General features: G+C 41.3%; 1 protein-coding gene across 3 annotated transcripts; it reads right to left on the reverse strand.

Moving 5' to 3' along the window:
- Window positions 1–23,345: 23,345 nt before the first annotated feature.
- On the reverse strand, window positions 23,346–33,152 carry ZFAND5 (zinc finger AN1-type containing 5). 3 transcript variants are annotated; one of them, XM_042912409.1, is made up of 6 exons: window positions 32,609–33,152; window positions 28,091–28,250; window positions 27,548–27,659; window positions 26,816–26,919; window positions 24,275–24,400; window positions 23,346–23,575 (listed from the first exon to the last, which is right to left on the reverse strand). In XM_042912409.1, exons 2-6 carry the CDS (start codon window positions 28,239–28,241, stop codon window positions 23,427–23,429), a joined length of 642 nt encoding a protein of 213 aa, XP_042768343.1. In that variant the 5' UTR covers window positions 28,242–28,250; window positions 32,609–33,152; the 3' UTR covers window positions 23,346–23,426. The 3 variants fall into 3 exon arrangements, with proteins under 3 accessions (XP_042768343.1, XP_042768345.1, XP_042768344.1); XM_042912411.1 differs by lacking the exon at window positions 32,609–33,152 and adding an exon at window positions 30,394–31,991; XM_042912410.1 differs by lacking the exon at window positions 32,609–33,152 and having other exon boundaries at window positions 28,091–30,089.
- Between the last annotated feature and the right edge of the window lie 38,937 nt (window positions 33,153–72,089).

A 72,089-nucleotide genomic window follows, 5' to 3' on the forward strand; every position in this document is an offset into this window, starting at 1 on the left:
TATGTAAATGAGTGAAGGTGGCCGTATTGCAATAAACCTTTGGTTCTGGACCCTGAAGCTTGAATTTTATATAATTTTTACATGTTCCAATCTTTCATCCTCCTCTGGGTTTTTTCCAACCATTAAGACATATGAAAACCTTTGTTAGTTTGGGAGCCAGGCAAAAACAGAGAGCGGGATAGTTTGTAGACCCTTGTTCTTAAGCAATGACCATTTGCTTTTAGGGGGCGCCCAGGTGGCTCAGTCGGTTAAGTGTCCGACTTCCGCTCAGGTCATGATCTCAGGTCATAATCTTATGATTTGTGAGTTCGAGCCCCATATCGGGCTCTCTGCTGTTAGCGTGGAGTCCTGTTAGGATCCTCTGTCTCCCTCTCTCTTCGCCCCTCCCCCGTTTGTACTCTCTCCTCAAAAATAAATAAACATTTTTTTAAAAATGCTATTTTCAGTGCACACCCCAGGCTAGTTCAGTTCTCTGCATTTGCTTCTGCTATTTCTTCTACATGGAGTGTTATTTTCCCACCCCTTTATTTGCATCTTGTGCTTACCACCTGGTTCGATTACTGTCCCCCTTCCAAAATGGCCTGTCATCCTCCAGTGTCTCCATCTGTATCTCTCTAATAGCCTCGATCATTTCTGATTTGCATTATTTTGTGGCCCAAGCTGTTTTATTTTTATATCCTCCATGGCACTGAGCCTAACACGGAGTTAGCGACTGCTAGTGTTTTTTGGGTCAAGGCAGGACCATCAGCATTTAGGAAACCGTATAATATTGGGATAAGAAGAGAGCTGAAAGAGAAGTGATAGGACATGCCGAACACCTGTAGTGGATTGATTCGTGGCCCTTAAAAGATACGCCCACCTTCTAATACCCTGACCCTGTGAATGGGAACTTACTTGGAAAAAGGGTCTTTGAAGCTGTAATTAAGTTAAAGATCTTGAGATGAGATGATCCTGGGTTACCCAAGTGGGCCTTAAATCCAATGACAAACATCTTTATAAGAGACAGAGAAGAAGGCATGTAGAGGAGCGGGCCATTGAAGGTGACACAGAGACTGGAGTGACACAGACATGAAGACTGTCCAGAGCCACCAGAAGCTGGAAGAGGCAAGGAAAGCATCTGCGTTGGAGCCCCCTGAGGAAATGCCGCCCTGCCAACACCTTGATTTTGGGTCTCTGACTCCAGAACTGTGAGAAAATACCTTTCTATTGTTCTGGAAAGCTTGGTTTGTGCTAATTGCTATGTCAAAGCTAATAAACCCTCCCTGCAAGTTAAATATTGATAGAGTAACAGCTGATGTTTATTTAGCACTTATTTTGTGCAGTTTCACATGGAGTATTATATTAAATTTTCACAACTATCCAAAGAATTTGGAACTATTCTTATCCCTTGTACAAATGAGGAAACGGATATTCTGAGTAACCGGCACAAAGATCCACTCGGTTAGTAGGTGACGGAACCAGAATTGAGTCCAAGTGGTCTGACTTCAGAGTCTCCTCCTTTTGATCACTATGTTATATGTTCAGGTCTTCTTAGTTATTCATCTGGCATCTCACATACCCTAAAAAAGATGGGGGAAATGTTGGGCAATGACTTTCATCTCTGGGCGTTGAAATTCCTTGAATTGGATTTGTACTATTCCAGCAGCCCGTTCTTTCTTTTCTTTCCTTTTTGCCTGCATTAAATAAAGTCCGTTTCCCTGAGCAGCCCTAATGTGACTACAAGTAACAATCTTAGCTTCTAGTTTCCATTAAGGAAAATAAATAAGAAGAAACACAACTCCAGGCAGCAGTGGGAAGATGTCAGCAATGGAAACACAGCCTGTTGAGGGGTGAGTCATGAAGAACAAAGTGTCCAGCTGTCATTGGGACCTTCCCATAGGAAAAGGCTCTGTGGACAGGACGCTGTTTGTACAAAGCAACCCACAGTTAGGGCTCACAGGGAAGCCAGACAGCATAGTATTCAGGAGCGTGAATACACTTGGGTCTAGGTTTGAATATACTGGTTTTGCAGCATACTAGCTGTGTGACCTGGGCAAGTTAACTTCCTTGAATGTTAGTTTTTCCATCTGTGGACTGGGGATGATAATCATACCTACTTCATAGGTGATATTTGTGTCAAATGCAGGCACATATGCAGTATGATCAAAGTCTAGTTGTTAAATTGTTTATAGCCAAGGCTTAAAGAACGGAAGCCTGTCTCTACACACTGCTTTTCCTTCCCCCGCCTCCTTCTCTTAACAATTTCTTTGTTGCTAGGTATAACTTTGCCACTTCATTAACTTCTGAGTAGCTATCTGAAGGCCAAAAATAAGTTGGAAAGAATAAAAATAAGAATTCCCAAAGCTCACGCAAACTCTCCTTTAAAAAGTAATGACAAAATAAAAGATGTTTTCAGAGAAGAGAGATTTCACACAACAAGAATTGGGATCTTTACCCAGTATTCTAACCTGGCCAATTCAGATTATTTCATAACTCCATTACAGGAAAACCTAATTGGGGCCATTTTCATCACTTAATTCCTCTCCTCCCCCCTCCCCCATGCCTGCTGCCTCCTAGAAGCATTTATTATCTCAAGATAATTTCACTGATTATTGAGCCATTATTCTGCTGCTTCTCCTGTGACCTCTTCATTCCTGAAATCATTCCTTTGCTTCAAACATGACATTCTGGCAAGAATACTGTTTTTCCCTATGCCTGCATTAACTGGGTCCCATAGCTCCAACATTTGCAATATGAGGACCAGAATGGAAAATGTCATCGGTAGAAAGTGACACACAGGAGTAGATGTAATACTCATTTTGCCAATAACACTCAGCATTTCCTGACCACTGTCTTCATATCACTTACTTTCAAAGCATTTTCTGTCTCCTTGATGTAGATTGTGTATGTACGAATCCCCACACATGTGTATTTCTTGTGGTAATTGTTATGGAATATAGTATCATACCCTCTTTATAGTTGGTATGATTTGTTGATGGAGTGAGACCCAGGGTGAGTTCATTAACTGCTAGGCTGGCCCTATGGATTCATTGCAGAACTATAAATTCAGAGGTTAGATTTTTATTGCTCACAAGTCCAAGCGTACGCATTCTTGAGATAATGGTAGGACTGCATGCCTTAGTCCTTCCGACCAACGTTCAATACCACAGTAACAGTGTTTCCTTAGTCTGCTGAATTCTGCCCCGTCCTAAAGAACGTTACCTCCATCTGCCTTGTCGCTTTCCCCTTCCTGCGAAATTTCCCTTCGCGCCTTCTTCATTCTTAGCCCACTGGAACCTGATTCCAACCTCACCTACCCTACTGACTGTGGTGTCTTCAAGGTCATTGATTTAGTTAATGTAGCTTTGGGGAAACGAGAACGTGTCACGTGCCACTCCTGAGTTAGTCTGCATTGCTGTTTGTGTCACTTTTGTCACCAGGACCTAGAGGTTGTTAAATCTGAGAACAGATAGTTCCCACTTTGGTGGGTTCCAACATCTGTGAATTAGTTATTTGGAGGGTTTTTGTTTGTTTGTGTGTTTACTTTGGGTGCAGAAATTGCGGGACATGGTAGCCAGGTCCCTGTGATAACACTCAAAAGATAATTTCACCCATAACAAAATAGGTCCGTGATATTATATATATTTTTAATGTTTTATTTATTTTTGAGAGAAAGAGAAAGAGTCAGAACATGAGTAGGGGAGGAGCAGAAAGAGAGGGAGACACAGAATCTGAAGCAGGCTCCAGGCTCCGAGCTGTCAGCACAGAGCCCGATGCGGGGCTTGAACCCATGAATGGTGAGATTATGACCTGAGCCGAAGTTGGATGCTTTAACCGACTGAGCCACTCAGGCGCCCCATATATCCATGATATTATAAATCCCAAGCACTATCTTAAGTTTCTCTGTGAAAATTCATTTACAAAAATTTGAAAGATTTGTGGATGAGTATAGAGAATTCATTTGTCATGTTGTCCCTTATTGCATTTCTGCCTAGACGTAGAAACAATCTTCTTGAGTTTCAAGGATAAGCTCCTTTCTTAACGGGAAGCTATGTAATGAAAACTTAGGTGGGAGGTCGGTCGGGTGTCCCCAATCTAGGGTCATGACCCGGAAAAAGAAAGCATTCAAGAAAACCTTTAGGGATGTGATGCTCAGTCTGGTGAAGAAAATCTCATGCTATAGTTTTAGGGCTCCTCCATTTCCCCCACAAGTCCTTTTTTGTTATTCTTGGCTGCCTCAATTTGCCCGTCCTCTTTCGCAACGATTGCAGGGGCACCTGGGTGGCTCAGTCAGTTGAGTGGCCAACTCGTGATTTTAGCTCAGGTCATGATCTCCTGGTGGGGAGATCAAGCCCCGAGGGGGGCTCTACGCTGAGTGTGAAGCATGCTTAACCTTCTTTCTTTCCCTCAGCCCCTCTCCCCGGCTCGTGAGTGCGTGCTCTCTCTCTCTCTTTCTCTCTCAAATAAAAAGCCAAAACCCCAAATCCAAACAAACGAAAACCCACAATGATTGCAATATCCCCCAGGCCTGGAAAAGAGCCTCTGCCTTTGGAGCAGAAGAAGCAAGTCCTTCGTCAGATAAGTGATGGCTGAGGTTTCAACATGGGTCTCCTCTCCTTCCAGCTTCTCCACATGCCATTCCTTGCAAAAGGTTTATTGTTGTTCCTCAAGGTCTCTAGGGTCACACATTCAACGTAGGAGAGCAATTCGCGCGAGAGATGGTTAACATATGCAGCCAAGGCCTGCCCTTTTTCAGGATTCTAGCAAATCCAAGTTCTCTGATACTGCTATGTATATATACGTTCTCCGGCATTACCGTGACTCAAAGCCACATGACGGAGTGATGAGCATCACTATTACTCAAAGCCACATTAAGGATCATTCTCCTTTATGTGGTCTTGTGCCCTTTTAGGACTTTCCCCCAAACCCAAGCGTGAGCACTTATACCTGAGAGTGTTGTGGTTTAGTCCAGACACCAGCCCAGGTAAAGGTTTTTCTTCCTTCAACATTCCCTTCGCTCTGAGCTATACATCTGCCTCCTGTCATACTTGAAACCCTCTTAACTCTCATTTTCTTTTTTTTTTTAATGTTTAGTTATTTTGAGAGAGAAAGAGAGAGAGCTTGGGCACATGCGCTAGAGAGAGCAAGGGAGAGGCAGAAAGAGAGAGTGAGAATCCCAGGCAGGCTCTGAGCTGACAGTGCAGGGATCGGGGCTCGATCTCATGAACTGGGAGATCATGACCTGAGCAGAAATCAAGATTTGGACACTTAACCAACTGAGCCACCCAGGTGCCTCTTAACTCTCACGTTCTTAAATGATCATAAAACTCCCAGGCCTTATTGATAACTTGTCTTTTGCCTCTCTTATCATTTATTGATTAGGGTTAGAAGCTATCGGTCTCAATTGATACTGTCTTTGCTTCGCTCCAACAGTACAAACACTCTTCACTCATTAAATCAAAACCTCCCTCTGGCTGAATTGTTCACAGGATAAAACGAATGCATCTGGATATAAACCTGTGCTTCCCTAGCCGGCGTTAGATTTAAAAGACATGTTTTTAGTCACATGTATAGTCCCTGTTTATCAACTTAACAAAAATTAATCTCGGTAATGTATTTCTTTTAGTCTTCTGTCCTCTGTGAAAATATCAACAAATAACACTGGAAGACAGCTCCTCTTGAGTTTGTTTATTGGAATATCTTTAACAGCCCTGTTTTCTTATTTATCACTAGGGCTCAAGCACAGTCAAATCAGCATTGCTCAAAGCAGGCAAGGCACTCACAAAAGCATAAATAAAGCAAAATGGAGAGAGGATCTTAGCATTTTGCAAGGTGGGTTAGTTGAAAAGGAAAGACACGTTCTCTCTTTCTCTCTCTCAAGCATCAGAAAGGAGCTGCTTTTTCCTGGTTAAAAGCAAGGAAATATGAAACCATCGATTTTCCAAGCGAAAGGTCTTTTTCCAGTCCCTCTGAGGGTTAACTTTATGACAAAATGAAAGATTATCCCCCTGCCATCTGTCACTGAAACCCAGTCTCCACTCTATATCCAGACCTCAGTGCAGAGTGGAAGCAAAAGAAATCAAGAGACTTAAATGCACCAGGAGCCATTGCACGACAAGCTTCTTTCTCATTTGTCTTCATCAGAAGAATTTCAAGATCGAAGCATCGAATAGACGCTCGCTGATCAGTGATAGGAAGATTAGTGATCAAGGGTTGGAGCGATTTGGAAAGGGAGTGTGCTCAGCCAGGGGGATCGATGCGCACATGAAGAGGGAACTCCAAGCCCTCAAACAGAGACCGTTGAAGCTAAAGGCCCGAGAAGCTGCTGCCCGGGAAGGAGAGCGATGGATTCCGTCTTCTGTGGAGGCCGCATCCCGCGTCCATGCAGACGTGTGCACGCGGCCCTCTTCAGAGGAATGGGGACTAGCCAAGTGGTGTGCTTGAGAAAGCCAATCGCAGGAGGCCTCTCACATTTGAGGGGTCAGCTCTGTGTGAGGAGAGAGGACATGCGTCCGCGAAACAAACCGTATGAGGGAGTCACGGCCTTCGAGAAGAGACAGTATTCAAAACGTGGTTCCCGGCATCATCACTTACCGGAAATCTATTTCATGGGCATATTGCTCTAGCCTCCGTGAATCCAGGGTCTCCTCCACAGAATTGCAATTGAGAAATGAAGATTGTAGGGATTTTTGGCTTTTCAGCTCATAGACGGCTCACGAGGCCGATGAAACTGTTAATTCCATTCACACGGATTTATCACTCCCTCACCTCCTCCCCCTCCTCCCTCACAGTCTACTGATTGGTTCCAGAAACAAAAGTAGAGATGTCGTCAGATTACATACTTGAATCTGAACTGGCCCACGGTTAGGCTTGAAGGAAAATGAAAGACTCTCGGTGGAGAGGCTATAGAAGTCCCCTCGTGGTGACACTTTGGGAGACCAGCAAATATTCAGACGAAATGAGGAGACTTCACTCAAGAGATGTGGTGGCTGAGCCTCTGGCTTCGAATTCTGACTCTGTCCTCCTATCTAAGATGAAATGAGGCTCTGAATAAGAGTCCTCCTCCCCTTCTGGAATCCCAAAATGTGAAGGCTGGAAAGGACCTGAATGCCGTCTCAAGCAGGCCCTTCCTTTTACAAGTGAGGAAAACAGAAGATGCCAGACGTACCGCGACTTGTCTGCACTCACAGAACAACTTCACGACAGATGCCCAGTTCACTTCCGTCTGGTGACGAAGATTCTCTCCTCGACCAAACCTTACTCAGGCTCCTCCCACCTCTCTTCTCAAATAGGCCTTGACTTTTGGGCTTCCAAAAGTGTTTGTCTCTCCATCTCCAATTTTAGCGGGAAATCCTGCCAAGTTGGTCTAGACAGAATCCCCCACTCTCAACGTCTGATCCCCCTTGATACCTGGTCACTTCCCCCTCAGGTGTCGTTTGGCCACCCAGACCTGCCTTCCTCAAGACTCTTGTCAGGTCGGTTTAGCCAGAATCCTCCCTGACCACTCTTAGTGACCTTTCCTCTGAGTAATCGTCCACCCGCTGACCCCTGCCCTGTTTCTTGGCTATAAATTCCTTCTTTTCCTTGCATTGTGGGTTGAGCCCATTACAGTGGTCCTTACACTTAGGATGGCTCTGAATAAAGTCTGCCTCTCTATTCTTTAACAAGTGTTGTGAATACTTTCTTTAACACTGGTCTGGGGCGGGGGGCATTTATTTTCTAATCATCATGAAGAGGGGAAAGTAAGAATTCTCCATCCTTCGTTCATATGATTACAAGTGGTGGAGAAAGAGGGTTGAAATTTTTAACTAAAAATGAAGTACGATTTTAGATTCTTTCTCATTTTAGAGAGAGAGCACGCACATGAGAGAAGGAGAGGGGCAGAGGGAGAGAGAGAGAGAGGGAGAGAGAGAGAGAATCTCCAGCCCTGATGTAGGGCTCGATCCCATGAACCTGGGATCATGACCTGAGCCGAAATCAAGAGTCCGTCACTCAACCGACTGAGCCAACCACATGCCCCAAATTTTAGATTTCTAACTAAAATATATCTGATTACTGACTGAAAGCTTTCCTTCCTTTTAAGGAAATCCTCCTCCCTTATTTCTAGAAGGTAGACCAACATGGTACCTAAACCTTTAGATGCCACCCCCACTCTAGTGATCCACATTATTCTCATCTCTACCCCCAGTTACCCTCTGAAATTTCCCAATTCTGGTAATAGTGTTTTTGAACGCTAGGGACAGGTACTTTAGTTGTTTTTCAGTTTACACATTTAGTGAAATATTATTAACGCTGAAATTATTAAAACCTCATCGACTTGTTTAAACAGAAAAAAAGGCCAGTCTAAATTACAGAATATTTTGAAAGAAGTGGACTTAATAGCAACACATGAGTTTACTAGCTTGAAAAGAATAAGATGTTGTGAGGGGGGCTTGGTAAGAATGAGTCTTAATCAGCATTGGAATCCCTTTGTATCTTTCCAAAGGAATTTGCAAAATTTGTTTGCAGCAGTGTTTAAAACCTTTGCCACACTATTGTTGTGCTAAGCAAAGAAACCGTGCTCACCTGCACCAACTCAGGACTTATCACTTGGAGGGATTTACCAAACTCTAAAGAAGCATCCCCCCTTCATGAATTTGAACATGAAGTGTTATTTATTTGTTTTTAATGTTTGTTTATTTACTTAGAGAGAGAGAGAGAGAGAGAGAGGGAAGGAGTGCACACGTGAGCTGGGGAGGGGCAGGGAGAGAGAGAGGGAGAGAGAAAATCCCAAGCAGGCTCCACACTCAGTGTGGAGACCAATGTAGGGCTCAAACCCACGAGCCATGAGATCGTGACCTGAGCGAAAACCAAGAGTCAGAGGCCCAACCAGCTGAGCCCCCCAAGTTTTATTTTTATCGTCAATTTACTGAAGCATTTGAAAGTTAAAATGTGCATAAAACAATCATTTGCTAAATGCATCAGCCCCTCAGGGGCCCCCATCAACAGTTGTGTTCATGTAGAGGCTTAAAGCTTTCCGTTCGTTGTCACTTCCAAAATTCTTGTCAAAGTTGTCATCAGGCTGAAGGTCTGACTCATGTTGAGCTTATCTGAGCAGGCTGTTCGGATCTGTCAGTTATGATTGTTCTTTTTACTTCTCTAGTCATGTTGGTTAAAAACCCCGTCTGCACAGCCCGCCTAACCTCCTCCCCCAGCTGCTCCAACCATCACCACTGGATTTGGTGTTTTTGAAGATGGTAACTTGTAAACCCGTCTGCTTCATTCTCGGTCTGGCTGCTCAGACAACAGCTGCTGCTGTCAGGTCAGAGGGGCGCAAATGAAAGCCTTTCCCTTCCTTAAAGAATAGTTTTTGAATTGATGAGGTTTCTAGTAGATGGGTTTTTTTGAGAGAGAAAAAGAGAGGGTGCAAGTGAGGGAGGGGCAGAGAGAGAGAGAGAAGAGAGAAGCAGGGCTCACTTGATTCAGGCCTCGAACTTATGAACTATGAGGTCATGATCTGAGCCAAAGTCAGATGCTTAACCCACTGAGACACCCAGGTGCCCGTAGATTATTTTTTTCGGTATATTGATGAACTTTTCGTGAATAAAAAAAAGTAATAGCTGATTTGTGGCTTGCTGACTTTATTTGCTCTTTGCCCAAATCGGGACTATACAGTCATTACCTTCTCCTCTAAAGTCGTTGTGTTCTACCTGTTCTTCCTGTTTATAGACAGAGTGACGCATGGCAGGTACCCACTGTATTCGTTTTGTTGTTGCTTATTTTCCTCTTTCTTTTATTTAGTTAAAAAAACTAAGATGTGAAATCATGAGTTTTCATCACGAGTAGTATGAAGGCTGAAAAAAAAATACGGATACTGCTTTTTGAAGGAGATCAGTTCTTGATGGAAAAAAACCATCATGGGGAGCCCGGGTGGCTTAGTCGGTTAAACATCCGACTCTTGGTTTCGGTTTACGTCATGATCTCCTGGTTGGTGAGTTCAGGCCCTGTGTTGGGCTCCAAGCTGACAGCTCGGAGCCTGCTTGAGATTCTCTCTCTCTCTCTCTCTGCTCCTCCTGAACGCACGCATGTGCTCTCTCTCTTTCAAAATAAATAAATAAATTTTTAAAAAAAATAAAGAAAACCATCACAATGAATCAGGCGCTGGGAAACACGGTGCAGATACAAAGAGCAATACTTGACAGTCAGTGTTTGTATTCCAGGGGCTTTCAACGTACACAACGCTGCTTACTCGTAGTTGGATGATGCTATGGACTTGCATGATGCAGAGCCTGCATCAGGGGGCTGGGCCGTGAGGCAGTACGCAGCTCAACTGCATCCTTCACCCATGGCACACTGCAGTATGGCCAGGTACCCTTCCCCATCTGGTCGTTGTGCCACCGGAAAATGTGGTCCCCAAGTCACCCTAGCGGGAACAGCGGCGGAAGGAGACTCGAGCAGAGTGTTTCCACGGGCCAAACTTAGACGTGGTTTACATCGGCTCCACCCATGGTTCATTGGTCAGACTCTGGCAGGTGGCTCACTGCAAGGAAACTTGGGAATAGTTGTCTTCCCATGTGCCGGGCAGGGGGATCTGGGTGGGGTGGTGGTGGGGTGATGCATGAGTACTCAGCATTGTTTCTGCCACACGACCGAAGCTCATTTTCCTCTGAATTTTTCAAAACACATAACAACGTTGAACATAAATGTCAACATTTCTCGCAATCATAAGAAAGTACATGTTTTTAGAATCACTGAGGTATACTTCTCAGAGAGACCTATTTGTTTCTTTACTGAATCCATTATATCGAGGAAACAGCACACACTGACCTAATTTTTATCTGTGGAAAGGCTGTTAATAAAATCTTGGTAACTATTCATGTAAAAACATATCTGCATCATAATCAACATAATTGTTTTTTTTTTCTACTTCAAATTATAATAGTTAAAGCAAGACTCCTTGGACACATATTCTAGTCTTTATTATATCCTTTATGTAGTGAGTTGAATTATGTCTTCCAAAAAGATGCATTCAAGTCCTAATCCCTCGTGCCTGTGAATGTGATCTTATTTAGAAATAGTCTTTGCAGATGTAATCAATTAAAATGAGGTCATTTTGGAGGTGCCTGGGTGGCTCAGTCTGCTAAGTGCCTTACTCTGAATTTTGGCTCAGGTCATGATCTCACAGTTCATGGAATCGAACCCCAAGTCGGGCTTGGTGCTGATGGCATGCAGCCTACTTGGGATTCTCTCTCTCTCTCTCTCTCTCTCTCTCTGCACCTTTCTCTCTCTCTCTCTCTTAAAATAAATAAATAAACTTTAAAAAAAGATAAAAGAATAAAATGAGGTCATACTGGATTAGGATGGGCTCTAAATCCAATGACTGTCATCTTTAGAAGGGAAAGGAGAGGGAAATTTGGATATAGAGCCACATGTACACATAGAGGGAAAAAAGTCACATGAAGTCTGAGGCAGAGTCTGGAGCGATGCAGCTACAAGCCAAGGAATGTCAAGGATTTTTGGCAACTACCAGAAGCTAGAGAAGAGAGGCATGGTGTGGATTCCCCTTCAGAGCCTCCAGAAGGAATCAATTCTGCTGACACCTTGATTTCAGATCGCTCAAGAACTATGGGAGAATAAATTTCTATTGTTTTAAGGCACCGAATTTGTGGTAATCCGTTACAGTAGTCCTAGGAAACTTGGACCTTTGACTTACAAAGAATCTAGACTTTAAGAGACAGATACCGTCTTTAGGCTCCTACTGTGTGCAAGGCACAGCTAGACATGAATGATGCAAAGATGGGCACAAAATGCTTGCAAACTATTAGAAGTGAAAGACATGTAAATTGATAGATTTGAATTTGAATGGGGGGCATTCTTGTCCGCTTTGACTCCCCACCTCCAAAAGAGAACAAACATAATGTCAAAAATTATGTTTTGTGTTATCACTTCTTTTTCTTCCTTCAATAATCAGAATATCCAGTTCATTTCAACCAATACTTGGGCTGAACAGTGATGTTTCAAGACATTAAGATATTACCGATGTTACATAACGTTACGGCACAGGAAACATCCCATTTGTCTTTCCCAACGTCTTAAGGAAAAGATCACTGATGTTTTACTATTTGATAAGACAACTGTGTTTTAGAACATTGCTACAGGCTAAAAAGTGTACAAGACCCCATAATTCTTGGAAATCATTTCATATCAGAAAACAAGGGCAGATCCAACCCAGCTCTGCATGATGGTAGTTGGGTTTTGATGTGAAATAAAAGGGTTATTTTGTGTTGGAGCTGGGATGTCCAACTTGAAATGCCATTAACTAGAAACCATTTCCTGAGGAATAGCGAGTGTCAGCAAAGACCTGTGTATATGCTGGAAAATACCGTCAGATACATAATACTGATAATTGTCTGTTTTTGGAATTGTCCTTTTGGTTACATCTGCTAAATGGGAGACCAGATCACTGTCAGGTCATTATAGAAGAACCACGCTGATATGATAATGGGGCCCTGACTCCATGACTGTGTAACTCATGGCATTTTAAGGTTTCATTATTGATTCAGCTTTGTTAAGTAGATGACTAACTGTTGATTTCAAATCATAGGAGTCTCATAATGGATGAACCCAGTGAATCTCATTCACTCGAGTTTTGTAGTACCGGTGGAAAATGCCACATTAAATTTATCGTGTTCAAATATTTATGTAGTGTGATGCATTTCCCTGAGAGAGGAAAAGAAGAGGAATTTTTTCACAAGTTGGCCCTGGTTTGGCACATAAAGTCAAATCCAGTTCAATTGCATTCCCAGGAGTGTGGGGAGTCGCCCACAGATAATTTACAATAAGTTACACTGAAGTTCAAGTGTAGGTCACGATGAAGGTGCTGTGGCCAAATTACAGGATGGCCCAGCACATAGCAAATACTTGGGTCAAAAGTCACCAAGAAGAGAAAATTGTGGCTAATAGGCTACTATCTGAAGGCGGCCATGTTAGCTCCTCCCTGCCTCCCTCAGAAGGTCCCCCAAATCATTACATTTCTCATCTCTAGAACTTGACGGCTTTGTGTGTGGTCATTCAGCCTAACCCTGCACTTGCCACTATGCGAATCACTTCCTGAGGTCTGTTGCTCTCCACAGCAGGGACCTCGTGGATCCTTCTAAACACCTACCGGAGATCAGCATCTCCCCTAGACCCCTTATTCCACCCTTCGGGGGCTATAGCTGATGACCTGTTCTTGCAACCTAGGAAATCTGGCTCAGATAAATATTAATCTGAGGGTCTTCACTACTAGAGTTCATCTAATGGTTATAGCCCTTTCCCTTCCACGGGAGGGGGATGAACATCCATCCTGTTTATGCAATGATTAGTGACAGCTCAGCATCGATGTCTCCTCCACTTCTTTCCAGCTCAGATCTTCCTTAACTTGGCCAGTATGTGTGTAGCAGTGTGTGTGTGTTGTGGGGGGGGGGGGGGGCGGGTAGTGGGGTGGAGGAGCGAGGTGAGATGATGAAGAGAGTGTGCAAATATTTTTAAACATCAGTACCAACACGGTGTTAAATGCTGTGCTCAACTCTTTGGAGGTTTCATTTAATTGGGACAAGAATCCTGTAAAGTTGTCTTGTTAGGCCCACTTAAGGAAACAGAGGGGCTAACTTGCCTCAAACCACATTGTTAGTAAGAACTGAAGCAAAGACTTGAGACCAGGTCCACCCGATTTCAACATCCTCCATTTTTTCGGCTACATTCTCTTTGAGACACAGTTACTTAAGGATACCCAAACTTTTCAGCAAAGGTCACCTGTCTCACTTGGGCCCTGGTGCCTTTCCTCTGTTCCTGGAAATACCACGGGGCACACTTCTCTGAATGACTCTGCCCAATCTGTTTGGGAACAAAAAGCCATTCCAACAAGTCTGCATTCTGCAGCATACATTCACGTGACCCCGGGTTGCATTTGCAGAGATGAAACCAAGACTCGAGGGTAACTACCTAGTCATATCTTTGATTATGTGCTTACTTTTACTTTAAAAAAAATTTTTTTTTAAATCTTTATTTATTTTTGAGAGAGAGAGACAGCGTGTGAGCAGGGGAGGAGCAGAGAGAGAGGGAGACACAGAATCTGAAGCAGGCTCCAGGCTCTGAGCTGTCATCACAGAGCCTGACGCGGGGCTCAAACTCACAAATTGTGAGATCATGACCTGAGCCGAAGTCAGACACTCAACCAACTGAGCCACCCAGGCGCCCCTATGCTTACTTTTAAATAAATGGGTGACTATTGTTTTGAAAAATGCTTTTTTTTAAAGTTTGAGAGAGAGAGAGAAAGAGAGAGAGAGCGAGCCAGCATGAGTGGGGGAGGGGCAGAGAGAGAGGGAGAGAGAGAGAAGCCCAAGCAGGCTGTCAGCTCACAGAGCCCAGTTCGGGGCTCGATCCCACCTACCACGAGATCATGACCTGAGCTAAAACCAAGAGTCAAACGCTTAACCAACTGGGCCACCCAGGCGCCCCTGAAAATGCTTTTGAACAAGATTCTGAAGTTGTGCCGGAAAGGGTACGCTAGGAGCTGTCTGATTCCTGGTCCTGGATTCTTGCTCACCTTTTCTAGATGACTCACACACTGAAGAGGAACAAAAGATCCTTTCTTCCCATTGCCTTTCCTTACGCCTTCTCCAGAACTGAGGAAGTGTGGCTGCAGCTTTAACTAGCTTTTCTTCAAGGCTGGTAAAGAAAAGGGTATCAATGCACAAGGAAGAAAAATGGGTAGAGCACCCAGTCAGAGACGTTGCAGAAAAGCGAGCAAGTGCCATGAATGAATTTGAAAATGAGATCCATAATAGGGTCTAAAGCTTGAGGGAAGAGTCTTTATTGTTTTGGGTTTTTTTGGTGGAGTTTTACTGAGTAAAAGAACAATGTAAGTGGTTACTTTTGGGAAGGATCTTCCAGGTGAAATGTCTGAGCTGTATATTGGGAAACCATTAGAGTACAACCAAAATATATTGTTTATTTATTTATATATTTATTTACTTTATTTATTTATTTATTTGTTTATTTATTTATCTTTTTATTTTTTTTGAGAGAGCACAAGTAGGGGAGGGGCAGAGAGAGAAGGACACAGGATCTGAAGTGGGTCCTGCTCTGACAGCAGCGAGCCCAATGTGGGGCTTGAACTCAGGACCAGCGGGATCGCGACCTGAGCCAAAGTTGGATGCTTAACCGACTGAGCCACCCAGATGCCCAAAATGGGTTTGCTCTTGTGTTAGCATTCTGCAAATTCTCTGACATGGTATTAGAAACCATGGATAGAAAACAATAAATGCAAGAGTTCTAACAAGAGGCAATGCATCCCAGCACTTTGCAATAGGAATAATACATAGACACAGAAAGTTACATTCACCATAATTCAAGTGAGGCAATGGACTGTCCAAGCTCACCTGTATACTGTATGGGCCTAATTTGTGGGAGGGGACATGTATACTCTGAACAGTGTTTTCCAAACCTGGTTAATAAAATCACCTATGGGAGAGCTGTCAAAAATACACATTCTCCCAGACATTCTGATTTAGGGGAAATGAAATAAGACGTGTGTGTGTGTGTGTGTGTGTGTGTGTGTTTAACTCTCCAGTTGATTTTGGTGATCCACAGTTTTGGGAATGATTCTGCTTGTCACTCTAAGGCATGAATTAAGCAAATATTATCCATTTTCAGTATCTGGATCAACGGACTGGTAAGGGCCATAATGTAAGCGTTGGGAGAGATTCAAAGATGGATTCCAAGACAGCCCCCAGCAACAGCAGACTGAGATACAGGTTCAGAGAGAAAGTGTGCACCAGTAATAAAGTGCTGTTGCACTGATTTGACTCAGAGGAAAAGTGGCAACTTCTCTACTATTTTAGCCTTGGAAATAACAGCGTAGAGATGGTTTTCTTTCTCTCCACCCTGACAATTTTGGTTCCGCTCCACCAAATTAATTTTCGTTGATTGCAAAATGGCCGTTACACTGTACAGACCAGAATCTGGCCTTTTAAACATGCGTGAACATAGTCTTTGGCAGAGGTTATTTGCTGTTAGGAATGTTAAAACGCCTAGCCTATATTAAGTACTCACAATGTGCTTGACATTGGGGGTGTTACATGTCACATCATTTTAATCCTTAAAAGTTTGTGCAGGTAAAGGCACTCGGGTACCCTAGATTAAGTAACCTTTTCAAAGTCACACAGTATTTGAGTCATAAACTCAAACCGACTTCAAAGCTAGCATCTAAGATCTACTGCATTGCCGTGCCACCCTGAAATGAAAAACGCGCTCTTCCCCTGCAACGGTGACAAATTTTGTAAGGTGTATTGTTCTGGAGAGAAGAGATTTCCAGTAATGATCTATGCATGGCCATGTCCAACACTAATCCTGACCACCCATCCTTCCAAAGAGCAAAAGAAATTTACTTTCTCAGTTTTAAAATCCACGTGGCCACTTAAGCAATTCAGATCATTGTACTAGTTCATGATCTCCTTGAAAACCAGAACTGCATCTGCCTCACTTTGGGGCCCACACACAGCACGCCCAGGCCACAGGGGCAGCTGGGGAACTTCATAGACGCAAACCATCAAAACCCTCTTGTATCAACTTTAATAGGCCTGTTTAAATTGGTTTCTACTGCACACTATACAGCCAGCTCATTTTAAAAATCAGCCCTTAGTCCTTAGCTCCACAAATGCATACCGCTGACCAAGTAAATTTACTATAAAGTTTGAAATGCCGTTCAGTACTGTGTTCAATTCAATTTGGCTTTCTGTGTGAGGGCTGTACATCCTTGGGAAGATTTGATCAATGGTTAGCTGGGACAGCTGACTACGGCCCTTCTAGTTTAGAAAATTCTTGGTCACAATTAACCAAGTAAAAACTATTTTTTATTTAACTATTTTTTATTTAATCTATTTTAAAAATCTCTTTCTTTTAATCAGACCCAAATAAACATGCCCATCACTTGAATACTAAAGGGCCGTGCCTGAATATAAATGCCTATTTTGATGCCTACCATTTGCACTTTTTCTAAGAGGTATTATTATTTATCAAATCTCTGAAGTCTCACATTATTTTTGTCATCCGATATAATCCAGCCTCTGACAAAAGCTGGTACGCCACTCCAGATATTCAAACCAGTCTAATTTTCATGCCAACCAAATAAATAAGCCGCAGAACAGCTAAAGATGAAACTTGTTTACGCATATGTAATTTTAGCAGAGCTTTAAATATAACACAGATGGTAAAGGCTAATGGGCGGAATGGCAGATTAACTATCTGTATTTAAGTATTATAATTTTTACAGTAGAATTGTTTTTACAATGGCGATCATTAGTGAAAGACAACATTAGAGGCCAGATTATTTTTAGTACACGGGTGATATTTTTAAGCACATGGGGTATGTCTAGGGGAAGGGTACCTTTAGAAATGTCACCCTAGAAAGGAAGTACTTTTCTCCTAAGAGTGGATGTGGAACCAGAATACCAGGGTTAGTTTTCTTCAAAGAAATGCCTTTTTTTTTTTTTTTTAAGTACTATCACTCCTAGTGGTTCTATAAAAAAGCATATGTAGTGCCACACAATAGAAAATCTAAATCATGGTTATTTGCACGGTATTCTAATTTGCATGTTTGAACACATTTTTAGTGACAGGGAGGGGAGAGAGCAGGCACATATTATGTAAGCAAGGATCAACTACCATCTTTTATTGTATTTTTTATAAATATGTATATTCTTAAAGTTTATTTATTTGAGGGGGCGGGGGGGGGGGGTTGCACAGAGAGGCAGAGAGAGGAGAGCGAATCCCAAGCAGCCTCCACACTGTGGCGCAGAGCCCGATGTAGGGCTGGAACCCATGAACGGTGAGATCACAACCTGAGCCCAAACCGAGAGTCAGATGCTTAACCTTGACTGAGCACCCAGGTGCCCCTCAATTACCAGTTTTTAATTTGCTGTGAATTATACACACAGGATCTCTCTGAGAAATTTACTCCAACACTGGTGCTTAAGTTGAGCTCATCTAGGTTATATATATTTTTGTTATTGTTTTGTTTTTGTTTTTAGTTGATTCTTAAGCTCTAAAGTACCTAAGTAAATGCAAGTGAATAACCAAAATTTAAGAATGTGTTAGAAAGGTTGCCTGTTGGGGTGCCTGGGTGGCTCAACTGGTTAAGCGACCGACTCTTGATTTTGGCTCAGGTCACATCACGATCTTGTGGTGGTGAGACCGAGTCCTGGGTTGGGCTGCTTAAGATTCTCTCCGTCCCTCTCTCTCTGCCCCTCCCCATCTTGTGTGCTCTCTTTCTCTCTCAAAAACAAAAAACAAAAAACAAAACAAAAAAAGTCCTGCTAACTACTGAGTCAACTCATCAATGACCCCAATTTCTGAACAGCCATGGTTACATTACCAATCATTTCAGATATATACGATCTGAGTTCTGTGGTGATCGTTTCAATCAAAACCATCAGGAAAAAACAGATCCAAGACCTATTAACCAACTAGAAAATAACCTATAACTTCTGTCATCTTGCCGTTAATTGAGGTATAACATGAAGTAGGACTTTGTAACATCAGTACCTATGCTAATAAAGAAAGTAGTACTTTGTTGCAGACAAAATGGAGTCTTACATTTATGTCACAAAATGGTAGAACTTTTACTTCTAGGACAAGCACACAAATGCACTCTGGAGGGAAACACACAAACAGCCCTCTTTGGTTTTATATGAATTAAACAGCTTTTGTGTATGGAAACAGTATCAAATAGCATTTTTGTGTCCTGTTGTTCATGTAGTTTGCTTTAAAGATTCTACAAACACAAGAAACTGCTTTGTCAAATTTCAAGTTACTTTCCATACCTGCTGCCTCACCGACAGAAACCCTTTTCTGCAGTTTAAGGCTACACAATCTTATGGCTAATCAACCAGCAACCACACCCACCATTCTCTCCAAAATTATAAGCGAAGATTACTGGACAGAAATCACTGTAAGAACTTCGCACTCAAACAATTAAGCAAACAAGAGTCAAATTAAGTCTCTGTACACAATGTTTATGAAAGAGATAAAATAGCCTTTCCAAGTTTTGACAGTTACCTAAAATGTACATGTGTCTTCAGAATGGAGGGTATGGGACAGAATGTTTAAGGCCTTGCTATATTGATCAATTCGTTTTTGAATTCTGTGAATGTATTATTGACTGCAAAAAATACAATTATAACATTGTATTTTTACAATACTTAACATGTTGCCATTACACTACTTAGTAGACATTTACCCATTTGTAGAGACTTGCTAAGAATTTCAATTCAACAGTCTTTCCAAGTTCTGGAAATCATTACTCTAAGACATTAAAATTAATAATAGCTCAAGAAAATAAGACAACTTACAGACTGAAGGTATATGCAAATGACACATCTGAAAAAGGACTGTTGTCCAAAATATAGAAAGAACTCTTAAAACTCAACAGTTAAGAGGGGCACGTGGGTGGCTTAGTTGGTTGAGTGTCTTGACTCTTGATTTCAGCTTGGGTCATGATCCCTGGATCATGGGATTGAGCTTTGTGTCGGGCTCTGTGCCGAGCGTGGAGCTTGCCTGAGAATATATATATCTATACACACAAACACATGTATGTCCGTATGTATAACATATATACGGATATATAAATGTTTATAAAACAGTAAGAAAACCTGATTAAAAAATGGGCCAAAGACCTTAGCAAAGAAGATACACAGATGGCAAATAAGCACACAGAAAGATGCTCCAGTCATGTCATCAGAGAAACACAAATTAATATGAGTTACTACTGCACACCTGTTAGAATGGCCAAAATCAGAACACTGACCAACACCAATTGTTGGTGAAGATGTGGGGCAAAAATCATTCACGCGTTGCTGCTAGGAATGCAAAATGGTACAGCCGCTTTGGAATTTTGGTGGTTTCTTACAAAACTAAACATTCTTACCATACAATCCAGCAATCGCACTTGGTATTTACCCAGAGTTGAAAATTCACGTCCACACAAAATTCGCACACTGGTTTAAAGTGGCTTTATTTGGAATTGCCAAAACTTGGAAGCAACCAAGATTTCCTTCAGTAGGTGAATGGATAAACCATGGCACTTCCAGCCAATGGAATATTATTCAGCACTAGAAAGAAATGAGCTACCTATCAAGCCATGAAAGATGTGGAGGGAACTCGCGGTGTATCACTAAGTCAAAGAAGCCCATCTGAAAGGTTACATACTGCAGAATTCCTACTACGTGACATTCTGGAAAAGGCAAATTAGGGACAGTAAAAAGACAGTAGTTGCCAGGGGTTAGTGAGGGTGAGGAATAGGTAGATTTTTAGGGCAGCGAAATGGTCCATATACTAGTGATGGATACATGTCATCACACTTGTCTAAACCTACACAACGTATACCACCAAGAGTGAACCGTAAACTACGGACTGGGAGGTGATAGCGGCTCAACATAGGTTTGACAGTTTTAACAAATATACCGTCCGGGTGGCAGAGGTGACTAGAGGCGGCTATGCACATGTTGGGGGTTGGGGAGAAGGTATATGGGAAATCTCTGTACTTTCAATTTTGCTGTGAATCTAAAGCTGCTCTAAAAAGAGAAATTTTAAAATTTTTTAGCAGGGCATACTATGCGTCAGCCACTATCACCATCCTCGTTTACTTACAGACGAAGCCTGATTCTAGGGTCCATTACCTTCACCACCACCCCATACCACTCAAAAAAGGTCTCTGCTTGCAAATTCGCGCCGTGAAAAGTCCACCTCAGAGCCAACCTGAGGCTCCAGTCTTACAGATAAGGCCCTTCGAATAAATCTTATAAAAGGACCAGCCCACGGCCATACATTTAACTATCATGGTCTGTCCTCACAAGACATTTTTGGAGTGGGGGTGTACAGAGCCTATATAAAGAGAAACATGGTATGTTCTTCAGACGCTTAGGATGTCAGTGTACATTCCAAAGTCAAAGCCACTTAAGTCTTGCCTGAAGAATATTCCGGTTTAAATGCAAGTCTAGCTAGAATTGAATCTTCTAGTTGTCTCACACTTACTCTTCTTCTCAATCAACTGATGCTCCTGACAAATCCTCAATCCAAATCTTTCCTAAATACTTCTCACAAAAAATTGTGGAAACATTACCACCATCTTGTGCTGCACAAAGTTACAGAACAACAAAGGGCCCATCACCTTGTCATCTAAGTCTTTATCCCCCAGATACCACTTTGATTTCAAAACCTTAAGATTTAAAATTCATCAAGCAAACATTGACAAAGGCAGCACTGAGAGGGGAAGTCTTAAACTTTCGATAAAAATTGTTGGCCCCAGTACTGTACTTTTCACCTCAATTGTGATTCTTCAGTATCTTCATAGTTCAGGAGAGATGATCTCATGATTTCCGCCACGTGAAGCACAGGCAGCAGCACCCAAAGAACCATGACAGACCAGTGAACGAGGGCATTTCCGTTGCAGACTCCATCACTGAGAAGTCATGGTTCTGCTTTTAGCTTCAGCTACCCCATGGGCCCAGCTCTGCATTAGAACCGAACCCGAAACAGAAACAAAACCATGCCTGTTTCTGTACACAAATGGTCGTGTCACCTTATATAAAGCAAGAAAACGGGCAAGGGAGATAGGTCACAGTTGTGAAAAGTCCATTCCTTTCTCAAGTCCTAAGATTGTTATGATCCTAAAAGGTGCCTATTAATTTCTTCAAAAATAAGCTGCCCACTGTGTACCACACTTGACGTCTCAAAGTTCATCTCAAGGCTCTCACTTAAACATACCATGTTCGGGGGGGGGGGGGGGGGGGGGGGCAATTAAAAAAATTACAAGGTAGCCATGCAAAGTCTCCATATGCAACTACCAAGTTGGATATGAAACATTTTCTAACTATTCCTCTTTATGGTTTCTACCTGTGGCTTAAGGACCCAATGAACAAGTGGAAGTTTCCCTCTGTACATGGCTTTTATTATTTACATAATACAATATAGCATCGATGCTGAATAGCATGATTATGTGCAATACATAAATATGAACTATCTGTACACATCTGCAGATCTAACTCCGAACTAAGGTACATAAAAATCGAAAGCAAAACCGAATGCTTTAATTAAAGTAAAAACTAGGACTGAACACTGCAATAAATCAGAAGTAGTGCCTCGTGTACATACTTAACTATTTACAGATGAAAACAGGCATTACCACAATACTAATCTAACTATGCTCGTTTATATATAAAAAACACAAGTTTCATACATCACAAAAACCTTCCATTATGACACAGAAGTGATATTACCAGACAAGCATCAGTGAAGTATACTGCCTCTTCTAGTTGTTATTGTACAATGCTGTAGATAATGCAGCCCATGCAATACACCCAAGAACACTAGAGTCCTACACCCAAGTACAATTAATAGGATAACGCAGCCCTCTGCGAGTGGTGCTGGATACCACTAAGAAGTCTACTGCAGCCATGTTGGTTATGATTTTCCATGCAGAAGGTACAGTTACATTAAGAACTGAAGTCTTTAAAAAAGCTTTAAACATTCTTTCTTGAACCAAAACATTCAACAAAAGATGCACACGAAAAATGAACTTTTCAGATACCTTTGCAACTTAAAATTCAGATGCATGTTATTCAATAGAGCTGCGGCATGTAAAAACCAAATGTAGTTTTAATTTCTTCTTGTAGACAAATTAATCCTAGTGCAGTTCTGTGCTACACAACATTTTGAGCAATGAGAGTAATGCAGGCATCTTCTGGTGCAGGCCAGCACAGTAAGCTTCAAAGAGAGCTCAAGCCCCTGTTGGCTTGATGGCTTTACTCATGATAACCAGTTGCGATGTTTACCTTTCACAGAATGTCTTACTTGACAGCTTTTAGGAGACCAATGAGCCAGGCTTACATATGGCACCAAATACTGGTTTCACGGAAAGGTCTGATCCTCTTTATAGCTTTCCTCCTGCTTCCAAAGAACATGTTGTGGAAATTAACAGGGTGAAGTTGGACTATGGAAGAAGTAGACTGCCAGTCCTTTTCTGGTGTACCATTTTTTTAAAAAATACAGGCACATAACACTAGCCAAAGATTATACCTTGATTACATTCCCAAAAGGCAGATATGCTGCAAACATGCAGAGATTTCACGGATTATGTTTGGCACGTGGGAACTAAATTTTGTCCCTATCGTCTGTGTATTTCAATTTGCTGTGCAGATTTTCATCCAATTTTATTCAGGGGAGGGCATATACATTTTGTAGGGCTGTATCTATCCATTTCTGCCTGTAACAAACACCCAAACATCCTAAAATTTCAATTATAAGACAGACAAGTGTAAAGTAAAACTCTGGAGAACATCAAAGGAAAATGGCCATGCATCTGCTCTTTAATGTTTTCCTACGATATATTAAAATAAAAACAAAGTTTCAGTCTCTTCACAAGTAGTAATTTATATTCTCTGGATTTTTTCAGCCACAACAACTGGATTCTCTTTTCTGATTTTTGCTGCAGCTTCTGCTTTGTAATCATATGGACAGTTGTGCTTGTCAGAGTAACGGTGAAGTCCACAAAACAAATTTCCACATCGGCAGTCAAACCCTGTACACATAAGAGGAAGTAGAGTCACTTGGGAATTTGCAGTAATTAAAAGGGGGAAAAAAAAAGCCTCAGTCAGTGGAGAAAAAGAACCAGATTTTCATGGTTCTCTGTAACATGAAATTGAGTCTGCCACTTTAAGTTGTGAAACAGCTTTCAATCTCTTTTGACATAGTGAGAAATTCGAATAGCTCTCCCTCCATAAACTCCTGTAGATAGCACAGGGTAGAAATTACACAGGCTCTAAAAGCCAGACTGACCTGGATACAAATCCTCCTCCTCCTACATATAAACAGGATAACGTTTTCTCAAGTGAAAACTAGGGAAAAGAGAACCAGAGGGTTCTGAAATTTACAGGGAACAGTTAAGAAGTATTCTAATACTTTGTGCCTGGCTCAAAGATGGTGTTCACTGTTTGGGTCAACTACCTTCTCCTCAGGAGAACAAAGAAAAGACTCGAAAGCGATGAATTTTTATCAGTTCAGTAAAGCAGAGTAACTCACAAGGCCTGAAGGTAATAAAAGGTTCCAGAGGATTAGAGACACAAGTGCAAATCAAACCCAACTTCTCCCACTCTGGAAACTTTCTGTTCCTGAAAGTCGGGCATTTTGTTGTAGGTGTTAGGACCGACCAGTCCCTTAAGGGAGCTCCCTGTTAAAGCCTACCAACAAAATATACGTTGTCTTCTATGTTCTCTAATACCTGTAAGGCCAACTTTCTTTCTGCACATAAAACATCTGTTCTTCTTTGGTTTGGGCAACTCAGGAGCTTTTTCTTCACTTTGAGAAGTACTAGGCTGAGAAACGGATGGACTGGGCTGAGTGACAACTGAAAAACAAGGGTGAAAATGAGATAACTGTTAAGAGTTCACTGGCTGACAATTACTTAAGTCACAAAAAGAAAACATTTAAGAGAAGCAGGAAGATTCTTAGTGAAAATATTCATGAAGCCTTTCTTAAAAACATGTGCTTTAAACAGAATCTTCTACTTCAGTATCAGAACTTTCAAATCTGACAATTTCTTGCCAACCAACATACACTTGGCTTCTCTAAATTTTGTAAAATGATTACTCCACTCAAATTCCTTTAAACTGACTCTTAACAGCTAGTCCTAGGGAATAAACTCCTAAGTTTTAAAGACCTGGGAGATGCTGGTCACATGCCCAGTTTTTCCAAATTGCAATTGCCTAAATGCAAACTTCTTAATTAGGGCAGTTTACATTCATTATTACTCAGTACATAAAGTTGCCAACCGCCAAAAAATTCATTTTGGTTTTACACTGATAGACAAAAGACTGAATACATAAATTTAGCAATTTCAGTAAGTAAAACCCATATCGTTAAGCCCTAATTAACTTCAGATCCTAAAATTTCACAATTATTTTGCCATTTTAACACGGGCTTTATATGGTCACATGCAGAAAATCTGAATAGTTCTTAAACTTTTTGAAAGATCAGCAAACAGTCTTTAGGACAATATAAGTACTTGTGAAGTTTTGACTATTAAGGATTCCACAGGCAAATCAAGAATTTTTAAAGCACAGCTTTTATTTGCTTTGCAGTACTTCTCTAAAATGGGTACAGAATTTAGACAATGAGAGATAATGATCTACTTTTAAGAAGTCCGTGTTTCTCCTTAAAGTTTTAGTTCACATGACATCAATAAAATTTGTCAACATGAAGATAAAATTGCAGTTCAGCACATTAGAGCTCACCATTACCACTAGTTACTTAAAACAAAAATACCAAATTAGTTCTCCTTTTATAGAATTCAATTAGACCAGAAGCACAGTTTTAATATTAATCCAAACCCCAAGAATAGCAAATTATTGTATGCAATGCTAAGATTACTGCTTAAATAGGCCAGCACCAATGCTATAAGCATAAATCCAAACTCTAGAGCAAGCGGATAGGTTTCATGACAGCTTACTCTAAAATTCTCTGTAAATACATAACTCATTTGCATTAGTAATATATTTAGTCAGACTAATAGCCTATTATAGACTAATAGAATAATACTCTACCTACTACTCATTCCTAATAATCTACTATGACAACCTAATAGTTTCTCCTGATGCTATGATGGTAAAGAAAAATGTACGGGAACAGTTTGGGGGAGGGGTATGTGTGACAGCCATTTCCTTGGCTACATCAGAAGACTGAGTAGTGGTTCCTGGGACATACAGGGACAAATGGGAGTTAAGAAGGGGGAAACGACTCAGTAAAGGCAAAGAGGAACAAACTACAGAACCTATTAAGAAATAATAAATGCAGAGACTAGGTACAGATCTAAACCAAAAGAGTACCGTTCCCAGGTCAGAGTAATTTTGTTTATAAAACCCCACAAACACCTAATTTGGCCGGCTTTTTCAGAAAGATTGAACTCCTTTGAAAATACCAAATATGGATTCACCTGCTGAACTGCAGAGTTTTTACTTAACTTTATAAATTAAGATTGCTATAGTTCACATAAGCTTTGTTATGTGATGTTAGCAAAAGCAAGCCTCCAAAGCAGATCACATACCCACAGATGTTATTTCCTCACAATGAAGTTTTATATTGTGTTCAGTCAACACTGTACCAGGAGACAATGAACTGAGTAAATGAATGATGTGCCCTATAGAGTACAGAGCTATCTGTTTTAGGGCCCAGCACAGGTAATTCAAACAAGTCCATCTCTCAATGTGACAGCACTTCTGACTGTGCTCTACAGAAGCAGAGACTCAAAGGCACTCAGTGAAAAAAATGCCTTTCCATATTGAGTTTTGAGCTCTTGTTTTTTCAACTCCTAGACTTTTCAACTTGAAAGCTTCTTTCAGTGTTCAATATGTTGTCTTAAATATTTTCTACAACACTGAGGATACCAAGACTGAGTATTGCTTTTGATTATAAAACGTTCTTTATGGCTTTGAAATTTAATCTAATTTCTTCTGTTTATGAATAACACTTTCTTTAGTGATTTAGAGATCTTTGAAATATAATGGCAAACGACCTTTTAAGTTCATTACATTCTTAATATTTCCAGTTCCCAGATTATAAATTTATGGTGTGAGTTTAAGAAGAAAGAAGAGTAAAGAATGACTATTTTACACCCAAGGGACTTGAGAGAGAGTGGTTCTTCCTTGGCCTGTATTTTACAGCTCTCTCTCCAATTTAACCTTCGATGGGAAGGAACTCCTCTCCCACCAACTCTTTCTTGTACTACCAAATCCAGAACGGAACTAGTATTAAACAAAAAGCATACCTGGCTCTGACACCTCTGTTTTCGGGGTAGTTATTTTGTCCTCTCTTGAAATGCTCATTTCTGTCATTTGCTGAGTTACAGGCAAGGCAGCCACAGGCACATTTCTATTTGAGTTCAAGCAAACATTTTTAAAGATGTTAAGGGTACTTCTTTGTGAGACAGTAAGTTGTCAGTTCAACTTTAAAGTACGTACTATTTCCAACATGATCGAATGGAACTAAATAATCTAAAAACTTAAAAGAATATTGGATGCCCAGCACACACGGTTGAGAATAAAGAAAGCGATCTGATAAATGGCTCATCAATTCAAGGCTGCATATGTGTATAGGTTACGAGGTCCTATTATAGCCAACTGGGAACTTTTAGCTGTGCCTGTAATTTAAGGGCAAAAGGGGCAGTTTGCCAAAATGTCTTGTGTAGCATTACAATACAGTCTGCAGAGCCATACTCTACAATCACTTAACCTCAATTATAATACAAGCACAGCATTCTCAATACAGCATCTTTGAGAGTACCACGGAGTGTTATGATATACGTCTTTATTCAGTGACCTGTAAGACCATGTAGTAAAAGATCCCAGAATCCCAGACTGTGCAACACAAGCAAAGCCAAGGGCATCGGATCCGTTAACATCCTTAGCATATATAGACATTCATAATTAGAATGGTATGGGGAGCACCCATGTATTTCCTTGTTGTATTATGATAAAAAGCCTGAAGTGGTCAATCTTACCTTGATTTTTCAGATGTGCTGCCAGCAGCACCTTCACAGTTGTTTAAACTAGTGTCTGCTCTCTGTACAGATGCAGAATCTGAGGTAGGACTGTTGGAACCACTAGCTGTTCCTATTTAAAAAAAGGATTTGTAAGAAACAGCAAGACTACCAACACTCAGTAGCAAGACTCTTAATAAGTAACAAATACTTGCATTTAATTAGGTTAGTGATTTAAGCACTTTCACTGTACTGCTGAATCCTACAATTAAGTGAGTATCCAAACAAAAACATGTATGGAAAAGTCACATCCAGTGAACATAAGTATGAAACAAAACCTCAAAAAGGAAAATAAAAAAGCTAGAAGACGCTTGTAGATGGTCATTCATTCCTGATGTTGTCATGCCAAGGACGTGGGCTGGGCTGCTGCTTTAATTTCAAGCTTTTCTCAGGAATTCTCTTCTCGGGCTCTCAGCATTGATTCTCATAGTCTTAGGCCCCAATTCTTGGTTCTATATTTTCTGTCCACCAGTTCTTCAAATGGGTTTTTCCTTGGAAACTTACCCATTGGGCTCATTCTGCCACTATTTTGCTGCCTCTGAAGATGTTCTTTGTAGCAAACGGAACACATTCCATTTGTCCTAGGATTCCCATAAAAGCCACATCCTGTACTACACAGCATGGGCCCTGGGGTCTGGTTAGTCTCCTGAGCCATATTTTTCTGCTATAAACAAAACAAAAACAAAATTTTAGAAATTAGCATGTTACCAAATAAAATCACTAAATTAGTATGACAGCCACCAGCATACCTTTGTTATTTCTAAACACCAAGTCTATTTCTAACAAAGGCCCTAATTATGTTAATCATTAAAAAGAGTAGGACAAGAAAACTATGAATATTTTGTTGCCTTTATAAAACAAAGGGCATTAAAGAAATTGTCTTTTTAACTTGATAAACAATGAACTGTAGGGACTTCACATTCTTTAGGACAAAAAAAATGCTATCATTAAACATTAAAATGCATTACTCCACCTATCACTATGATCTTTGTTTCAATTTCTGAAAAGGTCACTCTGCCAGATGTCAGAATTACATTTAAATCACTTTGGACAATTGTCATCTTAAAGTCACTTTCTGATTTCTGCACTACAGGCAGACCATATCAAATGAGATTTTTACTTCTCTGGCTAAAAATCTATAAAATGGAACTTGCCAATGAAAAAAAAAATCTACAATAATCACAATTAAGTACCAACTCTTGATATGTACTAGTGGTTCTTTAAGCTGGCCGTACACTGGATGTAGCTATAAAGCTTTCTTAAAATATCTTATAAGATGATGGGCCTCACTAGTAATTCAACAATTCTGCTATGGGACAGAATTTTAAAAACTTAAAAACGCAACACCTTTACAGAACACTGAAGAGAGCTGATAGATCATCTGGCCTTTCCTGCTGCCTTGGCACTAACAAGTGAAGCTCTTTAAGAATTTAGGGGTCAGCTGCTCATGCAATTCCTTTTAAGTTCTGCATTTGAGGTGTGAAATCTGGGTTTGAATACTTTAAAGGCAGTGCCTAGTAACTTGCAAAAGCACAAATTATCAGCTATAGATTTCTCCAGCCAAAGGCTCTCTTAAAGCTTTTCACGAGTGCTTGCCTTCCTCACGTCAGAAAACGAAACCTTTGAAAGCTCAATTTCAATATGGCAAAGCCAAGCAATATGAACACACAACCTTCAGTAGTCATTAATATTTAATGCTAGGTTACCAGAAAGAACTTCGTACAGCTAGCCTACCTTGCTTTTCCAGAAGCCTTGTTAAAATTAGAACAGATATAGTAACGTTATGCTAAATTTAGTAAATTTTTGAGTTTTAAGTGAAAACACACATTAAGAAAAATTTAAACTGTAGAAAGTTTCCATGTCACCTTAAAATATGTATGTACGTACAAAAACATATTTGAGAGCATTTTATTAAAGGGAGATTGTGTGCTATAACTTGTGGTCATGGTCATTTAAATGTGTCTTAACAATGATAACGGAAGTTAAGTTACTTATTTGTTAAGTTATGAACATTTCAAATTAAGTGCAGGAAAGTCCTTCATTCAAGCTAGAGCTGGTCTAGAATTTCATATGGCTTTTTCCAACTAACACACACTAGAATACACTCTTTAGTGAGTTACTAAAAACAATGTTTTAGCAAGTTATTTAATACTTTTTACCAAAATTACAAAAAGGGGAGAAGAGGGCTAACCAAATTTGACCTGGCCAGAATCCTGCCACTATTTCCTCCACAGTTAAATGATAGTACTCTTTCCTTTCGTTAGCAAAAAGAAGTATCTGAAGCTTGAAAATACTTCAAGCCAATCAAGCTTATGTGGAGGGTGTCGGAGAACCAGAGCTTACTTCAAACAATACTACTAATTTAGTTGACATGGTCTCTTTAAATAGTAAGTGGAATTTAGCTGACTCATTTTGGAGCAGGGCAGTGTAAACATTTCAACATCACTTAGGTTTATTAATAAACATTTTCAGCTGGGCTTAAAACATTTTTAATATGTGCAAAAATGCTTCAAATAATAAATTATGTCTTTAACTTGCACCGCCCCCCCCCCCCCCCACGTAGTATGTGGGAATCTGCCCTATGCAAAAAGTTCATTCCTTGAAGCCAGCTTAAGAATTATGCTAGCTCACAGTTGCTATACTAACTTCCAGTGGCTCTTGTGACAGTGGCTTTATAATGGCGACCAGGCCTAAATTTAAGCATCAACCTTAAAGTTAAGCATCAACCTTAGTTAATTCAATTCTTTAAAATCTCTTCTTTTACATAAAAAAAGGAGGGGGAAAGGAATCTCAATGATTTTACCCACTTCGACTGGCAACTTGCAAAGTATTCCACCTTCCCTTCTTCAGAAAACACAACTACTTTCAATTCACTATAAATAGCCTGCAACTGAGACACAAGAGACACCAGGACATTAGTCTTCCACGTAGCTTCCCATTTTGTAGATTTCCCCCCCCTAGAAAGCGAGCTTTTAAACACCATCACATGTGCAAAGCTTGCCTTAATATTTCTCAGAAGCTTAGATCACATGGGCGGGAGCTTCAGCCTGTCACAAGGCTGCAATGTGACAGGCTGAGCTGGATGGAGGCTCTCACATAAAGCCTAGTCAACAGGGGCCTCTGAAATCAGCTTCTATTTATATCTTAGAGCCTGCCAACTCCTACACAACCCCAAGAACTAAGGATGCTGCGTTTATATATCTAATATAATCAGGAAACAAAACAAAAAGATGCCATTAAGGCTGCTATTTTTTTTTTTTTTGGTAATGTAGACAGGGCTAGTGAACAATCTCAAATTCAACAAAAAGATGCATCATTAATCACTCGTGAAGCCAAAATGGTCAGGGTTGTTTATAAAAACCAAGCACAGTACAGAGAGCACCGAGGCAGAAAGAATCCTCATGTTTAAATCCTCCTGCTTAGCAGCAATTTGGGGCGGGAGAGGGCAGTTTGCCATTCAGTGCCGTTTCCCTTCTGCTTGGCAACATTTCAGAAAAATACAATACCATTACTATTTAGTACCTTTAAAGTTTTGTTGTTAGAAACTTGTGCATCCCTGTGCCAGCTCTATCAAGCACAGGGAAAATGTTTATTTTTATAGTTTGAATAGCTGAAATGTATATTTTTAGTTTGTGGCTTCCCCTAACTTCTAGTTTAAAGAAAACCAAAACCTGGGCATGTAGCAGAAAAACTCTCCAGCCTCAAATATGAATAATAATTGAAAAAAAACGACATTTTACACCTATGGAATTTAGTTTTCAGGTGCACATGTTAGAAGATGTTAATGCCTACTCACCCTGAGCTGAGACCTGAGTTCTAGTATCTAATCTACTTCTAACTAAGCCAGTGACCTTGGGCAAGTCCTTACTCTCCTGATCTCCGTTCTCTCTTTGCCAAAATGAGATTACTGTGATTTTTAAAGGCTCCTTTCCAGGCTTAATATCTGGCCCGAGACAGAAAATAGGGGAGAAGTACAGTAAATTCTTTGTTGGGGAAACATTAAAAAAAAAAAAAAAACTTGTAAGATAAAATTGCAATATTCTCACCCATGAAGTTCTGAAATTCTACTTAAAAAAAAAAAAAATAAATAAGGAATGAAATTTTATTTTAAGTCTGTAAATGACCTGAACTCCAGGTTTAAAACTAGGGGCTCTGTGACCTATATACGCTACTTTACCCTCATGTCCTTAGACTAGATTCTTAGGAGGCATGCAACAAATAAACACGGGCCTTTCCTGAAAACACGGCTCCACCGGAGTGCGTGGAAAGCGAGCAAGAAATGCATGTTCACCAGCTTAAATGCACGAAACAAAGGGGAAGGTGCTCCATTTCCTTCATGAAAGGGATCTTGGGCGACAAACGCAGCGACGCTGGCAAAACTAAAACACGACGACGGAGGAGTCCCCCTCACCCACGTTCCGGCGGATTTCCGAACAAGTCCGGGTCCCACCGGGCCCCCATCCCTCCCCCCAGGCCCCTCTCTAAGCCGAGGCCTTGCTCAGGAAAGCCCAGCAGGGCCTTCTCCAAAAATCACTGAGTCATGCAGAACAGCAGCTCCGCAGGCCAGGCCGGCCCCGCGCCGACCCCCGACCTCGACCGGCTCCTCCGAGGCGGCGGCGGCGAACCGGGGCGGCCGGGAGGAGGGGGAGGGTGTGCGGCGAGCAGGGGGCCGGGGGCGCGGCCGCCGCCACGGCCCCTTTGTCTCTCCGGGTCCGGCTGCCCACGCCGGGCGCCGCGCCGAAGGCGGCCGGGACGGACGCGAGGGAGGCCCGGAACCCACACGCCGGGCATTGTTCTCCGGGCCGTGCGGGTGCAGGCGGGCCGGGGGCGCGGGGTGCCGGACCCCGGGCCACGACGACCGGATGACGCCTCCGTCTTTGTGCTTCCTGAGCTGGAGGGCGGGCTCCCCTCCCCCGGAGGCCGCCAGCCGCGGCCCGCTCGAGCTCCGCCGGAGCCCCCCACTGCCCTCCCCCGGCCCGGCACGAGCAGCCGGGCGCCCTCCCCCAGCTCCGCACCACTCACCCTGCGGGGGGCAGGAGGGCAGGAGCCGGGCTCGCGCGCGACGCCGGCGCGGTGAGGCCGGGCCCGGGCCTCCGGGAGGGGCGAGCCGGGCGCCCCGGAGCGGCCGCCTCGGGCCGGGAGCGGGTCGGAAGCGGAGGTGGCGCTGCCGCCGCCGCGGGGTCCTCCTTTGTTCCTGCAGCGGCACTGAGCGTGGCCGGGACACGCCGGAGCCCGGGAAGTGGGAGGAGGGAAGCGAGGAGGGGGGGCAGAGGAGGAGGCGGAGGGAGGACCCGAGGCCGCGGCGGCTAACGCTGCTCGCGGCACTCGCCCGTCGTCACCTCACGCCTCCACCGGCGGCGGGCTGGGCCGACTCCGAGGGCGACCGGGACGCGAGCAGGGAGGCCTGGGCGCCGCGAGGGCCCGCCGGCGGTGCTCTCCGTCGCCTCAGCTACGGCCGGGAAGTTGCGCGGCTGCCGGGAAGGGAGCGAGCCCCAAGTCCAGACGCACACAGGTCCGCGCTCCGGCCGACTGACGCTCTCTCTCCGCCCGGCACTCGGGCAGCGAGGGAAAGAGGGAGGAGGGGCGGGGTCTGTGCGTCAGCGAAAACCCCGACGGCGGCGGCGGCGGGGAGCGCGGTGACGTCGCGAGCCCGACGCCCCGCCCCCTCGGGCCCTGTTCCCGAGTCCAGGAGGCGGGGTCAAGTCCGGCCCTGCTGCCGTCGCGCGGAGCCGAGTCACTGGCGCGGCTGTCGGCCCCAGGGTGGGGCTGGAAGGAGCGAGTCCTGTGGAGAATACGTTTCTATTTTTAACCCGATTGTCCGCCCTCAGCCTTCCTCCTTCCGATTTTCTCGCTCAAGCCCGCTTCTCGCCATCAGAGTTCTCACGCTTTGTCTCCAGCCCTTGGCAGACATTTCCCTTTCCTCCTTACTCCCCTAACGGTCGCTCCCCACGTCGCCCAGGAGTTAGAAGGATTCGTTTCGAGAAAAGGAAACTAACTTCTCGCCTGTTTAAGAAGCCTCCCCTGACCCGTTCCCCCGTACCCCCTTTCGGTTCTAAAGTCCAGCTAGAACGTGGCCCGGGCGCCGCCAGGAAGCAGCGGCGCAGGCGGCGCTCGCTCGCCCCAAGGTCACGGGTGGTTGTGCAGAGTCGGGAAACGCTCGGCCGACTGGCTGCCAGTCCGGCCCCCGCGGCCCTGGCGTCGCTGTTCGGAACAAACTGTTTTGGCCAGCCTGTAAAATCCCTGGAAATCGACTATTCCAGTAAGGCGTCGTGAACTAGGAAAGCACCAAATGTTCTGCTCAAGATGTGGAGTTAAGGGACAAAAACACGCCAGACCTGAGGCGGGAGAGACCAGAAAGAGGAGACGTTGCGGGGGGGGGGGGGGGGGGGGGGGGGGGGGGAGTTCGACAGGAGGGGGGTATTAGGCAGGCAGTTCAGAAGAGAGAGGCACAGGGCCTGACCATTTAGCAGAGGCGAGTGAACTCAAAACACAGAACCTTTCCAAAGACCCAACAAAAATATCCCGCTTGCAGCTGACCTCGCCAAGTGACTTCGGTTGAATTCAAAAGAACAAAATTACTAAGACAGCAAGTACTTCTGAAATTTTGTAGTAAACAGTGGCCTTTACTGAGTAAACAGAAACGAGGTTTAGGGCTTAGGTGAGCCACCGTTAGAATGGAGTGAAAGGTCCCTTCAGTGTTTCCAAACTTGCTCTTCGGAGAAACCACCTGGGGTGATTATTTAAAAGATTCCTAGGCCTCTCTCCCCTGGAGCGGGAGCTCAGTAGTTCTCCAGATGATTCTTTGTGATTTTGTGTAGTTTGGGGGAACCCTATCCTGGTGCCCTGCGGCAAAATTTCCAAGTCAAACATTTCTGTGCCCCAGTAAGCAGAATACACAAAACATAACTGAACATTCCCTTCACGATTTTAGGGTTATTGCTGTGGTCAATTCGTATCTTAGAGATGTAAGTAGTTTCAGTCACTGGAACAGTGACCATTGGACTTTATTTCCTTGAATGAGTAAATAAATTAGTAAAAACCCAGCAGCTACCATTTACAGACTTTTTGGTGCTGAGATTTTTCCATTTAGGGTCGCATTCAATCTTCAGGGCAAGTCACTGAGATAAGGTACTATTATATCCATGTTTCCAGAAAAGGTTACAATGACCAAAAGGAGTAAGTGACCTGCTTGAAGAGCTGAAGGACAAGGGAAGCCAAAGAGGTAATTTGTTTACTGAGGACAAAAATAACTTAGAGATTCCCCCTACCCCACCCCACCCCACCCCGAATTTTAGTTACTAAAAAGTGAAAGAAGAGAATTCCTGAAGAAGCATATTTGAAACACACACACACACACACACACACACACACACACACACACGCACACACACACTTAAACCAAAGAGTAATAAGGTGAGCTGGTTATTTAATAATGTATTGCATCATATATGTTATGTAGCCCCTTCTGATCATTCATCCATTTACAATTTTCTCTGCGAGACTGTTTCAACCAAGAATGTGGCTGGTATTGAACCTAATGTTAGCAAGATTCCCTTCCAGCAACTACCTTAGTTGTTCTCAAAGTTGTGATCCCTAGACCACAGCAACACCTGGGCACCCGAGAGAAGTACAAATTCTCAGGCCCTCCCACTAGAGCTATGGAATCCCAAACTCTGTGGGTTTGTCTAGCTATCTGTGTGGTAAGTCCTACATGTGATTCTGATGCTCACTCAAGTTTAAGAACCACTGACTTACCCCAACCACGCTATCAGGTGCTTTTAGATCCTCCTACCGTGTGAACAGAAAGGGTTGAAAAAAAATTTTTTTTTCTCCTGTTACTGGTATAACACATTAGGGGATGTGGTTCGAAGGAGCTTTGTTGTTATTCTAAATTTTCAGTTGGACTCTAAAGACAAACTGTAAAACTCAAAATATTCAATAGAATGCTCTTAGTATAAGTATGCAAAAAGGCTGTCACTCTGTGATCATCTGAGAAGACTGAAACCAGCATCTGGAAACAAGATATCGGGGAGAGTGGGGTGTGCTCTAAATGTGGTGTAATCAATTAATCGTTCAAAAATATCTTTTGTAGAATTTCATTACATGGGACATACCAAATGACTGATACTGCTCCACTCCTAAGGACTCTGAAAATTATATCTATTGACTTCCTAGTATGGAAAAATCATGATTTTTGTCTGTCTACCCTCCCCAAAAGAGAATTATTATATATTGATTAATTTTCATAAAAATGTTTTGCACACTTACTACATTCTAGGCACTCGCTGAATGTGGAAAAACACACTCTGGTGGGAAAAATCTTACCCTGATTCTTGTGGATATTACTGTAATGTTGGGGCGAAAGACATTAACAATACTATCACACAAATACATAATTACGAACTGGTAAATATTTTGAAAGAAAGATACAGAATGCTATGGGAGTATGTAACCAAGGACAATGGATACTGAAAACTCACCCAGGTCTGAATTCCATCACCTCTTATCCCCATTACCCGTCATTTCCTTAAAGGAGTCAACTATAGTAAACTGGCATGTCCTATGAGAAAGTTGGAACATTTTGTATTATGCTTAGAATTCAGGTCAAGTTATTGCAGGTTCACTTACGTTTTTCTTTATAATCTAGGCATGGGCCAAAAAAAGGGATTGATGATTGGGGAAGAGCAAATGTAATTACATTTCTTAAAAAGTAGAAAATGGCATCCCTTAAAAATAGCAATAAAAGTTATTAGTTCTAAAATATAATAGCTTGACATGTAACTTCCCATTATGGAGACAGGAATTGCTTCTATGGCATTATTGTAATACCCTGTCATGGGTAACTTCATTTTTTCTCTGTGCTTGAGTAGAGCTTGGTGAAGCACAAAGTCTTTGCTAGGGTTTTAAAAACTGGCGAGTGTTGTTTGATGTTCACAGTGGCCTTTCTCCCTTCCCTTCCTCAGCCCCTTCCAAAATCTCAAAGATCAAGGTAGGAGACTCACAACTGTATTTGTATTATTTTCAAAATGATGGGCTGAGAGGATTACAATATTGTATTTAGAGCAAATCAACTAATTAAAAAAATTGGAGTGTAACATAGATTATTTAATTACGGTTTTTTCCTCTTTAATCATTGATAATGAAATCATAATTAAAATATCAGTGAATCCAATAATAGATTGGTTTTAAACCCAGCTCAGCAAATAGTTGGCTAATGTTTTCCCTTAAGGAATTGATAAAGCAAGTAGCAATTTAATTATCATGAAGAACTTTTGGTAATTTTAAAGCCCTCCTTATTTTCAATGAAAACAACTTGATCAAAGAAATCTTCAAATAAATGGCAATGATATGTTACCTGATTAAAGGAGACTTTCAGACACAATCCAGATACTGTCACATAGTCATAAACAATTTTTAAGACTGTTTAAATAAACAAAAGTCTTTATTATTTATGTAAATCAAGAATGGAAGGTGAAGGAAATTGATATTGATAATATGTATAAAGGGGCCCCTGGGTGGCTCCGTCGGTTGGGCATCTGACTACACTTTGGCCCAGGTCATGATCTCACAGTTCATGAGTTCGAGCCCCGTGTCGGGCTCTGCGCTGACAGTGCAGAGCCTGCTTGGGATACTGTCTCCCTCTTTCTCTCCCCTGTCCCCGCTTTCTCTCTCTTTCAAAATAAATTAAAAAATAAAACTTAAAAAAATGTGTATGTATTTTGCTGTAGATGTCATCTTTTAAGACACACACGAGGTACTTTAGTCTCAAGAACTTTAAGAAACCTTTATCACTGAACAAACTAGGAATGAATGTTAAGTAGGAGTCTCAGTAGTTAGCTCTGAAACAACACTTTGAAGCATATCATAACTTGGGCACCAGGGTGGTAGGTAGGTGGACCAGAAAGTCAGGAACTGGGTAGGTAATTCTGCAAGAGCCCAGCAACTGGGATGTATAAACTCTGGCAATGGCAGTTGGCACTAAGGTCTTAAATATCAAACAAAAGAAAAAGGTCACAGAAAGCAGGTAGATACCATCAGAGAGCTCAGGATTCAGGTAGAAGACAATGAAAAATGTGGCTAGGGTAGGCCCTCGTCCCGGAGGAATGCACGTTCTAGGCAGGGAGCCAAGGCCAGTGTCTTAGTTTGTGTAACGTTTTTCCTTTTACAGTGTATGTTCGAATGCATTAATTCGATGAATTATCACAACAGGCCATTGATCTATGCATTCTCATGTCTCCTTTTGCAGAGGAGTTGACTGAGGCTCAGGGCAAAGTCATGTGCCCTGTCCAATGTCATGTACCTAGTAACAAGTCAGAGCTGGGAATTCAGTTCTACCCTCTGTCTTCTGGTTCAGTGTTCTGCTACCTCTCCAGGAGCATTTCCCCTTTTACTTTAGGTTACAATTATATTTCCCATCATAATGTGAACCACCCTTATATATCTTGTACATCACTCATCTCACTCAGAATCGTGACCTTCATAGAAACTCTGATTCGATAGTGTCTTCCTGTCTATGGCCATACCACCCTGCACGTGCCCGATCTCGTCAGATAGTGTCTTCCTGCCTAACAGGCAACTCCTTCCAGATCTGTTTGGCTTCATCTTCTCTCTCCAACTCCTAAATGTAGCATTCTATAAGTCCGCTTCTTGAGCACTCTTTGTTTCTCTATTGAACATACTCTCAGAGTGATTTCCCTCACTTTCATAGATTTAAATGATATTTGTACTCATTCCTTGGCTTACAAATGCTTGATTTATGAAATTTTTATTTATAAAGACTTTTATATCTATTTTAAAATTTTGTATGTAAACGCTTCTCAGTTTAACCCAAGATACTTTTGTTTTCAAGCTAAAGGTATGCTGTGTCATTGGAAGAGAAATTCATAGCTAGCCACTACTATTGCTGGGTCGTGAATAAATGGGACAACCTAGACATAGAGATGGGTTTATATTTATTCCTTGTGAATCATGTCTCCAAAGGGGCCAAGATACAGTTAGAACCTTGGAGTCCCCAAACAGGTGCTTCAGTTATTGGTATATGTCTGATTTAAGTCCTTTCCGTACAGTAATTTGCAAAATAGTGACCAGCTCTAAATGTGAAACATACAAATACGTAGAGAAAAATCTTACCTTTTATTGTAAAACTAAAAGTGATCAAATAAGTTGAAGCAGGATAGAGAAAAAAAAAAACAACACATGAGGTGGGGCACCTGGGTGACTCACTGGGTTGAGAGTCTGACTTTAGCTCAGGTCATGATCTCATAGTTCATGGTTTCGAGCCCCGCATCGGGATCTGTGCTGATAGCTCAGAGCCTGGAGCCTGCTTCAGATTCTGTGTCTCCCTCTCCTTTGCCCCTCCCCTGCTTGCACTCTGTCTCTCTTTCTCTCAAAAATGAATAAACATTAAAATTTTTTTTTACAAAAACCATGAGGCTTGGCCATTAACTGATTGAATAATATAAAATTGGAAAAAAATCAGAAATTGTTAGGTCTTAATAACACAGTATCGCTCAAATGTGTCTAAGGCTATGCCTAAATCTTTGGAGTATTTCCTGAAGCTTTTGATGCTGCATAGAATGTTGCTTTGAGCCTCCTAACTATATATGTCTTTGAAGACCTCTAGATGGCTATTGAAGAGGGAACCCAGAGGACAAAAGAATAGGAATAGAGTTCAGGGGACATCACAGAAGGTTTCAGAGATTGGAGAAGAATTTAGTCTCAGAGTAGGATCTAGACTGCAACTGTAGACTACAAGTGGCTTAGCAATGGCACAGAGGACCTTCAGAAGAAATTCGGCCTCCATCATTATTATCGTCTTTGAAGGAGGTTGATCTCTTGAGGAAACAACTTCCCTAAAATCCAACGGTCTCTTGTACATTTCACCGAATGTAGAAGGATGGCCCAGATCAGTCTCCCCAGCTTTCCAAAAATCAGAGAATAGATTGCTTTGTTCGCCGCTGCCTGTGGACAACTGAAGATCACCCAGTGCAATGGTTGTGGTTGGAAGACGTGCTGATACTCCAGAGGCACTAGTGGCTTCTTTTCTAGTCCAGTTCCTTCCTTTCAAAAAGACTTCTCTTCTCTCATCCTTTTCAAGCTAAGAGGTTAAGAAGCATGTTCCTTTTAGAGCAGCCTTCAGAAGGAGAAGATGAAGTAAAGAATTTCTGTGGTAGGAGTTATATTCAACCAGATGACTTCTACAACCCCTGGCAATTATAAGACCCCATGATTTCTTTGAGTGCCTATTTGAATGAATAGATTTCTGTTCATTAAATGTTTTAAAATGTTTTATTCCTTTGTAATCACTTGACCTTATAGTTAAAGTAGAATTTTTAAGGAGGGTAAAAAGCCAGGAATTCATAATAAATTCATTTAAAAAAAGAAAGAAAACTGGGGGGCCTGGGGGGCTCAGTTGTTGGAGCATCACTGACTTCGGCTCAGGTCCTGATCTTGCAGTTTGTGAGTTCGAGCCCCACATTGGGCTGTCTGCTGTCAACATCTCCCTCTTTCTCTGCCCTTCCCCTATCATTCCACTTCAGATCCTCTATCCCCCTCTTTCTCTGCCCTTCCCCCGCTCATGCTCTCTTTCTGTCTCTCAAAAATAAATAAACATTAAAAAAAAATAAAAAAATGCAAACCAATACAGCAATGTAACTGCATATTGATTAAAGGAGCTATACAAGTTGCAGGCAAATAATATTTAGTATTTGTTCTGTGCTTACTTTCTGTTTTTATATACCTTATGTTTAATCCTTGCGATAATCCTTTGAAGTAGTGATGATTATGCTCTTGGACAGAGACAGAGCTGTGGAACAAGGAGGTAAGTAATAGGTCTAAAATCATGTTTCGTTGAATTGACATCAAACCCAACTCAGTCTGATTCCAAAACTTGAGTTCTTTCTAATGCAGCAAATGCCTTTCTTAAACCAGTCATTGTTACTTGGAATGAAACCTGGACGCTCCTCTTCAGCTCTGCACCCAGCATAGAATCCTCTAGACAGTATATTCGGCATTCAGGTTCTGTGCTAATACCACGAATAGAAAAGTATATAATATATATACATATATATATACATATACATATACATATATATACATATATATGTATGTGTATATATATATTCACAAGGTGATGCATTCCAACCTCCTTAGAATCATGATACAAGATTTAATCCAGATTATTACCATTATCTAGTTTGCAAAGACTTCAGAAAAATGTAACTTTAGTGTTCTATTTAAACATATTCCATGACTATTGAGATGACATGGTTAAAGATCAAATGGTTCAAAACAGCTAACAACTTTTATTTTTGAAGAACTTATTGACAAACCACGCTCAATAGAATGGCTATTTCTTCAATTTGTAGTCAGGTGCAATTCTGTGGACTCTTTACTATGGTCAACTCTCATTATCAGTTAGTGAATTATGTGCCGAACACCTCATCCACAGTAACCTGGATATTTTGCCACTTAGAGCAAATTTGTTTTTCTGTTTTGGAGGGATGTTGGGGATAAAGGCGAAGGAGGAGGGACAAAACAATGACCAAAGAATTTTGGGATGGAGTTCTTTCCTACACCTGTTTCATTATGCTATTTCTAAAAATTGTTAAGTATTGGAGTGCCTGGGTGGCTCAGTTGGTTAAGCGTCTGACTTCAGCCCAGGTCATGATCTCATGGCTTGTGAGTTCGAGCCCTGTGTTGGGCTCTGGGCTGACAGTTCAGAACCTGGAGCCTGCTTCAGATTCTGTGTGTGTCTCTTTCTCTGCCCCTCCCTTGCTCATGCTCTCTCTGAAAAATAAATAAACATTAAAAAATTTATATAAAACTTGCTAAATATTAATAATATATGGATATGTTCTCTTTGTATACATTTCAAGCAACATAGGATTTTAATATAAAAGTGAGTGTACTATTCAAGCCACCCCCAAACTATTCTCCTCTTCTCAGAGATACTCCTTAGCAACGTATATGTCTACCCCTTAAAACCTTGTTTTATGCATTCATGTATTTATACATGAATATAGAGAGACATATTTGTGATTTGTTTGTTTATACACACGGAATTATGCTATATATATAGTTCTGCAACAGTATGCCTTGGGGATCTTTTCATGTCAGTGCATAAAAACCTATCTTATTCATTTTAACAAATCGCTGAGTATGAGTGTAGCACAAGTATGTTAATCATTATCTTACTGGTGGATATTCATGTTGTTTGTATTTCTTAACTATGATAAATAATGTTGATAAGAACAGTAACTTATTTGCATTTTGAAAATATTTTTTTGGTATGAACTTTGACTATGCTCAAATGTCAGTTTTTGTGGACAGAATTAATTTTTATGAAAGTCAATAAATCTCATTGAGTTAACTGATGATCAGGTGACCTTTCTTTCTCTTTCTCTCTTCCTTCCTTCCTCCCTCCTCCCTCCCTCCTTTCTTCCTCTTTCTTCCTTCCTTCCTTCCTTCCTTCCTTCCTTCCTTCCTTCCTTCCTTCCTAACTTCGGGAAAGATAATATGTGCAAGATGTTCAAGGTTCACTTAGGAGAGCAACCATGATGTGAAGTTCTGCATCATTTTCTCTCATCATAAGCTAATGATCATCATGACAATAGGGAACATTTGTTAGGCACTCGTTAAGTGCTAGGCTTTGTTGTAGGCACCTTACACACTTTAAGATTAACTTCACTGATTCTCATAGAAGAAAGAAGAAGTAGACACAATTGTTATGCCCATTTGGCTAATGTGGAAATTGTCAGAAGTTATTCTGGTACGAGACCAATGAAAGGACGTCCATATGTTGTACCCCAAAGGCCTGGCCACGGAGGTGGTTAAAGGGAGCAGTGCAGCTTCATCAAGGCTCCCAATGCAGAGCTGCTCCATACTTCTTGGGGATCTGAGTTAGGGTGATCCCCTCCACTGCTTTGCCTGAGACTTTCCCAGCTTTAGCACAAAAAGATCTGTGCCCAGGCAAACCCCTTAGTCCTGGGCAAGCCTAGACGGTTTAGTCACCCTAGTCTGAGGAGCGTTTGTTTTAAGGAAAGGTTGGGGAGAATATACCCGGAGCAGGTGGGCAATGGCCCTGTCTCATGGTCATCAGGGAGTTTGGCAGGACCCTCACTGTACACTACTGGCAGTGCATATCTTCTCATGAACCCTGCTGTATAAAGGGTAAAGTCAGGTTGCTAACTCCCTCTCTCTCTCCAGAGGGGATCCCCCACCCCCGTGACAAAAGAAAGGATGACAAAAAGAAAAGGTCTACCACCTGGGTTGCATTTGCATTCTAACATATCAGAGCACAGAGGATGCTGAAGAGGGACCAAACCACACAAACTCCCCAACAGCAAAAGTTCCTATTCTTTTTGACTTTTAATATTGGGCAATTTAAATGCAATATCCTGTCTCTACCCATAACAGGCCTGCAAAATATCTTATTCTTCCTGGTTTCAACTGCAGTCAACAGTGCTAGCTACTGTGTTATCTATGTCGTAAAGGTTTAAGGCTTTGCGTGTGTGTGTGTGTGTGTGTGTGTGTGTGTGATCTGGAATTAACCTCATGATAACAAAGATGAAATGTGCCTTTAGGAAAAAATGTTAAAAGCAAAGATTGCATTTTTTTTTCTTGAACAGTCTGACGATCTTGATATATTTAGAGTTGCAAACAGAATGACTTTTTTTGTTGTTGTTAACTCAGTCACAAATTGCAAAGGAGATTAGAAAACCAAGAATCAGTCATGTTTCTTGGTAGATGGTGGGTGCCAAGAGAGCAAATGATAAGACTATGCCCATCCTCACAGGTCATGATCTCACGGTTCATGAGTTCAAGCCCCGTGTCAGGCTCTGTGTTGACAGTTCAGAGCCTGGAGCCTGCTTCAGAGTCTGTGTCTCCCTCTCTCTCTGCCCCTCCTCTGCTCACACTATGTCTGTCTGTCTCTCTCTTTCTCTGTCTCAAAAATAAATAAACCTTAAATCTTTTCAAAATATTAAAAAAAAAGAAAAGAAAATTGTTTCATCTAAGAAATTATGCCCAAAATGGCCCACTCTCAGAAATACAAATGAAAGAATCCACCAATTCTCACCTTGAGCTCTGGAATTGTACTTAACATAGCACTAATTGGCTGAGTGAGTGGCATTGTTGACCAAGACAGACGTGCCATGAAGCTTGGGGATACAGTGCGAGGCCATTGATTTTGTAACAATTTGCTCCTTTTCTGATTTAAAACAAAAAGTGATTTTTTAATGCATCCAGGAATCTAATCTATTAACAACATTTATCCTTCACCAGTCACCATTTGCCTTGGAACATGCCAAACTGTGTAATCTGAGTAATGAGAACATCAGAAGCAGACTTTGGGGACGCGGTGAGCGATGTGGCCCTGAAAACACCGGGGACACTTTGTCCCCGAGGCAGGGGTCACTAGGGAGGGAAACGATGCTCGGCGTAAAGACAGGATGTTCTGAACTCTTATCAAACAAAAACATTACAAAATTTGCCACCTCAGACTTACTGATGGAAGAACTAAGAAATTAAATATACCCTTTAATATGTTCCTTTTCCTAAACCAATGGACTTTCTGATTCTCTCCAACATATATTTATTGGACATTTGTCTCATCCCCAACTGACCCCTGGCCCCCGCAGAGCAAAGTGAAGGGTGAGCTGGCCTCGTCCCCGGAGGAATGGATGTCTCCGGACCTCGTCTTCTCCTGCTCTCCCTTTCGTTACCGTTCCTGCCACTCTGGTGTCCTTGCTCTTCCTCACGCGTGCTGAGCACTTGCTTCAGCACCTTTCCAGTACCTTTCCATTTGCTGCTTCTTTCATTTGAACAGTTCTTGTCCCAGAAATACCCCTTTACTCCTCACAAGGGAGGGCTTCTGCCACCCAGCAGGTAAGGGATCGTCCATGCATACACACATATGCCCTTTTACTATTTGCCTTGTCCTCATTTACTTTTCTTCCTATCCATTTTCTTAGCATATCAAAATCATACATATTTTCACCTGTGTATGTCTTTATTGAGTATCTTCTCCTGTTCTCCAAGCTCCGCGAAGGCAGAAAATTAGTCTCTTTTGTTTACTGCTATACCCCTGGCACCTCAAACAGCATCTGGCATCTCATAGATACTCAGTGAATAATTGGGGACTGATGATTGAGTGAAGCAGTCATATAGGCTGCTGTATTATTCACACCCGGGAGCTCGGTCTAACTCAGTGTTCTTATGCTTTGATATCCCGAACGCCATGAATCAAATTCTAAGTTACTTCGGAAAGCTTCAAGGTCAGTAGTTTTATTCTGTGTCCAGCAAAAGACTGAGAGCCTGAGGGAGGGTAAATGATTCAGCCTCTGTTTCTCCCCCCACCTCTTTTCCTGTCTCCTTTTTCGGTTATAACGACTTTGCTTTTAGCAGTTTTAGATAGTGGGCTTCCACAAAAGATTTCTTGTAAAAGGCAAGATTTCCTAAGCTAAAAAAAACAGCAAACAAACAAAAAGAAAGAAAACCACTGTTTGAGGCAATTAGAGTGAGGGATGTTCATTCTCTCCCTCTTCACTTCTGTCTGTATTCCTTAGGAACTTGGAAGAAGGGTATTTGATCTTGGTGAGTCAGCCGGAGTCTTACAGAGGCTCAACTTACCCCAAGATAGAACCTGGAGGGGGCCATAAAAGAAAGGTGGAGTTTAAGGGGCATCTGGGTGGTTCAGTCAGTTAAGCTTCTTACTTTGGCTCAGGTCGTGATCTCATGGTTCTTAAGCTCGAGCCCCATATCAGGCTGTCTGCTGGCAGCATGGAGCCCACTTTGGACCCTCTATCTCCCTCTCTCCCTGCCCCTCCCTGTCTCATGTGTGCTTTCTCTTTCTCTTTCTGTCTCTCTCAAAACTAAATTAACATCAAAAAAAAAAAAAAAAAAAAAAAAAGAGGGGCACATGGGTGGCTCAGTCCATTAACCGTGTGACTCTTGGTTTCAGCTCAGCTTATGACTTGTGGTTTGTGAGTTCCAGCCCCATGTTGGAATTCTCTCTCTCTGTCCCTTCCTTGCTCATGTGTGTACGCTCTCTCTCTCTCTCTCAAAATTAATAAATAAACTTTTCTTTTAAAGGTGGAGTTTAATGTTTTAACTATTTTAGAAGATAACTTTTAAAGGTAGTGCCATGCTAGGAAATTTTTTCTGTTAATCACTTTATATTCCAGTGTTAGGGACATTAAATCAATTGCAAGTCTTTGTTAACATGTGTGAGATCTCTCCTGAAAAATCCTGATTTTGAGAGATCAAATTTGCATCATTCACAGGGAAGCTGTTAGAAAAACAACAGCACCTAAGACTTAAACAATTAAAAATTGTTTCGATTCTTACCAGTTGTCCACTGTTGACTGTTGAAATGAACAGCTGTGAGCTCTGTGTTCAGAGTTTTCACATGGCTTACATGTCCTGGGGTGGAGTCCTGCAGTTGTCATTTAAACAAACATATCTTTGTCATGTTGAGAGAGGCATCTAATTTCATTCAGTTGGAGTGATGTGATGGTGGGTTTGCGCTAGGCAATTGGGAGTATTTAGTGCAGTTCAGAACACTGTGGGGAGGAAGGTTCTCCCTGTCTTTGGCAAATAGCGTCACTGCCTGGCTGAAGGGCAATGAATGCATCAGCCACCCCAGGGGCAACACTGTGTGCCTAGCACTGTGGTCTCCGTACTCTGGGAGGAGGGATTTTAAAGAGGTATGAGCTCATCCCCACCGTCCTGTCCATGCTCCCTTCATGGCAGAGTCAAACTTGCTGGAAGAGAAGGCGGTTCATTCGTTTTTAATTACTTTGCTAAACACTGGCTCCTGACCTCCAACTCCGGCTCAGAAGAGCTTATTTTCTCCAGGGGCTGCTCTGCTTCCTCAAAAATCTCTCTTTCATGTACTTCATGCACCCCTTTACCATACCAATTTTCCTACAATAGAAGCAGATTTCGAGCACGTTGGGCTGTAGGTCTGGTTTCGAGCTTATTCTAACAAGTTGAACTAACACCTCTGCCGTAGAACTGTGGTGGGGATCCAATTTTATTATGTTAACCTATTTTATTATGTACTCCTCTCAATAATGAAAACCTTCAAAGACTACCTATTACCTACAGAATGAAGGCCACGGGCATCAGTCTGTGGTGAGAGGCCCTCTCCACTGTCTAAATAAAGGCCTTTCCCCCCTGTCTTCCATGTAGAACCTATTCTCCTATTCTTCCTAATTCCTAGAACAAAGCCTTACTTTTCATGTCTGTAACCTTCGTGAACACAGTTGCCTTTTCTAGGAATGCCCTTCCACTTACCTCAGGCAATTGAAACCCTGCTCATTTTTAAAGACTCAACTCAAGTACTGTTTGCTTTAGTTTGCATCAGGCTTATGTCACTGGTTATGGGCAATATCATATTGTGGATATATGGGTACCTGTCTGATCTCCCAACAGGAGCTTTCTGAATGAAAGGACCAGGTCTAACTGATGTTCTTTAATTCTTTAAAGTGCTTTGGGGGTGCCTGGGTGGCTCAGTCGGTTAACTTCTGACTCTTGATTTTGGCTCAGGTTATGATCTTATGGTTCATGGAATTGAGCCCTGTTGGGCTCTGCGTTGGGCATGGGGCCTGCTTAAGATTCTGTCTCTCCTTCTCTCTCTGCCTCTCCCCAGCTTGTTCTCTCTCTCTCTCTCTAAAAAATAAAAAAAAAAAGTGCTTTGACTACCATTGGCATTGAATGTATATTTGCCGAAGGCGAGGAAAAATGAATAAACTCAGAATTAGGAACATGTTTTATATTCCCTTTTTGAGATTCTATGATTATGTTTAGCTTTCTGGTGGAAGCCTTGGGAAATTCAGGTGATTGTGTGTGATTTTTTTTTTTTCCTCATCTGGAGAAAGATGGTCACAGAGATATAAACTTTTTTTTTTCCTTCCTCTGATGGATTCACAAAACCTCTCCTGGAGAATGTAATCATGTGGAAGTTGTATTTTATTTTCTATTTACTTTGCAATCTAGAAAGTTCTCTCATGACTGTTATTTCTTTTCAGTCTCCTGACAGTGGTAGACACGTGTTTTCTTTGCTTATAGAAGAGAAACTTATGACTCAGAAAAGTTTAGTGACTCAGAAAATTTAGTAACTCAATCAAAGTTATGGGAACAGTAAAAGCAGAGCCAGGCATCAAACCCGGGTCTTATGATGCCAAAGCCAATGTTCTTTCTTCTAGACCATCGCTGCCATCTGGAACCTGGCAAGAGTTATACTTTATTTCTATTGTTTCTCTTCAGAAAAGAACAGCTTTGAAAATAATATTTTAAGAATGAAGTCACTTAAGTAATGTTTTTCTTTTCAGTATGTCATAACTTGATACCTTGCATGTGTGATATCAAAGGAAGGAGCGTCATAGGAGGCTCTCTGTCTATGATTCTCCTAAGATGCTCTTGTCCTGAATTATGTAATCGAGGCTCAGGAAATGCATTTACTGCTAGGTCTCATGCTACTGATGTAGTGACAGGAAACATACTGTGACAATAAAAGCCACCTGCCTTTAAAATACCTTTCAGATTTGGGGCACGTGGGTGGCTCAGTTTGTTAAGTGTCTAGCTCTTGACTTCAGCTCAGGTCATGATCCTGGAGTTGTGGGATTGAGCCCCCCATTGGGTTCCACACTAGCAGCACAGAGCCTGCTTGGGATTCTCTCTCTCTTCTCTCTCTGTAACCCCCACTTATGTACACACTCTTTCTAAAAATAAATACATGAACAATAAAAAAAAATACCTTTCAGATTCATAAGGATAGCTTCAAGTTCAAAATGTCAAGATGAGCACATTTTTTTCTTTCTTCAAAAAATTTTTTTAATGTTTATTTATATTTGAGAGAGAGAGAGAGAGAGAAGGTGTGAGTGTGGAAAGAAGGACAGAGAGAGAGGGAGACACAGAATCTGAAGCAGGCTCCAGGCTCTGAGTTGTCAGCACAGAGTCTGATACGGGGCTTGAACTCATGAACTGTGAGATATCATGACCTGAGCCAAAGTTGGATGCTTAACCACTGAACCATCCAGGCACCCCAAGCACATTTATTTCTTTCTCCTTCACAAGACTAACATAAAAGTACATTAGAAGAATAAAAAATATGTATAGCTCACAAATGGAGAGAATTCTAGGTGGCTATGAGCAGATGACAAGAGAGAAAACAGATGCTTTAAAAGAGGTTTATCAGTGGAGCAAAGAGCAGGAAACCACACTCTACACTATTGGAGAAGGGAACAATAAGGATAGATGTCACCAAGTTGCCTTGAAAAACTTTGGACTCAGAACTGGAACATCAGTCCAATATGTTATGGGTAGCAGGTGTCCTAAAAAGACAAAGCAGTCATGGCAGAGGGAAAGACATTATTTAGGAAATAACATCTCCAGAGCTAAAGGGAGATTTTCAAATTCAAAGGGTGTAAGAACCAGGTCAGGTAAATAATAAAAGACCCATATTTATGCGTATCATGAAATGTCAGAACACCAAGATTTAGAGTGGGAATTTATACCCATGCACTTTTTACTTGAGGATGTACTCCAGTAAAAAAAGGGTGAAAACCAAGAAAAAGAAAGGTGTGGGACTGTGTAGTAAAGAATTTAACCTTGCCCAGCGAGAAGTCTGGCCTTGACCTTCACGTTCTGGGTGGGAAGCTGTGAGCTCCTGGAGTATCATACCTGTTTGGGGTGTCTTTGCCTGAGGAGTTTGGGCCAGCCAAATAGGAACAGTGTGATTCAACATGGGGGCTTTGGGTCACTGGAGACCGGAGACTAAAATTAGCCATGGGGACAATCAATCATGCCTATGTAATGGGACCTCAATAAAAACTCTGAATACCAGCACTCTGCTGGGCTTCCCTGACTGGCAAAAGTCTGTGCTTATCATCACACATCAGTGTTGGAAGGGGCTTCTGGGTGGCCCAGTCAGTTGAGTGCCCAACTCTTGATTTCAGCTCAGGGCACGATCCCAGGGTCATGGGATTGAACCACATGTCGGGCTCCACACTGAGTGTGGACCTCTGCCCCTCGGCTCATGCACTCTCTCTCTCTATAAAATTTAAAAGGAAAAGAAAAGAAAAACAAATCAATGTTGGAAAAGTAATGTGTCCTGACTCTATGGGGAGCAGGGCAGTGGAGGCTCTGTGCTGGTACTACCCCAGACTCTGCTCTGGATACTTCTTCCCTTGGCTGACTAATCTGTATTCTTTCTCTGAGATAATTTTTTTTTTAAGTTTATTTATTTTGAGAGAGAAAGAGTAGGGGAGGGGCAGAGAGAGAGAGAATCCCAAGCAGGCTCTGTGCTGTCAGCTAGGAGCCCAGTGTGGGGGGGCTTGAACTCACAAACCATGAGATCATGACCTGAACCAAAGCCAGATGCTTAACTGACTGAGCCACCCAGGTGCCCCACTGTGAAATAACTGTTAACCATGAGTATAAAACCTTTCAGTGAGTTCTGTGGGTTCTTCTAATGGATTACCAAACCTGAATATGGCTTGTAGAACCCCTCAATCTTGCAACTGAGGTCACAAGTGAGGGTGGTCTTATGTGGGCTGTCTTCCTTCTAACCTTGCATATATTCACTCTTTTCTCAGGGAAACACAAACAGAACTAGTTTAGGGGGCAATGAAACAGCATGCGAGGATGACAATTATGTAGGCCAAGGGAGGAAATTGATCTAATTTAGGACAGAGATAGGCAGGCCTTTTGCAAAATATTTTCAAGGAAAAGAATGAAATTTATTTCAGATAATAGCTGCTGTTAATAAGAAGTTGCAAGGTATTAGAATATGGTGGGAAAAACCTGTGAGTCTTATCTTAACAAGGTAAAAAAGAATAACCAGAAATTCTGGGTAGATCAAAACACTTTACCAAGATGTCATGTTCCAAATACAAAACAATTTAACACCTAATTATTTTTCAGCGATTGGTAAAATGTAAGAGAGAAGACTGTATTTAACCTCAGGGTTAGTACATTTTCCTTTGAGTGGCCCAGGGATTGTGACATCAGAAATGTAAGCAAGAATTGTAATTATTAGCACTTTCTGGCTCTGTGTGTGATGAATTATGTGATGAACAGTCCTACTAATGTAAAATTTGCTGATTGGTTGTCAGCTTTTAAAATAAACCTATGCACAAAGCATGGAAGAGTTAATCACAATGAAGAACAGATACGAACACTCTCGCTTTGATGCTATTCAAGTAGAGCTCTAGGTGACAGATGTTGGGAGATGAGAGGTAGGCAGCAGAGGAGGAAGTAGGGGCAAGGGTACAAACATCCTCGTTTTATAAAGCGAGAAGTCCAGAGAAATTGAAAAGTGATGAAAAATTAAATAGTGGTGATAAAAGTGACACAGCTGATGACAAAGGGACACAGTGAAGATAAAAGGGACACAGCTGATGACAAAGGGACACAGCAGAACACCGGGGTAGAGAACACTCTACCTGGACAAATCCAATGACTCAACCCACTCACACTGTCAACAGAAGTATCAATTCTAGGTAAATTGTAGATGCTTCAACTATGAAAGGCAAAACAATAAGGCTTTAGAAGATAATATAAGAGAATAAATTCATGATCTCAATATGAAGGAATGATTTGTAAACATATTGAACCTAAGGAAGCACAAATCTAAAGGTAAGGATTGATGAATTTGATCACAGTAAAATTATGTTTTAAATAATGTTAAATGTTAACATTTAACAGAATGTTAAAAATAATGAAAATAGTGAAAAGGCAAGTTGTAGATATGGAGCTCTTTGGAGTGCACAAAATCAACAAAGTGTCTATATCCAGGATATATGAAGAACTCCTATAACCCACTAAGAAAATTCAATTCAATAGAAAAATGGGCATATAGGCCCCACAGACACTTCGGAACAGGATATATCTAATTGGTCAAGAAACTAAGATAAGGTGCTCAATCTCACTGGTCCTCAGGGAAACGCAAATTAAAACCGCAAGGAGATGTTGCTGTCCATCCATCAGAATGGCTGCAATTAGCCATTCTGGAATTAAAAAGACAAAATAGCAAGGATTTCCAGGGATCATGAGCATCTGTCACTTTCATCTGACTGCTGGTGGTAATGGGCACCAGTTTGACCAATCTGGAAAGCAGTTTGCCTTTATTTACTCAAATCAAAGATTCCGTACCTCGTGACCTAGCAATTTCTCTTAGGTGCATATCCAACAGACATGTGTACTAATGTGTACCTGGAGACATGTATAAGACAGTTTATAACCTAAACTTTATTTATAAGCTGAAACATAGCAAACACCCAAGTGTCCATAGGAGGATGGATTGATAAATTGAGGTAGAGGGACGCCTGGGTGGCTTAGTGGGTTAAGCCTCCGACCTCGGCTCAGGTTATGATCTCGTGGTTTGTGAGTTCGAGCCCCGTGTTGCTGAAATGACTGAGCTTGGAGGCTGCTTCAGACTTTGTGTCTGCTTCTCTCTCTCTCTCTCTCTCAAAAATAAATAATAAACATCAAAAATTTTTAATAAATTAGAGTATAGTTATGCAATGGAATATTACATAGCTATGGATATGAGCTACAACTGAATGCGATAATATGAATGAATCTTATAAATATAATACTGAGCTAGAAAAGGCTGATAGAGAAGAATATATACTGCATGAGTCCATTTACATAAAATGCAAAACCAGGCAAAACTGTAATGTTGAGTGATGTGTTCTTGGATGGCAAAAAGTATAAAGAAAAGCAAGGAAAATGAATACCACACAAGTCAGGAGTTACATTTAAGGAAACGCAGTGAGTTATGACTCAGAAAGGCATGTAGGGAGCTTCTGGGGGCTGGTGCTGCTCTGCTTGATCTGAGTAGTTAGTACAGGGATTTTTGCTCCAGATACATCTATGTTTTATGACCTTTTTGACATGTGACATATTTTACATGCCAACTCCTTCCCACCACCCCCCCACAAAGATTTAAATAAAAAGGAATTTGTTGGTAAAAGGAAATTATTTCAATGATAAAGATAACAAGTAGAGAGACTAAAAATAGTGCTTTAGCAGCTAAAAACCGAGAGCTGTAAGGGAATCATGTAATGAGCTAAATTCTCTCCTGCAGTCACAGGAAATTAATAAGAAAATCTCCAAATGGTAAACAAACTGTAAAAGTATTGTTTTCTGTTTTATATTTTCCATTTTTAAATGATGTATTCTTAATAATTTCATAATCACTAAAAGCCATCATGTTGCATTTACAGTTTTGTATTTGAAAACATCTATATGTTTTCTATATGTTTTCAAATCAAGCACCCAGATTATAAACAAATAAATTGGTTGACTGAGTTAACTAAGGTTGAGGAATTTTAATTTTAAAATGAAGCTCTATTGCATTGCCTTATATATTTATGAAAGTTATTTGATGCATTCGATAAAATGTTGTCAAAAATCCTTTCTTTTCTCTGTGTAACTTTTCACATAACTTTTGAGAATTTTGAAAATGATAGAAATAACAGGCGAAGGATTTTTTGTTTTACTAACAACTTCTTGCTTTTTGTATACTTGTTGAGGACCGTGACCACGAAGAGAGTATAGTTGCAAGTTGGCCTTTTACCTTTCCTTATTTCATTGCACTTTATTTAAAAAAATTTTTTTAATGTTTATTTATTTTTGAGACAGAGAGAGACAGAGCATGAATGGGGGAAGGTCAGAGAGAGAGGGAGACACAGAATCTGAAATAGGCTGCAGGCTCTGAGCTGTCAGCACAGAGCCCGACACAGGGCTCGAACTCACGGACCAAGAGATCATGACCTGAGCCGAAGTCGGACGCCCAACCAACTGAGCCACCCAGGCGCCCCTTCATTGCACTTTAAAGGCATTATATTAGTAAATAGCAATGCTCATATCCAACCACCACTGTCATCACCAGCCAAAAAACCAACAAACAAAAGAAAATCTCTACCCCTCTAAAAAACCCAGCATTATGGAAGCTTCTAAGAACTAACCTAAGGAAACAATGTTCTCATCACCCACCATTTCAGGGATGTAGCACAGCTTTTAATATCAGACATTCTCATTAGTATTTTATCCCAAGACTTTTTATCAGCGAGGCAAGACACTTATAGATCATTGTAATTGCCAATTCAAGTGCATTCCGAGTTCACTGATAAACCACACGAGAGAAAAGTTGCTTTTCAAATACTGAAGGTATCTATTTTTTTTTGAAATCTTTACTTGCATTTACTTCTTTTGGATTAGGTTACCTTGAAAAGAAGTACAGTTATTGTGGTGAGCATTTCATAATGTATATAATTTTGAATCACTATGTTGTGTGCCTGAAACTAATATAATACTATACATCAGCTATACTTCAATTAAAAATTTAAAAGAAAAGAGAAAAGAAGTATAGTTAGCCTGGAAAAGGTGTATAAAAAGGGTTTTCTTAAAAAAAAAACTTTTAAAAATTCATATAAAATACACAAATATTCTTCCAATATTAAAACAAAGGAAATTTGAAAATTGAGGTTCTATTCTATTAAATTAACCTCTAAAAATATGATGGATTAAACTCCCAGACCCTTGGACAGGATTACCAGAACATCTATGATGAAATCAGAAATTTTTATAAAGGGAAAAATAGTTCTTGTTCCAACCGGCAGCTCTCTTTGACTTTCTAGCTAACATAGAGAAGTAAATATGACTGATTGCTCTGAGGAATCTGTTGTCTCAAGGCAGCTAAGAAACACATCAATCCATTACTCTTGTACATTAAAAAAAATATACTGTATGTTTTAAACTTGCTTTTTGAGGAGGCATGTTGAGACATCTGGACTCTTGTGCCTTTAGATTTTGGAACTATTTTGGTTTCGTTTCAGTTGTAAACTATCCATCTGATCATATGTCTGAGTACTTTTGAGTGTTTACAGTAAAAATAATTGCCACCCATCGCACTCATTTATGACATGGATGGGAGCCACCCAACTGCCCACTCTCCGTTCTGGCGGGTCACCTTGTCTCTGCTTTTGTGCTGTGTTTCAGCTGGGTGAGCTCACGACCGTCCTTTTTCAAACTTCCAACGCACGTTTCCAAAGAATGGTCATCGCAGTCCATCTAGGCTAAAAGAATTGATTTAATTTCCTTTCTCTGAGAAGGCTGGATTTCAGGTATGGGAGTTAGAAGATAAGTAGTCATAGGCATAAAGGTCGACAAGTCTGTTTTTAAAACAGGGCTGACAACCAGCTGCAGGCACTAAGTTCAACCTACACGTGTGTACTCTAAAATCGGTTCTGACTCATCTGCTCTGTCTGCTTGGTGCCCCTGTTTACAGGACGCCTTCAGCCCTCTCCCGTAGCAATGGTACTGGTAAATAACTTACCCTTTCTGACAGGGTAGGTGAAAAAGAGAACAACCTGATCTTGGTTGACAAAATGTGTGCCGTGGTGAAGGCATATTTTGTAAAGACTTGAGCAATTATTTAAATTGTGTGTGTGAGTGTGTGTGTGTGTGTGTGTGTGTGTGTGTGTGTGTGTATGCGCACGCGCGTGAGCTTACTTTATGTGCTAGGTAATGATTCATGTTCTGAGGGTGTGTTTTTCTCCCTTAAAGAGCTGGCAGCCAGCCCGCCCTCTCAGAAATGGGAAATTTCTTGAGCTAATTTGGACATGCAGGCTACATTTTTACACCACAAAGCGGTAACTCTTTGTCCAGACAGCACTTCCAATTATCTATGAATATCCCTATTCAGCAGGGACTTAAAAAAACAAAACAACACAAAAACCACACACACACACACACAAAAGCCAGATCTTTTTGCCTGTTTTGCATATAAACATTCAGGATAATTGTATATTATATCACTTCTGAGGCACAAAGGAGTTATTTAAAGAGGTGACCTGATTATCTTGGTAAAGAAAAGATAGCTACCATCCAGTTTCTGAAATTTTGCCCTTGCATTTGCGTGGAGGCCAGAAGGTGAGAACTTTTGGATTAAATTCCAAACTCTAGGACAATAAGGTTTGGGCCAAATAATTTACTCTTTCTAAAGCTAAGTTTTTCCAAACTGTCAAACAGGAATCAAAGCATTTACTTATCTCCTTATAGGAAAATAAACTATTGACAATGGATTTGAAGGTACAAATCGGTGCAAATGCATCTGTTCTGTTTGAAGGGCTAATCTCTGCACCAGTTTTCAGTGGGCTCCTTCCTTCCACACCCGGATCTTTGCTCCCTTGTGGTCACCACATTTCTCACTGGCAAGAAAAAGATCTGTCGCTGTTGTTAAGAATCCAGGGAGAAATTTCATGGCACATACGGCTTAGTTGACCAGGAAACAGACAAACATTAAGGCAGATTTTGCAAAAATTTCATTTTGTGTTTTCTGCAATAGGAGAAGGCAAAATTTTCTGAGAGGGCAGAAACATCCAGGAATGGGTCTAGAACGACCTGTTAGAAGAATCAGGAATAGAGGAGGTAGAGAGGGGTTGGTATGCACTCTTCTGAGCGTCTTTAAAACAGACAAGCAAATAAAAACAAGCAAACAATGTGGCTCCCACGTAGAGGCTGGAGGATTGGTTTCACCATTTTTTTGGAGTCCTTTTAATTTACAGCGTGCTGGCACGAGCTATTAGGTCTGCCACCAAGTAACTTTGAGTGTCAACCTATGTGCCAAGTTCTGCAGTATGTGTTGGGAACTCAAAAGTGAATAGGAAACAATTTTTGCTCTCAAGGTCTTCTTAACCTCCCCGGGAGAGAAATACATACAAATAATTACAATATTATATGATAAGTGCTAGACTAGCAGCAAAAAAACATGTGCTATGATTACAGATTTTTGCCTGAGGTGGTTGGGACTGAAGACGTGATCTCTGTACTTGACCTTGAAGACTGAATGGGAGCGAGGTAGGGGAGGCCATTCGAGGCAACCGGTGGAGCATGGACAAGGGCCTGAAAAGGTGGAGTGTGGGGGTACTTTAGAGAGGAGAGAGGAAGCGTGTGAGGGTCAGACAGCCCCAGGTTGCTAACCCTGCTGGGTGGCTATTAACTGGATGCATGATTTGGGGCACATTACTTAGCCAGTCTGGGTCTCAGTTGGTGCATCCATAACGTGGGGACATTATTGTCTACCCTGCAGGGTTGTTGGGAGAATGAAAACAATAAAGGTTAAGGACCTGGAACAGTGTGAGGACAGCGTAAATGTGCAGCAAATGGTCGCTGTTATTCTGTCTGCTTGGATAGGCTGTCCCCGCAGCTGCTTGGGAAGTGCAAATCGTTCAGAATAGCACGGGTCTTACCCTGGGGGGAGCTTCTCAACATCGGTCACCTGTAAAATGGGAAAAAGCACCGACTTTCAGGGTTGTTTTGAAGATCAGAGCTAATAATGCTAAACACAGGGCCACTGAGGGCCCTCGATAAACAGTAGATATTATCATTACAATTATAACCCTTCTCCCTCAAAGGCCAAAACGTATGTATATTTTCTTTATACTCACATTGAAGTTCTGAATTCGTATGTTGGTGCAGAACTGCACCTTCTGCTACGGCGGAGACTAAACCAGAAAACCACACTTAAAAGTCTATTTCTGCCCAAAGGTGAGGTGTCAGATTCATGAATGTGTCGTATGTGAGGAGTGGGAGTAGGTATCCAACCATGTTTGTTTTCCCTTTTCTGAGCCCGTGTGCCAGGCACCATACCAGGCACCCAGTAGATGTTTAAAGACGTGCCTGCTGCGTGAATTAATGGGTAAATCTCTAGCTAGTTCTGTCAAACACACTTTTTTTTTTTTTTTAATGGAGGGAAACAATTTTAGATTCTGAAATTGCCTTTTAAAAAACCAAGTTCCCGGGGCGCTTGGGTGACTCTGTTGGTTACATGTCTGATTTCTTGGTTTTGGCTCAGGTCATGACCTCGGGGTCCATGGGATCGAGCCCTGCTTTGGGCTCTGCGCTGACAGCATGGAACCTGCTTGGGATTCTCTCTCTCTCTCTGCCCCTCTACTGCTTGTGCGCATGTTCTCTCTCTCTCTTTCTCAAAATAAATAAACATGAAAAAGAAATAAAAACATAAAGCAAGTTCCCAAACTATTTGAACAATTGAACATGTACAAATTCATGTGGGACCAGCTTGTGGGAAGGATCATGCTGTCCTGAAAGTTGTTTGCCTGGAGGGTACACTGGTCCAACCGGTAATTATAATTGCAAACAGTTATTATGTCTATGCTTATTATTATGACATTTCTAATAAGTATTATTGTAAAGGTCAACCTCATGTTATATCAATAAACCGGGACCAGAATATCTTATGTGTGCCTTTCATACTTTTTCTTCCTGGAACTATATTTAGATATTAGAAATGGTAGAAACCCGTGCATGTTTGAGTTTCCCAAAAAAACCTCCTTACTTTTTACTCTGCCCGATCGCGTAATGCCTCTGGGAGGTCACTTTGCTGCTGTTCCTTCCAGTTTTAATTACAAGTAATGATAATAATGAAAATGTTTACCTGTAGGCTGGTTCGAATTCGTGAAAATGACACTCACTCTCTGACTAAAAACGCTGGATCTCAGAGGGAACAATTAGCATGGATGCACTTGAACTTCCTTATCACACGAGGCAGCCACAGAGTCCCAATGACGTCTTGCACCGGCTTCCAAGCTGAACTGGACCCAAGTCATGCCCCGCAAAATCACTGCTGTCTTACTTTGGGAGGGCTGCAAGAAAGAGAATTCACAACTTGCCTTGAAAATGTATCTGTTCTCTAAGAACTTTCTTTTTAGTTCACATTTTAAATAAAAATTTCTAATGTGACAAATTTAGCCTAGATCCTCTTATCTGTTCCTCAAGAGAAAAGGAGAGAAAATATACCTAACACTCTTTTTGTTGTTATTTGGCCTAGATTTAAAATCCTTCAGCTAGTAGAGACTTTGAAACCTATTTCTTCATAGGTTTGAAAACTAGGGAGTTTAGTTGGAAACTGACCCCTGGAGTTGGAAAAGGCTCCTGGTTTGTCCTCAAAATTGTATCTTCTTGGGCGCCTGGGTGGCGCAGTCGGTTAAGCGTCCGACTTCAGCCAGGTCACGATCTCGCGGTCCGTGAGTTCGAGCCCCGCGTCAGGCTCTGGGCTGATGGCTCGGAGCCTGGAGCCTGTTTCCGATTCTGTGTCTCCCTCTCTCTCTGCCCCTCCCCCGTTCATGCTCTGTCTCTCTCTGTCCCAAAAATAAATAAAAAACGTTGAAAATTGTATCTTCTTTTAGCTGAGACCTTTGATATTCTAGGTGCTGCCTTTTGGGTACATAGTTATCACTATCCTGGGCTGTCATATTCACACGTTCAAATGACCATTGTCATTGATTCACTGAGCAGCCACAATTAGGTTGAACATATAAAATTACTATTTTGGGGGCACCTGAGTGGCTCAGTCATCTAAGCGTCTGACTTCGGCTCAGGTCATGATCTCGCGGTTTTGTGAGTTTGAGCCCGCGTCGGCCTCTGTGCTGACAGCTCAGAGCCTGGAACCTGCTTCAGATTCTGTATCTCCCTCTCTCTCTGCCCCTCCCCCACTCACACTCTGTCCCTCTCTCCTTCAAAAAATAAATAAACATTAAAAAAATTTTAAATTATTAATTTTGGATACATAAAAAACAACTCAATGTTCAATCTCATAAATATTTATTGAGGACCTACCGTGTGAAAAACAATTAAGGTTCAGTTGTGTAGGGAAACTAATGCAATAGACTCTGGTAGAATACCAAACAACAGCTTTTCAAAGATTCACTGTACCAATTTGGTACAATTTTCTATTTGCAAACAGTGTTTTACACGGCACTTACTTTTTTTGAAATGTTGCCTGTTTGCCAATCATGTGGTTAATTTGCCTGATCAACAGAATTGGATAAAAAATATCCTTGGGGTGCCTGGGGGGCTCAGTAGGTTAAGCGTCGGCTCAGATCATCATCTCACAGTTCCTCAATTGGAGCTCCGTGTTGAGCTCTGTGCTGTCAGTGTAGAGCCAGCGCGGGATTCTCTCTCTCTCCCTCTCTCTCTGCCTCTCCTCCCCAATAAAAAAAATATTCTTAAAGTTTGCTGGTTGTAAAGTTAAAAAGTTGTATATACAGGGGCGCCTGGGGGGCCCAGTCGGTTAAGCGTCTGACTTTGGCTCAGGTCATGATCTCAGGGTTTGTGGGTTTGAGCCCTGTGTCGGGCTATGTGCTGTGCTGACAGCTCAGAGCCTGGAGCCTGCTTCAGATTCTGTGTCTCCCTCTCTTTCTGTGCCCCTCCCCTGCTAGTGCTCTGTTTCTCTCTCTCTCTCTCTCTCTCTCTCTCAAAAATAAACTTTAAAAAAAAATGAAAACAAAAAGTTGTACATATTTATTGAAAAAAGTTGTTAAATAATATGGAAGTCTATAAAATAAAAATTGAAAGGTCTTCCCTTACCACCTGGGGTAAACTGTGCTAACAACTTTTATTTTATTCTAGACCTCTTTTTTTTTTCTCTTTATTTTACATAGGAAATAAAATTTACAGCTTTTTTTTTTTTTTTCCACCCAGAATTATAGCCTGGACAGCTCTCCTACATGCAGAGCATTTTACTTCTGAACCCAAGACAACTCATCATGTCCGCTCTTCAACAGTCTTTTTAATAGTCACTTCCCACACTCAATTGCTTTTTAATCGAGTACTTTTCAACACTAGTTTTGATTGTGGTAATTGCCCAAAGACATTAAAAGAAGGCTTCTGATCTCAAAACACTTTCATTTAAAACCATCTTTTAAGGAACATAAGGTACGCGCAGCAACCACATGATTTCAACACAGTGGGTTGAAAACAATACAAAAATAGTCATTCAAATGTCTTGTCTCTGCTACGCCAAGTAAGAACCAACTTAGAATCCTAAAAAAAAGAAAAAGAAAAGAAAAGAAAAGAAAAGAAAAGAAAAGAAAAGAAAAGAAAGGAAAAGAAAAGAAAAGAAAAGACCCGAATCAACAACCACAACCCCCGGGGCACCTGAGTGGCTCAGTTGGTTGAGCATCGGACTTTAGCTCAGGTCGTCGTGATCTCACAGTACGCGGGTTTGAGCCCTGCGTCAGGCTCTGAGCTGGCAGCGTGGAGCCTGTTTGGGATTCTGTCTCTCTCTGTCCCTCCTCTGCTCTCTCTTTCTCTCTTTCAAAATTGAATAAACATTTAAAAAAAAATTAAAAACAACAACAACAACAAAACCAAAACCAAACTAGGCTCCCAGGGGGCACAGATACTGTCATCATTTTTTAAATTGAGATATAACTGACATACAACATTATATTAGTTGCTGGTATGCAACATAATGATTTGACATTTGTATGGTCTCCTTTTAATTTTAGAAAAGAAGGTAATGAACTTTGAACTTCTGCATTTAAGTTCACCATCTCCAGGGGTGCCTGGGTGGCTCAGTTGGTTAAGCCCCTGACTCTTGATTTCAGATCAGATCATGATCTCAAGGTTCATGAGTTCGAGTCCTGTGTTGGGCTCTGTGTTCTCAGCCAGCTTGGGATTGTTTCTTTCTTCCTCTCTCTCTCTGCCCTTCCACCGTCTTCAAATATTCCTTAAATCTCTGGCATCTTATACCACTTACCCGCTGATGAGTGCGGGAGACCAAATGAGTACATAGCAGACAAGGGTTAATAGAATAATTCGGCAATAATGCATTATGTTTAATGTCACCAACATTTTCCCCCTTGGACACAGTTGAAGTTGCATATAATATACGTATATTGAACGGAATAATTCTTTTCTGCTACCAAAGGTTCTGGTGCCTAGGGCAGACATAAATATGGCAGTAGTTTGATGGGTTTCCTACAAAAAAAACATTGACTCCGGGGGTTCTACCAGCTATAACCAACTGGAGAACACTGTCATGGGGGCAAGAATTCTGTGCCATAATCAAAAGGCTCGCTGTTTCTTCTGAAGTGAAGAAAGATGGGATGGATGATCCTCCAGGGTTCTTTTCAAGAACATTTAGTTCTGAAGTTTATTTGCAAAGCTTTCAGTACCCCACGCCCCAGAGACAGAGAGAGCAAAATCTACATCTACAAATACCAGCTTACTGTGAAACCCAAGTATCGATCCCATGGTGAATAAGACTTTATTTATCTATCTATCTATCTATCTATCTATCTATTTATTTATTTATTGTCTCTTCTTGGAATCTTCCAAACTAACACACATACTCCTCCTTAAGGAAAAATAGCCTGCTGTACCTGGTCTTTTCAACCTGAACTACAGATATATTTACTCTGTTATTCCTTTATATTGCAAACTTCTAGTGAACCTAAAATGTCCCTGCATTTGATTGAAGCGAAACAATAACAGGGCGCCTGGGTGGCTCAGTGTGGTTAAGCGTCTGACGTCGGCTCAGGTCGTGATCTCACGATCTGTGAGTTTGAGCCTCACATTGCTCTGACAGTGCAGACAGAGCCTGCCTGGGGTTCTCTCTCTCCCTCTCTCTCTGCCCCTCTCTTGCTCTCTCTCTTTCAAAATAAATAAACAAACTTAAAAAAAATAAATGAGACAATAATATAGCTAAATAGCCGTGTACTTTGTACCAAATTTGCACCAAATAGTGCATTCGTACCAAAAAAATGACAAATTATGGATACTATCTGCCTATAGAAAGGCAGGCTTCATTTTCTTGTGGCATGGGATGTGAACACCGAGAGTCTTAGGAAAATACAAGGTTTTGTTCTCTCTCTGCCTCCACGTTATATGTTAAAAGCTGAAGTATAAATCATTCAGGACAGATTGAGTTGTGTGGAAATTTTACTTTTTTTTATCTGTTGAAAATGATCAATGTAAAAGCTTTAAAGTTACCTGAGACAAACTGATTTTTTTTAAATGCATAATTCCTTTGACGGTAGAATATTAGGAGCTGACTATCATGTGTTCCTCTTATTTTCTCTGGTGGTTGTGAGGAGAGGTTAACAAATCATTCCCCTTAGCATTGCTGAAGTGATCAAGTGTTGTCTTTTCTGCGACAGAAATCTGAGTAGAAGCCTCCAGGTGCTTAGCTTGAATTACTCTTAAGTCATTTTATACTGATGAGTGATTTTTTTTAGATACAATAGGGCCTCAGACTGCATTATGTCTGCATTTCTACCTCTGGAAGATATTTAGATGATTACCCGAAACGGTTAAAAAAAAAAAAAAGTCTTCTATTTGTAGATCTGGGAAAATTAAACCAAGACTGGGTGATCAGACTGTTTCTTTAGAAAAGGTACTAGGCACACTCTTCTATTATTAACAGGTATTATTGGTCTGCAAAAATGATACACATAATCACTGTAGAAAAATGCTAAATGACAAACTGCAACCAGGTGCTGGTGAGCGGGGGAGGGGGGAAGATTACCATCATAAATAACATTTTTGCATCTAACCTTCCAGTCTTCTGGGTGTAAAAGAATGGATGTGGCACAGAATGCTTAGTCAGGCTGCCAGTTAATCACCTCTTCTCCTACAGGGAAGGTTTATTACCTTCATTGTTAAGAACTGAAAAGAGGAGTTGCAGAGCTCAGAAGTTGTCTGAGCTACCGGCGGGCAATCCCTAAATCCATGTATTGTGCTTAGAGGATTAGTTTAGTTTGGGCCTCTGAATTTCATGTCCCAGAAGGTAAGATCAACTTTTTCTTTTTCTTTCTCTCTTTCTTTCTTTCTTTCTTTCTTTCTTTCTTTCTTTCTTTCTCTATTTATTTATTTATTTATTTTTAATGTTTATTTTTGAGAGAGAGAGAGACAGAACACAAGCGGGGGAGGGCCAGAGAGAGAGGGAGACACAGAATCGGAAGCAGGCTCCAGGCTCTGAGCTGTCAGCACAGAGCCTGAGGCGGGGCTCAAACTCACAAACCGGGAGATCATGACCTGAGACAAAGTCAGACGCTTAACTGACTGAGCCACCCAGGCACCCCCTCCCCTTAAAAAAATTTTTTTTTAAATGTTTATTTATTTTAAGATGAACTCTTTTGTCTTGGAGAATGTCAGAGGAAGGGTGACTGAGCCCTGAGGCAGAAATAGGACGAATGGAAATGGATGTGCTCAAGGAGATCAGAAGGGCTCTGGTCTGGTCATCCGTGAGACTGGATTTACATCCTAAACGCTGTGTGGCCCTCTGGGCACCAGTTTTCCCGTTGGTGAAATGAAGGCAGTACAGATAAGGGAGAGTGGAAGGTGGGAGAGAGACTACAGAGATACCTAAGACGTAGTTCCTGGTTAATTGGAAAGATTGGCCTGAGAGAGAACTGTATTTCTAAAGTGATGTGGTGGTGGTGAGGTGAGGAAGGAGAGGATCTTAATGAGAAGCTCGGCTAAAATTCACATCTCACTTAATTTCTTCATTCAGGATCTAGATCTATGCTGTCTCTAGCCACATGCGGCTGCCACACACACATGCGACTGGTCTGAATTGAGATGGGCTCTAAGTATAAAATACACACTGGATTTTGAAAATTTAGTACGAAAAATGTTAAAGACACCCTTGCAAATTTTTAAATACTGATTCAATGTTGAAATGGTAGTATATTAGAGATACTGTGTTAAATAACATATACTATGAAAATTTATTTTACCCGTTTCTTCTTAAATTATTATTGTTTTTTAACGTGGCAACTAGAAAATTCTAAATTATGTATGTGGCTTGTCTTCTATTTCTATTGGACAGTGCTGATCTAGGATATTAAGTTAGTGGAGTGCATTTCGGGGAAAATGTGTCATCACTGGGTGCCTCAGTCATGGTTTCGGCTCAGGTCATGATCTCACAGTTTGTGAGTTTGAGACCCCCGTCAGACTCCCCACTTATGAAGCCCTGCTTGGAATTCTCTCTCCCTCTCTCTCTGCCCCTCCCCTGCTCGTCTCTGTCTCTCTCTACCTCAAAATATATAAATGAACTTAATAAAAAAAGAATGGTGTAGTAGAATAATGAGTGTTAACAGAAACCCAGATATTTCACAGATAGAGAAAAGCAGGAAAACGGGGATGAGTAAAAACACTTGAAGGGAAATAATGGTAACAGGTGTCATAACTACATATGCATATGAATTTCTGCATGACAAAACCACTCAGAGGTAATCTACAGGGCAACATGCTGGAGCCACACCCCTTTTGCAAATGATTATTTTATCTGCGCCTTTCTGCAGACTGTCTGAAATAGCTTTAGGCAAGAGGATGGGGTGTGACGGGGAAGAAATGGGCAATGGTTTACAAAGCAGGTTTATAGACTTCATAGACTGGGCTCACTCGGCAGAAAGGAGTTGATACGTGTCAATAAACCATTACAACTACTCTGATAAGCTGAAGGCACTTGTTAAATAGCAAGTCCTCTTCCTGGAAAATGTTCTTTGCCTCATACGGATGAATCATTTACTTCCAGAAAACAGTACATTTACTGTACAGACACTCAGTTCAGCCCTAGTAATTAATTCAGTTAGCCAAGTAGGGTCAGATTGCATGGAAACACGACACTCTAAAAGGACACCGAAAATGTCCTAAACACCATATCCGATGGCTTGTCACGTCTTTGTCTTTGTAAACTGCAGAGCCCCACTTGACAGGAATAACCTTCCTTTTGACATTTCCTTCTCCATCTCCTCCTGCCGTGTGACGCGTCCCTCACAGCTGTGACCTGTGCTGTCGGGGAGCTGTTTAGCATCAGCTGAAGAGCCAAGGTTAGTGGGTTGAATGTAAGTTTGGGTTAATAATTTATGTAAAGTACATAAGCAGGTTCTCAGTAAGTGGTAGCTATTATGTCTTTTTATTACTTTTTACTGAATATTTTCCTTCACCCAAACCGCTCCCTCCTCCCCTATGGAATTCTATCTACTCCTTTAGTGACAGAAAGCCACAGATGCCGCCTCTGAACTCCCGTTTGGAGGGACAGTGTAAGCATCGTCGATGGGCTCCTGGCCTGGGATTCTGGATAACACACAGATTTGTCCCAAATCCTCCTCCTGGCAAAGCCCTCACTTTTGCCAAGTCAGCATCACAGATGTGTGCCTGGCTCTTCCCCCGACCTGTCCTTACAGCCTTGACCACGGCAGAGCTCTGGGAACACACAGAGGCCACAGTGCTCACACATCCCAACTCGAGCTTGGTTTGAGTTCTGGGACACCACGAAAGTTTGATGATCAGATCAAGTTAAGTTTCCTTTTTTTTCAAGACCACTTTAGTGAGGCGTGACTGACATACAAAGTCGTCCATTTATCGAATACAACTTTCTGTAATTAACGAGAAAGGGAGAGAGGTTATGTTGACATCCTTTAGTTGTGGGGCGTCATCCCTGTCACGTCACCTTTCTGTCTCAGTTCCTTCATTTGCAGGATGAGTGACCTGGGCTTTATCTTAACTTCCCAGAACCAGGTTGCTGTGCTTCTAGAAAGCACCAGGAATGGAGAAGAAAGAAAGGCTGGTCATTTTCTTCAAAGTTTTCAAATGAGGGTGTTACTTAGAGCAGGATAGTGGAAATGGATTGGTGTTCTCAAAAACTTCACTTTGAGGGTAAATATCAATAACTGTGACAAATCCACACCGAGGGAGCAGAAGCTTGCAATCCCTGACACTTCCGTGCACTGGTTGCCAGTTTTGTTACTGAATTGATCATTTATTTATCAATGATCATATGATCGTATTAATCATAAAAATCTTGAGGATTTTTACTTTTGCCAATTACCAGAAAGCTTTATTTACTTACTAAGGATTAAACAAATACACAATGCAGACCCATTGCAAAAAAATTCAAACAAGAGAGAAAATAAAAATAATCTAGTAAAAATGAAATGACCCAAATCATGGTCATCCAGAAATAATCTTTTTAAGAATTTTGTTTAGGATCCTGATGTATTTGACCCTCTCTATGAGATCAAACTATAAATGCTCTTTTGTAAACTGTTTTTTTAAACCTCTTTAATAAATAGATTTTTTTCAATAATGACTGTTGATCTAGAATACTCTTTTGTAATGGCCATATTCCATTGTGTTGCTGTATCAAAATACATTATTTATTCCTTTCCTGATGGACACTTAAGCTATTTTTAATTTCGGACTATTATAGATAGGACTGTAATGAATGCCAAGCCACACTTAATCTTACGAACATATTCAAACACACTCAGATACGAAGAACAGATTCATGTTCTTAAACAGGTAATTAAGAGGCAGCCGGTAAATACAACTTGATAATCAGATTGCACTGCACTGCCACAATTCCTGATTTGCAAAAGATTAATGTATTGTGACCATTATTTTCCTGAAGGGTGGAAACTTAGCCTTAATCGTCACTGTAACTAAATATTAATTTCAGGGGTGCCTGGGTGGCTCAGTCGGTTAAGCATCAGACCCTCGATTTCCGCTCAGGACGTGATCTCACGGTTTGTGAGTTGGAACCCTCATTTGGGCTCTGCGCTGAAACTGTGGAGCCTGCTTGGGATTCTTTCTCTCCCGATCTCTCTCTCCCTCCCCCACTCACATGCTTGCTCTCTCTCTCATAATAAATAAATAAATTAAAAAATAAAAACTTTAGCATATAATGCAACAATGATTTCAGGAGTAGATTCCTTAGTGCCCCTTACCCATTTATCCCATCCCCCCTCCCACAATCCCCCCACCCCATAACCCTCAGTTTGTTCTCCATATTTATGAGTCTCTTCTGTTTTATCCCCCTCTTTTTTTTTATATTATTTTTGCTTCCCTTCCCTTATGTTCATCTGTTTGGTCTCTTAAAGTCCTCATATGAGTGAAGTCATATGATATTTGTCTTTCTCTGATTGATTAATTTCGCTTAGCATAATACCCTCTAGTTCCATCCACATAGTTGCAATGGCAAGATTTCACTCCTTTTGATTGCCGAGTAATACTCCATTGTGTGTGTGTGTGTGTGTGTGTGTGTGTATATACACACACACATATATATACACACATATATACACATATATATATACACATATATATATACATACACATATATATATATATATATACACACACATATATATATACCACATATATATATATATGTGGTATATATATATACCACATCTTCTTTATCCATTCATCTGTCGATGGACATTTGGGCTCTTTCCATACTTTGGCTATTGTTGACAGCACTGCTATAAACATGGGGCTGCATGTGTCCCTTCGAAACAGCACACCTGTATCCCGTGGATAAATGCCTAGTAGTGCAACTGCTGGGTCGTAGGGTAGTTCTATTTTTAAATTTTTGAGGCACCTCCATGCTGTTTTCCAGAGTGGCTGCACCAGCTTGCATTCCCAGCAGCTGAAACTATTATAATTACTTCTAATTAAACCATCCCTAATGCATATGATAAAACATATACTAGCTTCTCATCTCATTTAATTTGAAGGTTCACTCTCATTCATGTTAAAAGCTCTTCTTTGTTTTACGCCAATAATACCTTTGACTTGGGCTGACACCATCTCTTCTTTAAAGGGCATGGGTTGCTACAAAAGACCATATTTCATTCTTTCTCATTGCCAAGTAGTATTCCATTGTGTATATTAAACCACAATTTCTTTATCCATTCATCAGTTGATGGAACTGGAGAGTGTTACGCTAAGTGAAATAAGTCAGGCAGAGAAAGACAGATACCATATGTTTTCACTTTTATGTGGATCCTAAGAAACTTAACAGAAGACCATGGGGAGGGTAGGAGGAAAAAAGTTACAGAGAGGGAAGGATGCAAACCATAAGAGACTCTTAAAAACTGAGAATAAACTGAGGGGTGATGGGGGGTGGGAAGAAAGGAAAAGTGGGTGATGGGCATTGAGGAGGGCACCTGTGGGGATGAGCACTAGGTGTTGTATGGAAACCAATTTGACAATAAATTTCATATTAAAAAAAAAGGGCACGGGTTGGATGAATAAAAACAAAAGGCCAACATCTTTATATATTAAAAATTTTTAACTCAAAAAAATTCAAAATCTCAACCAGATTAAAGCAGTGTTATCAAGTTATTTTATTTTACTTTTTTAACATTTATTTATTTATTTTGAGAGAGAAGGAGAAAGCACGAGCAGGAGAGGGGCAGAGTGAGAGGGGGGCAAGAGACTCTTAAAGAGGCTCTGTGCTCAGTGCGGAGCTGTACGAAGGGCCCGATCTTGCAACCATGAGAGCATTGACACTTAAATGACTGAGCGACCCAGGTGCCCCTGTTGTGAAGTAATTTTAAAAAAAGTTTTTGAGAATGTTTTCTCTTTAATGCTGGTACCTCACACAGTGTCTGGGCCATATATACCTCATATAGTACTAGGATTGAGACATAATGTACATTCAATAGTTGCTGAGGAAATGAATGAAGAATGAATGAATGAATGAATGAATGAAAAAATAAGTAAGCTACTTTCAATTTGTAACTTAAACATTGGCAAATATCTGAACTGGTAGAGCCAGTCATTTCTGCAATTAAAATAATCCATACGCAGTACCATACAATTGTGTTTTCAATGCTAAGGAAAAGGTGAATGTTTTCCACTAAACATAACTCACTGGTTTTATCATTCTCAGGATCTGTGGTTTATGGAAAGTATCAGCAAACTGTGTTCTCTGGGCCAAACCTGGCCTCCTGCCTGTTTTAGTACAGGCCATGAGATGAGAGTGAGTTTAAAAACATTTTTAAATGGTTTAAGAAAATCAAAAGAAGAATAATGTTTTATGAGAGGTGAAAATTATATCAGATGTAAATTTCATTGTTTCTAAATAAAATTTCACTAGAACGTTGCCACGCTCATTTTTTTTTTCATGTGTCACTTATGGTTGCTTTTGTGCTACTTGCAGGGTGAGTAGTGGTCCACAAAACGGAAAACGTTTACTATCTGGCCCTTTACCAAAATGCCTGCCAACTCCTGGTTTAGGCTACCTTAGTTTGGGCGTCTCTAAGATCATAGCATAAACTGGGTTGCTTGTGACAACAAAAATTTATTTCTCACGGTTCTGGATGCTGGGAAGTTCAAGAGAACACGGCAATGGGCAGTTTCCGTGTCTGATGAGGACGTGCTTTCTGCTTCATAGGTTGCTGTCTTGTCTTGTGTCCTCATGAGGCAGAAAGGTCAGGAGAACTCTCTGGAAACTCTTTTAGAAGGACACTAACCCCATTCATGAGGGCTGGACTCTCAGGACCTGATCACCTCCCCAAAGCCCCACCTTCTCATACTTTCACATGGGAGGTTAGGATTTCAGCATATGAAGTTTGGGACACACAAACATTCCATCTAAAGCAAGGTCCTAAACTATTTCTTGGGTGTGGAGGGTGTGTATCATTCACTAAGTGGCAAGAGTGTTTTTGGGTCACCAGCGTTACTGAATGTGAATGCAGTCTACTAAAATGACAAGGCAAAGACAAGTCACTAGGTGGTATGCCTGTTTTGTCAGTAACTTGAAGATAATAATAATAGTGTGTCTTCTTTTCTCTTTCACGGTCTCTAATAAGAAGACCAATCTTATGCAATGCAAAATGTTATTCAAAAACACCTCAACACAACAGAGTCTCTAATGGCAGGATTGCTTAGAACCTCCTTATAGCGCCTCATGGTTCACTCGTGACCCTTCTGGCCTCCCCGGGCTTCCCTCCAGGGCAATGCCTGCCCGTGGTCTTACAGGCTGGGGACTCTAATGGTTTTCCAAATAGCACAATGCAAGATTTTAACAATTCGACTCTCTGGAACTTCTGTGGAGTATTGAAGGCGTGTACTCCGTACTCTAATGTATGGAATTATTGAAGTTTAGGTTTTTTTAGGTTTGATATTTCATTTTTATTACTTTCTTTTTATTCTATAGCCAAGACATTCATTGGTACCAGGTTCCAGAGTGAAACCAAGGATTATGCTAGGGAGTGAACAGTTCATTTATTGTTACTCTTAAGCAAGATCTCTGTAACTCTGATTATAAAAGAAAGAGAAATGTGTGCTCCTAGGCACATATCCTCTGTTCCTGACTTTCCATCACTCATGTTTAATATGATAATATCAGATTCCCCTCAACTTTAGCATGGATCATTCTCCAGAGAAACAGAACTAATAAATCTATCTATTTTCCATCTATCTCTCCATCTATCCATCCATCTATCTGTCTGTCCGTCTATCTATCATCTATCTGTCATCCATCTATTCATTTTAAGGAATTGGCTTATGAGAGTATGGGGGTGGAGAGTGTGGGATTTGCAGGACCTGCCGGTGGTCGAGAAATTCCTGTAGGAGTTGGTGTTGTAGTCTTGAGGCTGAAGGCAGTCTGGAGGCAGAAATTTCTCTTCCTTGGGGGACCCGAGTCTGCTTGTAAGGACTGCAACTGTTTGGATGAGACTTACCCACATCAGGGAAGTAATTTGCTCTACTCACAGTCTATTGATTTAAATGTTAATAGCATCTAAAAAATACCTTCACAGCAACATCTAGACTGGTGTTTGACCAAAGAACTAGCTACCATAACTTAGCCAAACTGACATGTAAAATTAACCATCGCAACTATATACATGTATAAACACAAATATGCTATACAAATACATATAAATAAATACAAATGCACATATGGTACATGTATCACCTTTTTCTTTGATTAATTGTGCCAACTTCATTAAAAAATTTTTTTTCATTTTTATTTAAAAAATTTTTTTTTTTTTAACATTTATTTATTTTTGAGACAAAGAGAGACAGAGCATGAACGGGGGAGGGGCAGAGAGAGAGGGAGACACAGAATCGGAAGCAGGCTCCAGGCTCTGAGCCATCAGCCCAGAGCCTGACGCAGGGCTCGAACTCACGGACCGCGAGATCGTGACCTGAGCTGAAGTCGGACGCTTAACCGACTGAGCCACCCAGGCGCCCTTTTTTTCATTTTTAAATAAAGGCAGCATGACTTTAAAATCATAAGAATTTAAGGCACTTTTGGGATACTGAATTTGACTCCTTGCGGCTCTCTTCCAATTTGAGTTTATGCAGCTTGTCCAGATTCTATGAACTTACGGTTGATATGATAGTGTGATAGGTAGAATAATGTCCCTGAAAGATGCTCACGTTCTAAAAACGAAACCTGTGAATATGTAACCTTACACGACAAGGGAAAATTAAGGTTGCAGACAGAATTAAGGTTGTTAATCATCTGCCCATAAAATAATCACAAGCATCCTTCAATGTGGGAGAGAGAGGCAGAAGAGGATGTCAGAGTGATAGGATGTACTGCGGACTGAAGTGGGCCCCCCTGAATTCAGATGTTGGAGCCCTAACCCCCAATGTGGTGACATTTGGAGATGGGGCCTTTGGGTTTTAAGTAGGCTTAGATGAGATCAGGAGGGTAGGACCCTCTTGATGGAATGAGTGTCCTTAAAAGAAGAGACACCAAGGAGCTTGGTCTCTCTCTCTCCACCATGTGAGGACGCAGTGAGAAGGTGGTTGTCTGCAAGCCAAGGAAAGAGCTCTTGGCCGTCCATGCTGGTACTCTGATCTGGAATTTCCAACCTCCAGAACTGCAAGCAAATGAACATATATCATTAAGCCACTTGATTGTAGTATTCACTGC

The sequence above is a fragment of the Panthera leo genome, chromosome D4 (assembly GCF_018350215.1).
Source record: "Panthera leo isolate Ple1 chromosome D4, P.leo_Ple1_pat1.1, whole genome shotgun sequence".
NCBI lineage: Eukaryota > Metazoa > Chordata > Mammalia > Carnivora > Felidae > Panthera > Panthera leo.

Coding starts and splice junctions, on each gene's coding strand:
- ZFAND5 (XM_042912409.1), bottom strand. CDS start 28,241: ATGGCTCAGGAGACTAACCAGACCCCAGGGCCCATGCTGTGTAGTACA. Junction 26,920..27,547: donor AGCACATCTGAAAAATCAAG/GTAAGATTGACC, acceptor GAACTCAAATAG/AAATGTGCCTGTGGCTGCCT. Junction 23,576..24,274: donor AAAGAAAGTTGGCCTTACAG/GTATTAGAGAAC, acceptor TTATGTGTACAG/GGTTTGACTGCCGATGTGGA.